The following is a 72089-nucleotide window of genomic DNA, read 5'->3' on the forward strand; positions in this document are numbered from 1 at the left end:
ATGGTGTCTCCAAGAGGTTCACCTCATAGACAAAGACATCCACAGACTGAAGGTGAAAGGAAAGGAAAAAGCAGTCACTCACGTGGATCATATAAACAAGCAGGGGTTTTTAATCCTCATATCAGAGAAAGTGGACTTTAAACCAAAGTTAATCAGAAGGGACAAGGAAGGCCATCTCATATTGCTTAAGGGAATTATACATCAAGACATAACAATGGTATATATTTGTGCCCTTAAACAATGGAGCATCTATATAGATCAAACAAACCCTTCTTAATTTCAAGAATCAAATGGACCATAACACAATAATACTGGGTAATTTTAATATACCTCTGTCACCACTGGATAGATTCTTCAAACAAAAGCTAAATAAAGAATCTATAGAATTAAAAAATACAATTGATAATTTAGACTTAACAGACATATACAGAATATTTCATCCATCAGTGACTGAATATGTTTTCTTCTCAATAGCACCTGGATCCTTCTCTAACATAGACCATGTTATGTAAGTCATCACATACATTGGCATACAATTGTAATATTACCTTAGTATATTTTTAGCATCTGAAGGAGTTATTTTGATGCTCCCTTTCCATTGATACTATTTTTTGTGTTCTTGCTTTTTTTTTTTATTGTCTGATTGTTTAGTTATTATCAAATTTTATCCGTATTATTTATTCTCTATTTCATATATTTCTGCTCCTACTCTTATTTTTCCCTTCCTACGATGTAATTTTAAAATAATTTGTTATCCTAACTTATTTCTTATACAAGTACTTTATAAATGTTCATCTGAGTACTGTTTCATCCCAGAGGTCCTAATATTTTAAGACTTTATCACTAAGTTGAAAGCACTTTTTATTTACTTTTCTTGTGCTTTCTTCCTTGGCCTCTGAGGCATTTGTAAGTGTGCCATTTAATTTTGGAATAGTTGACATATGGGGGTGGTGTTCTATATATCTTAAGGTGATTGATTTCTAATGTAATAAATCATGCAGGAAACATTGTCTGCATGATTTCAAATTTAAAAAAAAGTAATGGAAATGCTTTTATATTGATTGTATTGGTTACATACATGTCAAAACTGATCAAATTGCATACTTCAAATATGTGCATTTTATTGTACTTCAATTTTATCTCAATATAGCTATGGAGGAAAAAAACATCCTAAAAGTGAAAAGGAAGAAAAATCTAACTATAACCTCTAATGTCACTTGCCTTTGATTATCTGCCTTTATCACCAATTTGAGAGGTCACCTAACTAAGCAGCATGATCCCATCAGCTTTGTTCTAGATAACACCTCTGACTCATTGGTCCCAGTGGTAATGGTTGCCTAAGTTGTTATTTAAATCAGTTGAAATCACCAATCCTTCCCTGACCTACACAAGTGTTGTAACATCAGAGGGCCCAAAACCTCACCCTCGGACTGACACTACCGTTTTCTGAACACACCACCAATGAAGAGCTATGAAGTTTAATTACCAATGTGCAGACCACCAGTGGCTTCACTGTTCCTGAGTTCCTATCACCTTGCCCTGCTCTTCAGCCCTGCCTGTTTCTTTATTCCACAAATATCCCTAAATGCTACCCTGGGGAGGTGGATTTGAGACTTAGGGCTCCTGCCTTCTCACATTAGGTCACATCACGAATAAAGTCTTCCTTTTCAGTGATTGGCATATTGCATGGCAAATGGCCTCATTTGGAAACCTAAGAAAGGGATTAAGTAAGGCCTTATTCTCTGAAGGTCAGAAGAAGTTACCATTGCCAACATTGACTCTCGCGGTAGGTTTGCAGCCCAGTTCAGAGCTTCAGCTATGGACTGACATGTCTGACATCTGATTGACAATGGCCCACAAATGCATACTAAGTGCCCTAAATCAATGTCACTTCATTTTGATTTTGTTTCCTTGACATTAGTTAGGTTTACTTTTGAAACTGCATGCTCATTTCTGACTGGGGAGTATTGAAAGAAAGAGTAAGGAATAATCAGTGCAATTACATCTAACGATTATGAAAGCATAAAGCCAAACGTTACTTAAATTAAAATCCAAATAGAAGTAAAGAAGACTTGCTAATCGTGTGTTGGGGTGGAGGGGTTTTTATTTTGGCCAAGAAATTCCAAGAAACTATGATTTTATCATTCTTGCGACAAGGTTATACAGACAGGTAAGTTTTTTAAAAACGTTTGATTATTAGGATAAAATTGCCATAACTTTTTTCTTCCTTAATAATTAAAGTCTTGCAAGACTTCAAAGAAAAAAGAAAACTTAAGGTAAAATTCTGCACAGATGATCTAATTGGCTGTATATTTAGAATTTCACAATGTACATTCATTAGACACATGAACAATGATTATTTATATTGACTATTCTCACTTTGCTAATTTATGTATTGAAAAGTTACCATTGTGTTGTGTAGGTTGGTGATTCTCAACCCTGGCTGCACATAAAAATCACCTGGTGAGCTTTTAAGAAAAATGCCAATGCTTAGTCCCCTCCTTCAGAGATTCTGATTTAATTCATGAGGGGTGGAAATGAGCATTGATGTTTTAGAAGTTCCAACAGAGATTCTAATGTGCCAAAAAACTAGGGTGAAAAATAACTGTTACTGATGTTTTTTTTTCCAAATACATTTGTCATTTAATATATAAGATAAACATCATAACTCAAAAATTACATTTTGGCAAGATATGCCTTGATTCAATTTTTGGAGCAGTATTCTTGAACTTTAATACAAATGGATATCATGAGATATGCTAAATAGATTGAATCTAAATAATAAAATCAGAAGCATTAAGTTGTGATTACCTCATCCCAGTAGAATTTAAGATTTAAGATTATTTTGAGGGCTGGGGCTGTGGCTCACCTACCATGCGTGAGGCACTGGGTTCGATCCTCAGCACCACATAAAAATCAAATAAAGATATGGTGTCCACCTGTAACTAAAAAAATAAATATTAAAAAAGATTATTTTGGTATGAGAATTGTTCTCAGTTTAATTTATCTTCCCCTCCCCCAAAATCACTGTATGTTGTGAATCTAAACCTATATTTTTGTTTTGTGTGTCTATTCGTATACTAAATTTAACCATACATAGTTACATAATCCAAAATTTTTAAAACATTGTAAGTTCCACTGATTTTCTTGATTAATGCATCAGTAATTTGAAAAACAAATGAGAAAACAATGCTCTACTGAGTTAATCACTTTTAGAACACGTCTCACTGTGTAAGAACTATGAAATGTATTTGGAATAGTCTTAATTAAAATTAACACATCTTCATCTAGTGCTGTGGGAAGGTGACTATTTTCATCATCTTTTCTAGTTGGTTTGACAATCAAAAGAACGGGTTTCATTTATGCAAGCTTTTTTTTTACCCATCTACCTCATATAAAAGACCAGGTTGATGTGAAAAATCAATATGGCTTGACTCACAATAATTCTGGGTGATGGTTTCTTGGTAATTCGGTCTTTGATACAGTTTTCAACCCTGAATTAAAGTCTTGTGAGCTAGTCTCTAGCTGGAAAAACTATTAACATTCTACTAGTGAGCACACCTGGCCTAAATAGCAGCATTTTCCTATTATTCTTGTTTTTAAAGAAAGTTTAGGGGATGACCATGGAGACCAAGGTTCTTCATATCCTTGGGCTAAATATATACCTTTCTGTTGAGTTGTTTCACTCAGTAAAATACTCTTTAAAAGTAACTAGTGGGGCTGGGGATGTGGCTCAAGCAGTAGTGCGCTCGCCTGGCATGTGTGCGGCCGGGGTTCGATCCTCAGCACCACATACAAAGAAAGATGTTGTGTCCGCCGAGAACTAAAAACAAAATAAATTTTAAAAAAGTAACTAGTGGATTGGGGTGTAGCTCAAGGGTAGACCACTTGCCTAGGATGCATGAGGCCCTGGATTCAACATGCACATACACACACCACACACACACACACACACACACACACACACACACAATGTATGTGTCAAGACAGTACTCAAAGTATCAGGAAGCTCATTGTTTATTTAATTTTTTTTTTAAGATGAAGGATTGGGGGCTGGGATTGCAGCTCAGTGGCAGAGCTCTCACCTTGCACGTGTGAGGCCCTGGATTCGATCCTTAGCACCACATAAAAACATAAATAAATAAAAATAAAGGTATTGTGTCCATCTACAATTAAAAATAAAGGTGGAGGATTAATCCCAGCTATTTCTCCAAACTTAATTACTAAAATATTTGTTGAGTACCCTCTATCCATGTGCCAGGGCTTCTGAAATAACACCAGGAAGAAAAAATATCTCTCCTTAGGACATTTAATTGCTTCTTACTTTAACACCTCCAGTCTAAAATAAAAACTGAGCCCTATTTTTTGCCAAGTCGAATCTATGCTATCCATGAGAAAATCATTCTTGTTTCTTCTGCATCATACTCTATCAAACACCCTTCTCTTGTCCCTGTGGTATATTTTCACTTTAAATCTATTTATTTATCAATAATAAGTTCAGATTTCAGCATCTTCAAATAGAAGAAAGGGAGGGGAGGGCTGGAGAGAAGGAAGGAATGGCAAGGAAGGGAAAATACATACTTCTTTTTTTGGGAAAAAGCTTGGTAATAAAGCCAGTCCTCATTATTTTCAGATTCCATACTGGCAAAAACTTATTTGTAATCAATGCTTGTGACTCTTTGTGGTCATTTGTAGACATGCGAGAGACGTGCCATTCAATGCACGCATTTCAAACTGATATCGAACAAGGTAAGACCACTTTCTTATTTCAGCTTTCAGACTCTAAATAAGTGCTATTTTTTATAGTTTAATTCATGATGTTGGGTTAATTAACAGAAGAGTTAAACGATGTTATCTTTATATCAGCCATTAGAGGTTTCAAATAGAAAAATCAATTATTTCTTTTCGTTGAGGTGCTGAAGGTGAAATGGTACTGTGAATGTTACTGCAAATTCTATTAAAAACTTCAACATTAAAGATAATTAATTTGATCTGATAGTAATATAGATATTTATTTTGTGGAGTATGAGGTTGGCATAAAAGCAACATTTTTAATAATTTTAGGAGCCTGTGAAGTAAAAGTATACTTTGAACTAGTTGCGATACAAACAGTTCAAACAGACTGTGATGCTCCCATTAAGACAGATATTGCCCTTGTCAGAATGTACAAATAGTTTGACATACAATTTTATAGTAATTGAGTCAAAAAGTTTTGTGATGAGACTGATGAAACTTATGTAGAAAACAAAATAATTTAGGTTGTTGGTATATACACCTCCTCCAGCTTTTAGAATTGCTTCATAAATTTTATCTTAAGTTTCTTATAAGTGGTAGAATCAACTTTTTTGTGTGTGAACCTATCTACGAAATTTTAATTGCATTTTGTTCAATTCTATTTAGTATACAATAATAGACTACCTAATGGCTGCCAAAGATATACCAACCCCTACAGCCTATGAATTTTACTTTTTCTGGGAAAGAAGGATGTGATGAAGTTAAAGATCTTGAGATGGAGACATTGTCCTATATTATCTAAGTGAACACTAATCGCTACTGAGGGAGATGTAGAAGAGTGTAAGCAATCAGGGCAAGATTGTAAGAGAGGAGGTCAGGGGCAGGGCCATCCCAAAGGAACATGGAGAGGGTCTTCCAATGAGGTCAACTTTCCAGATGACAAAAGTTCTCATGGACTTAAGCCAGGGACCCAGTCAGACAGACACTTCCAAACTCATGCTTGTAAGTGGGGGATCCAACAGAAAAACTAAAATTGACACATGAGTACAGGGTGGGAGGCACCAAAGAACAATAGTGAGGACAGTGTAGACAGGGGAAGGATAAAGAAAAAAGGAAATCCCAGGGATCAAAAAAACAAGCCAAAACTTCCTCTCTGGACTCCTGACTCTAGGACCCCTTCTCTTTGGAGAAGTCCGTCTCTGTCTCTTTTGCAAAAAAAAAAAAAAAAAAAAAAAAAACCAAAAAAACTGCTGCTTGCTTGCTGCCTTTGTGTCCTGTTCTTTAATTCTTTGCCAATGGAGACAACAAACCCAAGACTCCCTAGACATTAACACAGTAAAAGGAAAATTTGGTACAAGGAAAAAAGGAAGTCAATAAGACCAGGAGACAAGAGATTGGAGAGATGTGGCCATAGACCAAGGATTGCTGGCAACCACCACTCTGTTGTTATGGGAGAAGTAAATGTCTCCAAAGAGGGTCCAAAGAGTTCACAGACAGAAGGAACTCAGGAGCAGGAGGGTTCTTGGCATACTTGATGGAAAAGAATTTCGGCATGTTCCACTTAGAGGCATAGACAGGTTTAGTTAGCAAGTAGATACACATTCAAGGAGAATGTGGCCATTTGGATAGTGAGCAACACCATTTTGGGTTTCCTGGCTCTTCTTTCAAAGAAAAATTGGTAAAGGGTGGGTATGGAACTGTATGTAGGGTGATATTAACCCAGTGAGTCAAGGTTTCTGGTGGTCTGGACATTCTCAAGATCCTTACAGTTATGTGATCTATAAGGATCAATAGAAAATGATGGAAAGTCCCCTACTTATAATTTCTTCAGGATATTTTATATGTCTTTGCTTAATCTGTTTATTGGGAAGTTAGTTAACAGATTTACTGTTAGTTAGCAGATTTACTGATTTCCCAGGAATTTGGGAATAACAGTCTTGCCAAAGATACCGGTTTGGGAAGTGACAGGCCTGGAAAAGTATGCAGAACTTCTGAATTAAAAATACTCCCTTGTCCTTTCTTTATGTTTTCTTTCTACCTATATCTTATTTCTCCTATCCTACCTCACTGTGAAAACAGATTGCAGAGTTTTGGCCTAGAGAACCATGAAAAAATAAATTTCTATTGTTTTAGGCCACCAGATTAGCAGTAATCTGTTTTAGTAGTCACAGGAAACTAATCAAAGCCATAGGGGACAATGTGAGTGATGGAAACATGAGGTTAAGGAAATAATTCTACAAAATGGGCTTGCTGAGCTGACCCTCACATGCTTCTTTTCCAAGAAGCACTTTACCTGCAGCCCTGCCTGGTTTAAGGATATGACAGGATATGTCACGTTCCTCAGGAAATTACCTATTATCTACAGGAGAAATGCAGGCCCAAAAGAGAAACCCAGGTTACCCTGAAAGGGGAGAACTTTGTGACCCTTTTCACAGATCAGATTCTGGAACTCAGGGAAAGAAGGATTATTCCTTCTAACCATAATAATCTGTAAGAATTTATGGGTAAGAATCCAATTAAAACTGGTCAGCGTGGCCCAAATTGACCTAGAGTTGTCATGACAGTGGAGAGTTGAAAGTCTGAGGTCATCCTGCTGTCAGTCAAAAGTCAAGAGGAGGACATAGGCTGTAGACTCTGGAAACTTCTCTGTGATCCCCAATAAAACTAGAGTGCAGTAGATGCACACTGTCCCTCTCTTCTCTGAGAGGACCCACTGTCTCCCTTGAGAGTGTCCCATTCCCTGTTTGCTTTTTCTATCTCTTCAATAACCTTGTGCGTGTTTTGAAATCTGACTTAATTGCAAAATTAGGGTTTGAAGTGTGGGGGGGAGTCATTGTGCTACTTCAGTTTCCTGGAAGGCCCCAGCACTGTAACAAAAATATTTGATGAATATAGCACCAAAATTTCAGGGGTTTTAGCTCTTTAATTTGAATTGCAATGGTTGGAATTGAGACAGGGGCAAAGGACAAGTAGTCAGCATAGTGAATGAGCCCCCCTTTAAAAAAATTTATCTGTCTCTCTCAGATTTATTCCTGCTGTAGTAGTTAGGACAAAATAGACGGTGGAAGAGTAAGAGGCATAACAGTCATACACAACAGTATGATCTTGAAGATGTATGAAATACTCTCAAATTTTTTTGAGTATATACATGTGTGTGCAATTTTTTTTTTCCAGGGGGGTTGAACCCAAAGGTTCTGGGGGTTGAACCCAAGGGTGTTCTACCACCCCTGAGCTACATCCCATCCTTTTTTGATTTTTTGAGACAGGATCTTGCTAAGTTGATGAGCCACTGTAAGGCTGTAAAATAAATATATAAATAAACACACACACACCAGATAATTTTTTTAGTGGAGGAATAAATTTAACATTAATAAATGAAGCATTACCTAAATACACAAAACTTAATCTAGTAGGTCTCAAAGGGAACTCCCCAAAAACTTTTTAAAGAGTCCTAAGGCATTCTTTTTTCCAGCCACACATCTGTGGGAGGCCAGACTTTCTTTATGTACTTTAACTGAAACAACATATTACAACAGTTTGAAAGTAGATGCAAATATGGGAATCCACTTTTCTTGTAGTAAGCCAGATATAAAATTTTTCAAAATGTGATAAAATTGCCACTTTTCTTGTTACATATTTTACTACATTGTTATAGAAAATAATCATTTTCGTTAAAAATCTTATTTTTGCTAACAGAATATAGGTATATATAAACGTATACACATACACATAAATTTCTTTCCTATCAGCCAAACCTAGAGGTATGAAATGAGTAAACTGAGTGGCTTTCTATGAATTCCTGTGCTGTGTTAGTTCCAGACTGAATAGTTCATAAGTCCCATGACTTTCCTCTGAAATTTGTTCACTCAAGAAAGTTCCTTGTTCTTCCTGTTTGCTTACAGGGATCAATGTATTGTTTGTTTCCATCTTGAACATATTCACCTGACATTTTCTCCAAGTCTTTGACCTTGTTCATGTTTATCTAGCACAATTCTTTGGTGTATTCTCTGGGAATAGGTCATTCCAAGGCTTGAGCACTATGATCAGTTGCTATTTTATTCACACTTTGCTGCTTATGCTTACACCCAAGACATCTTAGGATTTCAACTAATAAAATCTCAACTCCAGGACACTCACAGTAGTGAAGCATAACTGAGTATCTAATATTTCCAGAGACATGCTTTCAATTTTAAGTTTCTTAATCTCAGCATTGTTGACATTTCAGGCTGGACAGTTCTTTGTTGTGAGGGGCTCATCTATTAAGTATGTTTGGTACCTTTGCCCTCTACCCATTAGAAGCCAGCAGCACTTCCTCCCTTAGTGTACCCCCAAAATGATCCTGAACATTGCCAGATGTCCCCTAGGGGACAAAAATACTGACATTAAGTTACAAGGATTTAAACTGAAGGATTACATGATGGACCGTATTATGCTGGGATCTATCAGGGAGGTAGGCCAATATTCTGAGCCTAGGAACCTGATTTGCTATTATCTTTTAGTATGAAAGTAGTCATTCATGTCTCCAGTCAAGCCTTCAAATGACAGCCTATGTAGACTAAGGATGTCTTCTAAGGCAAAACACTGAACATCCTAGTAGATACATTGTTCTACAACTATAGGTCAGGTCAATTGCTAATTTGATGGCTGAATTCTAGGCACTGTTATATAAATGACAGTATTATTATATAATACTATATATAAAATGACAGTATTATTAATCTAATGACAGTATTGTATTAAGTTTTGTTCTCCTCTTCCCAAACAAAAGGGACTAGAGCAAACCATGACAATATTTATTTTGGTAGTGAGATTCAATCCAGGGGTGCTCTACCAGAGCCACATTACCAGCCCTTTTGAGACAGGGTCTTGATAAATTGCTGAGGCTGGCCTCGAAACTGCTATACTCCTTAGCCTCCCCAGTTGCTTGGCTTATATTAAAGCAAACGTATTAGCATTATTATCATCATCATCTGAACAACGCTGGCAAAAATCAGTGTTACATGTGCTAGAAAGTAGGTTTTATAGGCACCCAGTTTGATGGAAAAGTAAGTTTGAAAACATTTTACAATAAAAATGCCCATGGCTTAAAAACAAAAAGATTTAAATTTCATCTTCCATCACAATGTTGTTAGAACTTGTTTTAATTACACTTCTAAATGCTATATAAAGCAACTACTCGCAAACCACCACAGGGGAGTTGGTATTAATGTTATTAATTTTCCAAGAATATTAGGGGTAAGTATTCCATTTAAAAAAAAAATGACTGATAGAACATTACTTACAGATATTCAACTCATGGGCATTTCTCTCTTCATGACCCTGCTAATATATACGTGGAAAGAGGAAAAAAAAAAAAAAAAAAAAAAAAACCCTGTTCCAACTCCCTATATAAGAGGTTGATTTAAATCCTTCAGCTTTAGATTTAGGTCAATCTATTCTGGATCTCTCTAGAACTGCTAATCCAAAATCCCCTGAAGTTGTTTCAAATGAGTTCCTGCAGAAAATTCTTAGCAGAGATGCAGAGAGATGATGGGCAAGACTCACTCACAAGACCGGTTCATCTTTCCCTCCTTTCTAGTCCTCTCGACAGCTTCCCTTATCCTTCTAATCCATGTTTGAAATCCTTTACCCACATCTTTCCAGTCTTTTTATAATAACTGAAGTAAGACTGTGTGTGTGTGTGTGTGTGTATCATTAGCACATACAGTATAAATACCCCACTTTTTTTTTTTAATCTACCCTATTTTCTAGTTTTTTAAATATATGCACAAACACAGAGACACACAATAGCTACTCAGAAGGGCTTGGTCAACACATGCTCCCAAAACATAGAAAACTTAAAGATAGGCATGATTTTGGATTGAAACAAAAAGAACGGTTTTTTTTTTTTTTTTTTACTGTACAATTTTTTTTTTAAATAATCCAAACCAAAAAATTTATAACTCTTCAGGGTTAGGGAGATAGCTTAGTGGCAGAGCACATGCCTAGCATATGTGAGGTCCTGGGTTCCATCCCTGGCACTAGGGGAAAAAAACAAAAACAAAAAAACCTCATGGCTTTTTTAGAAAACTTACAGTGAAAAAATACATGTACAAATATCAGAGATTCAACTAGAATACTATTTAACATAAAAAAGGAAACAGACTTTTTCTTTTATTTTATACATTTTGTACTTATTCAATTTACTTTGAACCTAGCTAACCTGGAGTTTTATACACTGCTCAAATTTCTTTGCTAGTGAGTCTCAAGTCTAACAATAATTTCCTTTTAAGTGTATTCATTTTTGTCTAAGAAATAAACATAAGGAGTCTGATTTTTTAAATTTTATTTTACATGTTTATTTTTATCATAAATTTATTTCAATCACTTTGGACCCAGCATCTCCTTAGGCTTTACCCATTCGTCAAACTGCTCTGCTGTGAGATAGCCAAGCTCAATAGCAGTTTCCTTTAAAGTTGAACCTTTTTTGTGTGCAGTCTTAGCAATCTTTGCTGCCTTGTCATACCCTGAAGAAAAAATAGACAACACCAGAGTTAATGAAATTTGGTTTTCTAAAGCAAAAAGTAATACTGTTTACTTGATATTGATGCTAGAAGTCTTCTTTAATGACATATTCCAAAAATTTTTAAAAAGTATTTAAAGTGAATATCTTGATAATTTACTTCTCATATAGAATAAAATCTTTACTTGTTTTAAGGTATAAAGACTTGAACATACCTCACTTTAAGTAGCACATGTCCTCCTACATTGAAATTGTCCATTAACTTAGGTATTTCACAAAGAAAACAAAAAAGAATATATAGCACCAAGACACAAAAGTACACCGGGTACATTTTCTCCAACAACATGTTTAACCAGCAACAATTATCTTTCTAAGAAAGCATTAATGGGTTAGATGCTCCAGTCCTGCAGAAAATGTACATAGTACCATAACAACTGGCAACTGGTGACTAGCTCTGAGGGGAGAGAAGTCCCTTCAGTGAAGGAGGAACAGCCAGTGCTCTCAGGAGAGACATGCCTTCCAGCAGCAGTTCTTCTGAGTCTCTACTGCAGTGGCTTCCATTCCCTGGCCTCTCCTCAGACATTACAAGGATACGGGGGGGGGGGGGGGGGGGGGGGGGGGCAGTATAGCAGAAATATATACCGGTACAAAAGATCACAGGTACATTGCTGACTTCCGAATTATTTGCTTTAAAATGAAGTTAAGGATTGGGCATTTGGCCTTGTGGTCTTGACTTAATATAACTTTTTTAAAAATTAGAAAAAATAAATGACCACCACCACCACCACCACCACCAACAACAACAAATCAGAAGGCAAAAGCAAGAATGAAAATGAAAACAAGGTAGGAGGAAAGACCAAAAAAACAAAGACCAGGGGAATACGACCTAAGGTAAGAAGGCTGCTGAGGCAATATGATTAACAACCCAGTAAGGTGTTACATGTCTATATGCAATTAATCATCACCTATAATACAAACTACTAAGATGGTTGATTTTATTACTGAACTGAATTTGTGAATGATCAACATGTTGTAAAGGGCATTTACTGACCAGAGTAGCTTTGAAAAGAATTCTCATGTGAAACTCAAGAGGATGTCTAAGCATGAATGCTCACTACTTTCAGTCCTCAAGTTCCACGAGATAGTATTAACAATTAATCTGTTACACATCTAGGCCATGGAGAATCCATGATTTGGAGGGCTGTACGGCTCAGGCTCTGTCAACTAGTAAGGAAATATTTGCCCATTTTATTCTTGTTTTGCCTCTAATAAGTCTTTTTCTCTCACTTTAAACTAATGCCATTCAGTTTTAGATACTTCTAATTTTAAAAAGTTTTGGCAACATGTTCTGAAGTAAAGATCTGAGGAAATATTTCTCACAAGAACCTTTTATCAATCCCTTTGCATCTTTTCAGTTGAATGGTGATGTACAATTTTAATGGATCAAAATATCATTATAAATACTATACCAAAAAAAAATCACATTGGGCTCAGGGCTGCCTAAAACAGTCAAATGAGCTCTAATATTGTAAAAATGAAATTTTAGCTTTTTGGGAAGCTGAGATATAAAATATGCCTTGAAAGTTCATAATTATAGAAAAATGCTTTAAAGTAGTATCCATAACATGATAAGACTACATGGTAACTTATTGTTCTAAAACAGAAAATCAAAGACTATATTAACTTCAGCAGAAAGAAGGGGTTTGACTTTTTTTGGTATCAGGAATTGAACCCATGGGTGCTTAACCACTGAGCCACATCTCCAGCCCACATCTCCAAGACCCCCCAAGGTCTTGCTAAGTTGCTTATGGCTTCACTAAATTGCTGAGGCTGGCCTCAAACTTGCAATCCTCCTGCCTCAACCTCCTGAGCTGCTGAGATTACAGGTGTGCACCACCATGCCTGGTGAGGGTTTGGCCTTTTATAAGTCACAACATAAAGCAATGAATGCCTTGAAACCTACAAAATAGCCAATCCAACAGGGATTGCTATGTTCAGTATACCATACAGGTCTGCTTCTATACAAAATGAAATAGCTACAATTCTGGAAAAGACTTGCAATACAAAAGCATGGTTATATACACAATATTTCCTTTTTTTTTCCATTCTCTAAAAGCAATGAATATATAACCTTCTTTCTATTACTTGGCAGCTTTCCATATCTGAACTGGTTAAAAACAACAAAATCGAAGTATTATAGAGCATCTGTGAAGATAAGCAGATTCATTCCATGTGGATAATCAGCCAGTGCCACCTAGTGACATTACCAGCTGAAGGTCTTACAGAGAGCCTCCCCAAGTACCTACCTGCACATTGAGTTTCTGAAGCCATTTAAATACATTTAAAATATTACTTCTGAATATTATATTTAAAATAAAATGAAATATAATGGATCACGTTTTGAAAGAACTATGTCACCATAGAAGTTATAAATATATAAAGTATCTTTTAACACAATTTCAAGTATTTTAAGAGATTTTACTCAATGTCCAAAAGGAATTTGCTATCCACAAACATTGATTTGGCATTCTCTAAAAATGTTTCAGCTTTTAATTTTACATTCAAAATGGCATTATTCTTTATTCTTACCAATATGAGGATTAAGAGCAGTCACCAACATTAGAGATTCGTTCATTAGCTTGTTGATCCTGTCTGTGTTGGCCTGGATCCCCACCACGCAGTTTTCTGTGAAGGAAACTGAAGCATCCCCCAGCAGCCTGGCTGAGTGTAATACATTTTTAATCTTTCAGAGAGAGAGGGAGGGAGGGAGGGAAAGAAGAAGAAGAGACATTACTAGGCTTATTTTTTTTTTTTTTGACCAATGACACATATTGTCTGTTGGCTTATTCTCAATGTATAATTCAACAAGCATATAGCACTCCTAAAAACTGTAAGGCCCTACACCCTAAAAACCAAATTTGAGGGCCAGGCACTGGCAAACACCTGTAATCCCAGTGACTCAGGAACCTGAGGCAGGAGGATGGAAAGTTCAAGGCCAGCCTCAGCAATTTAGTGAGATCCTGTCTCATAAGAGAAAAGAAAAAGAAAAAAAAAAAAAAAGGACCAGGGATACAGCTCAATGGTAGGCTGTGGGCATAGAAATTGAAAAATTATTGCCTTATCAGAGGCAATACAAGGATGAGATGGGCAAATACTTCCTTACTAGTTGACTGAGCATAAAATACTAAGATCACCCATGTTGAGTATAAAAAACAGGTATGAAGAGTTGGTGATCATAGTAAAAGAGGAATTAACTCCAGCTACAAGAACTGATGAAGTCCTACTTGATACAGAGAATTGGATACCCAGAGACAGACAAAATAATATTCCATGAAGGAGGAAACAGATGCAGAAATTTAAAAATTAAGTATATGCTTGAAGCAACTGGTCAAGTCAGGGTTTCCCAGTTCTTAAAGATCAACAAGGGTTTGTTTTGTTTTGTTTATTGGTTCTTTTTAGTTATGCATGACAGTAGAGTTCATTTTGATATAATTTTACAATCATGGAATATATCTTGTTCTAATTAAAGATCACCAAGGTTTTTATACTTAATAAAACAGACATTCCATTCACCTTAACTTTTCATATAATCTATAATATGAAAGTAATTGGTATGTTTTACCATTTGCTTCTTTTTATAGTATTTCCAATATAAACTAAGATATATTCACATCTTAATAGCCTTTTGTCTAAACTCAAGGGTACACTTCCAACAGACTCTAATAGAAGGCACTAATTTAAAAGTTTAATTTGATACTTGTCACTTTATTACATGGCAAATGTTGATAATCTCGATTTGTTTTCTATTAAAACAAAACAAGAAAAAATTTAAAAGATTACTAAGACAACATTTTCTTCTTTCTTCTCTTCCTGTCCCCTCTTAGGCTTTCTTTCATTGGTTTTACCTTTTCTATGTGCCTTGGATATCTATCAAATGACTTACTGAAATCCAGACACCAAGTGTCTATCATTTCCCTTAAACTAACAGGCCCATAACTCAACTCAAAACATGAAATAAGAGGACTTGGTATGACTTTTTTTTTTAATTCAATTCATGCTTGATAAATTATAAAAATCCAACAATGATTGCTATGTGCCTATATATGACATATAGCTGCTGTTAATTCTATGGAATCTTACCTGGAAGGAAAATTTTACGAGTCTGAATTCTATTGCAGGTTTTTTATTTACCATTAGAACATACACTGCAGAAGGGAAAAATCTGTCTTGTTTACTATTTTATTGTAAGCACCCAGTACAGTGCATGATATGGAGTAGAAGCTGATAAATATTTAGCGAAACTACTGAGAGAATACACTTAATATTTGTCATTTGCATGCCTATCAAATTAAGATTAGATTTTACACTATATACTAATAGAAAATATGCCTCTAAAATATTTTAGATATAACAATACTTGATACAAATGAAGTTCTAAATAGTGATGCAGCTTCATTATCTGAAGCTAGGAAAAAATGGATGAAAGATGATAATATTTTGTTCTATCTCTGGAAAAAATGAAAAAAGAACAATTTGGATAGATACAATGTTTCCACTAATGCAGAAGAGGTAAAACCAATGAAAAAGAATTTGACTTGGGATAGGAAGAGAACTGGGGAGAAAAAAAGAAGATTGTTTCAAGGAGGCACTGTCAACATCAGATGATGCAAGAGCAGAACTGTGGGATATCTGTTGAATTGAAGAGGTCACTAATGATGGGAGAACAACTCAGGTGCAAGTGGAAGGCACTGTGGACTTGTGGGAATCATAGCATAAATGAAAGTGACTGTGGGGTATTCCTTCAAGATTGAATCTGAAGAAAGGAGGAAGCAAAAGCACAACATGAGAAGGAGGCAGGCTTTTGATTTTTTAAACTGAGGAAACTTGAACTTAGGTGAAGAAACCTATACTACTTCAGAATTTTTCTTCCTATTAAAAATGCAAACTGTCAAATCACTTGAGCTAAAGTCACTTAATTCCTAATATTTAGGGCTACTCTTCTAAGAAGTACTTGATTTCCAATTGCTACTATTATCATATAATTATCTAATGTGGAAACTCTAGAAACTTAAGGAAAAACAAAAACAATGACAATTAGCTTTTAGTCAAAATCATTAAAAACTGAATTTAAAGCTTACCATCATTGGCTTGAAAACATTCAATTCAAAATGTCCATTGCTGCCTCCAACAGTAACAGCGACATGATTCCCCATGACTTGAGCTGCAACCATGGTCATTGCTTCACACTGAGTAGGGTTCACCTTGCCTTCAAGGAAACCACCAGTGACAGAATGCACATCAAATGAGCTCATAATTTCATGCATCAGTTTAAAATTATGTTTTATGTCAAATAATCAGGCAAAGGAGGAAGTCTAATTTCATTAAATAAAAGACATACAAAAAAGACCAATTTAATGAAATAAACTGACTAAAGAAAGGGAGATGAGTAGCCACAAAACTGAATCACTCGATGGCTAATGAGAAACTACATCTAATACATTACAGTTCTCCACTATCGTGGTTTTTATTCATGTTATGGAGCCAAGTACATAAGACACAATCAGAAATATGGAGACCCTACCTTCATGGAACTTGGTTAGGAAAAAAGCTGGCAATTTCATAGACATCGGGTAAATAAAGAGAAATATAAGCTGCTATGGGAACACTTATAAAAGAGGAATATCACCAACACTTGGGAGGCTTCCTGTCAAGCTGAAACTCTGCTATCTACCACGAGTCTCTGGAATTCCACCACCCTGGAAATGTCCCTCCAACAAGCTTCTTCTAATCAATGCAAGTTAACACATTGGGAAGATACCTCCTTTATCTGTGACTCTCCATTTCTCTTTTAAGAAATCATCTTGGATTTGCAATCAAGTAAATCCATATGTCATTTGTCAATATGAAATACTTAAAAACAAGATATTCTCTTGATCAATTACAGGCACAGATTTAAAACAATCAACTGTCAGACCATTCTTTCTCAATATTAAAAATTATTTTGTCAGTTTTAGACTGATGTATATTGGCCTACAGAGGACTTTATGAATCTCAATTCTATCATGTGATAAATACTGCCACCTCAACTTTGTTCTAGTATGATCTGCATGTATTTTCTGCCTTCACCTTCAGTCACTAGTACAGTGCTGAATGGGTAGAATCCTTCACCTTCAAGATACTCCTCCAGACCAGACTCAACTCATTAGTCATTCCTTAAATGTTACTATTCATCCAGCTGTATTCACCCACCAGCACTGTTCACACTTCTCCATTGAAACCAATGATTTTCAGGTAAGTCTATCAAATGACTTACTGAAATCCAGACACCAAGTGCCTGTATCATTTACCTTAAACTGACAGGCCCATAACTCAACACAAAACATGAAATAAGAGGACTTGGTATGACTTTTTTTTTTAATTCAACTCATGCTGATTATTTAAAACACTCTATTCTAGAATTCTCTTTGCTTTGGCCTGTGAAGGACAGAACTATTACATACCTTCAAATAAGAGAACTGAAATATAGCTAACTTTTTCCTAACTTGTGTGGTGATGTTCTTAGAAATCCTGATCCAAGATAGCCCACACAAACGTTTTGAAACAAGTGTGTCTTATGTTTCCCTATCTAACTATGGGATCACATTCTAAAGTTGAGAATGTCTGGGATTTTATTTAAATTCCAGTTCCAACCTTTACTAGCTATGTGATTACCTGGCATGATACTGCTTCCTGGTTCATTTTCAGGCAAGATCAGTTCTCCCAGACCAGACCGAGGACCAGAACCCAGAAAACGAATATCATTTGCTATCTTCATCAGACTGCATGCAGTAGTGTTCATGGCTCCACTGAGTTCCACCAAAGCATCATGAGCAGCCAGAGCTTCAAATTTATTTGGAGCAGTAACAAAAGGTAAGCCTGAAGAAAAAATAGCCAACCTGGGTGAACAGTAAAATAAATAAGTCTGTCTACTTTCAACAAGTTAAAGTTTCAGTACATGAAAAGCAAAAATACAACCGAGGAGATAGCCTTTTTAACAAATGGTGCTAGAAAAACTGGTTCTCCATAGGTAGAAGAATGAGGACTTTTATCTCCCACCCTGAACAATAGTCAACTGAAATGAATCAAAAAACCTAGGAATTAGACCAAACCATAGACACTCCAACATATGGGCACAGGCAATGACTTTCTCAATAGGAATCCTAACACTCAGGAAATAATGCCAAGAGTTAATAAGTACGATGGCATCAAATTAAAAAGCTTCTGTACAGCAAAATAATTAGGAATGTGAATACAGAACCTACAAATTGGGAGAAAATCTTTGCTACTCTTTGACAAATAATTAATCATCAAAAAACTTAACACCAGCTGGGCACAGTGGTGCACAACTGTAATTTTTAGCAACTCATATGTACACTAAGGAGGCTGCAGCAGGAGGATCACAAGTTCAAGGTCAGTAGATCACAGTTTGAGACCAATTCTCAAAAGAAATACAAATGGCCAACAAATATTTGAAAAACTGTTCAACACCATTAGCAATTAGGGAAATACAAGGAAAACTACCCTGAGATTTCATCTCACTCCTGTCAGAACTGCAGCATCAAGAATACAAACAGCCAGGCACAGTGGTGCACACCTGTAATCCTAGTGGCTTGGGAGGCCAATGCAGGAGATCAAAGGTTCAAAGCTAGCCTCAGCAACTTAGCAAGAATCTATCTCAAATTAAAAAATAAAAGAAGGCTGGGATGAGGCTCAGTAGTTAAGCACCCCTGGGTTCAAGCCCTGGTACAAAAAACAAACAAACAAAAGCAAATGCTAAAAGGCTATGGAGAAAAAGGAACACTTCTGCACTGATGATGGGATTGTAGATTACTAAAATTTCTGTGGCAATCAGTATGGAGGTTCCTTAAAAGGCTAGGCATGGAACCAACAGATAAGTGACCAGCTATACTACTTCTCACTATTAATCCTGAAGTAGTAAAGTCATCATACTACAGTGATACATACGTACCCATTTACAGCAGCACAATTCACAATAGCCAAATTACGGAACCAGCCATCAATAGATCAATAGATAAAGAAAATGAGGCATATGTACACTAAGGAGTTTTATTCAGTCATAAAGAAAAATGAAATTGTCATTTGTAGGAAAATGGATGGAACTTGACAACATTATGTTATTCAAAATAAGCCAAAACTCAGAAGGTCAAGGGCTGTATGTTTTCTCTCTTATGTGGAAGCTACAGAGGAAAAGGAAAAGAAGTGGAGGGGGTCTCATTAAAATTGAAGGGAGACCAGTAAAGTAGGAGAAAGGAACCAGGGAGAGGGGGTAGGAGAAGGAAAGGGGAAATATTGGGGAATGATATTGGCCAAAAATTATATTGTTATATTATGTGCACATATGAATACATAACAACAAATCCCACCATTATTTACAACTATAATGCACCAACAAAAAAATATGGAAGAAAAAACAATACAACCAAGGGCTAGGGGTACTGCTCAATGATAAAATGTTTTCTCTAGCAAGTATAAGGCCCTGGGTTTGATCCCTAGCATTGCAAACACAAAAACTATAAAGATTCCCAAAGAGAATTAAAAATTGTACTTCAGAAAAAATGTTTAAGGTTTAAACTTTATGTAGATTTAAGTAGTCCTAAAAGAATACAAAGAATCTAGCACCAGAACATTTAAAGGATGAAATAACAAGTACAACAAATGTTCTAGGAAAAAAACCACTACTGTAAAACTGTACTGCCAACATGTGTACAATGCCTGACTACTCTTGAGTAAAAGTGAAAAGTGAATGAAATCCACTCCACTTTACTCCACACTCTGTTCCTAGTATTGTTGAGTTTTTTGTTTTTTGTTTTTTTTTGGTACCAGGGATTGAACTCAGGGGCACTCAATCACTAAGCCACATCCAGCACTACTTGGTATTTCATTTAGAGACAGATTCTCCACTGAGTTACATAGTGCCTTGTTCTTGCTGAGGTTGGCTTTGAACTCTAGATCCTCCTGCCTTCAGCCTCCTGAGCCACTGGGATTACAGGTGTGTGCCACCACACCTGGCTCTAGTACAGTTTTAAAAAATTTCTTTGTCCACTTTATTCTGTTCCATTTTTCCCCTCTAGCCAGGGGCCAAAAGATCTCCCTGAGAGAATAAGGAACAAAAATGAGTTAGATGTTCTTAGTCACTCCCATGTCAATTTCAAAAACCTACTTATTCTAAACCTTAAAAATATAGTTGTTTTTTTTTTTTTTTTTTTTTTAACTAAAATGTGATTTAAAAGAAAAAAACAGCTAGTACACTTGAACATGTATTGTATAATTATCTCCACCCTAACCCTCTGGCAACATCTATATATTAATAAGACTTTTCTGTAGAGAACAACTTGGCTGTAATAACAGTAATCATTATTCAGACTACAGTACTCAATTAAAGGAACCAAATAATTTAAAAAGATCTAATAATTTAAAGAAATATCACAACATGACATTTTTAAAAAGAAATTAAGCCTGTCTACAACAAATCATTCAAAAGTTATTTCTGCCAATTTTGAAACTTTCACTTCAAAGCAGCTTCAAAGAGAAAATAACTGAATACCACCAGATAGTAAACAAAGTTAACACTGGTATTTTAACTGCATGCTATATAAACTCCTATATAGAAAACCTTTTAAAAGTAAAGGGATTAGCCAGGTGCAGTGGTGCACACCTGAGACAGGAGGATTCCAAGTTCAAAGCCAGCCTCAGCAATGGTGAGGCGCTAAGCAACTCAGTGAGACCCTGTCTCTAAATACAAAATAGGGCTGGGGATGCGGCTCACTGGCCAAGTGCCCCTGAATTCAATCCCTGGTACAAAAAAAAGGGGGGGGGGGATTAACAGCTTTTGAAATGAATATAAAACATGTTTGATAGAAAAATATTTTTCAAAAACTTTTTGGTGCATTATAAATTATGCTATATTTGTACATAATTTGATCAACCACATTCCCTAGTACCTTCCCCTCCATCCTCCCTTTAATCCACTTGCTCTATTCTACTGATCTCCCATTACTACCATTTTAATTAGTGTATTGTAATTACATATAAAAGTAGGATTGTGGTATAACTGTTCATGGACATGGCATAATTTTATAGATTTCATTTGCCAGTACTTCCTCAAACCTCCCGCATCCTTCTCTGCTACCCTACTCATCTCCCTTTTATTTAGATTGCCCCTCCCCCTTTAAAAAATTCCTTTCTTTCTACCTTCCACATACAAGAGAAACCAATAAGCCCTTGACTTTCTGAGTCTTCTTTCACTTAACATGATGTTATCCAGTTCATCTGTTTACTAGCAAATGCCATAATTTTTCTTTATGGCTGAGCAAAAGTCCATTGTGTATACATGCCACATTTCCTTAATTTGTTTGTTAATGGGAACCTGGGCTGGTTTCATAACTTGACTATTGTGAACTGTGCTGCTGTAAACATTGCCATGTGTGTATGACGATAATGTGCTGATTTAGTTCTTTTGGAAAATACCAAAGAATGGGATGCATGGGTCATATGGTGGGTCCATTTCTAGTCTTCTGAGGAATCTCCATACTGCTTTTCAATGTGGTTATACTAATGTGCAGTCCCATCAACAATGTATAAGTGTACCTTTCCCCCCATATCCTTACTAGACATTGTTATTTGTATTATTCATCATTACTATTCTAACTGGAGATAAAAATTTAGTATAGTTTTGATTTTCATTTCCCTGATTGCTAAGGATGTTAAATATTTTTTTTTTATTTATTCATTGGTCATTTATATTTCTTCTTTTGAAAAAGATGTCTGTGTTGAGATCATTTGCCCATTTATTCATTGGGTTATTTGGTTTTGGAGTGTTCAGTTTTTTGAATTCTTCTTAAGAGTAGTTGGCAAAGATTTTTCTCCCATTCTACAGGGTAGCTTCACATTCTTTTTTCCTTTGCTGTGCAGAAGCTTTTTAATTTGATGCCATCCTATTTATTGGTTCTTGGTTTTATTTATTGAGCTTTTCAGGTGTCTAATTAAGGCAGTTAGTGCCTGTGCCAGTATGCTGGAGAGTTGAATCTGTTTTCTTCTAGTAGTTGCAGTGTTTCTGGTCTAATTCCTAGTCTTTGATTCACTTTGAGTTGATTTTTACATAGAATGAGAGACAAGGATATACTTTTATTCTTCTACTTCAGAATACCTAGTTTTTCTATCAACATTTGTTAAAAAGGTTCTTTTCTCCTACATATGTTTTTGGTATTTTTGTTAAGTATCAGATGACTATGATATATACTTGTCTATTCTATTCTACTGTAATTATGTCTGTTCTGATGCTAATATCATGCTGTTTTGTTACCATATCTCTGTAGTATAATTTGAGATAAGTTATCATGATGTCATCTCCCCCAGCATTGCTCTTATTGTCTTTTATTCTTCCACGTGAATTTTGGAATTGTTTTTCTTAGTTTTGTGAAAAATGTCATTGGTATTTTGATGAAGATCACCTTTAATCTGTGAACCACTTTTTGTAATATGGCCATTTTAAAAATATTAATTCTGACTATCCAAGAACATGGAAGGTTCTTCTATCTTTTAATGTCTTGTTCAATTTCTTCAGTGTTCTACAGTTTTCACTATAGAGGTCTTTCACCTCTTTGGTTAGATTTATTCCCAGGGTTTTCTTGTTTCTGTTTTTTGAGACTATTCTGAAAAATTATTTCTAAGTTTAAATTCAAAAAAATGCAAGGCAAAGATACCTAAAAACTACCTGAACTAGTACAATGAAAAAGTATATTAACTCATGAATCACTAACCTGTGAGTGCAGCTACTTTTGCAGCAACTTTTTCCGCAAAGCCGATTCTAGTATTTAAACCAGTACCAACAGCAGTGCCTCCAGCTGCAAGCTCATAGATTCTTGGCATGGCAGCTTTTATTCTGGCTATTGCATATTGTACTTGTTGAACATAACCACTAAATTCCTTAAAAGAGAAGAAAATTAAGGTGAGAATTTCCTAATGGCTTACAAGTTATTCTAATTATATTAAGTAGAAGTTTAAAAAAAATCAGACTACTAAATTATAAGGTACTCGAGTGGTATTTACACTATGTCAATTCATATGATGAGCAAAATACAGGGATAGATGAGGATTTATAAACCTATTAGAAAGGACAACATAGGAAATAAACTTTAAAAAAGAACAACTTTACAATATTAAATTATTGGTTTTTTTCTTGTTGTTGTGTCCCAGAAAACTTTGAGAAAAAACACTAAATATTCTCCCAAAGAAAAATACAAACTTCTTCGTTCAATTTCAGTTTAAAAACCTGAGAAGAAACATAAAGACATTTTACAGGGACCTGAGAAGCTAAGTGTCTAAGTGAATAACATGAAAAGGAAAGAGTAGAGTTGAAACTACAATGTCACTACAAAATTTAATTCTACTATCAATGTCACATTGGTTCCCAAAACATCATACACTTTAAACAACCATAAAATTCATGTTTGAATATAGCAAGGGCCCTATTAACAATTATGCAAGGACAAAAGACATAAGCTGGGCAAGCCAAGGTATATAAGTACACTAAGTCTTTTCTTTCCTGCCTGAAGACATTAAAAAACCATAAACATTTTTGATTAGTACTAGGATTTCATACTGTTCTAAAGAAAACATTTTAAAAGATATAATTCTTTTCAGGGAAACCAGATCATGTGACATAATATCATATGTGCACATGCATCTACACATGTACAGAGGCTGGATTCACTTATGGAGTATATTTTGATTAGGGAAAAAGGCAAAAACTCAAAAGACAATTTTAATAAAAGCAACTATAAATGCTTTTGATAAAGTCAAACAAAAACAGAATTTTCTATCAGGATAGGTAGACTGATGATTTTATATAGATGATTGAGTCAGGGCCCTAATGAACATGGTTTTCAACACGTGATGCATTTAAAAAAAAAAAAAAAAAAAAAAAAAGGAAAAAGAAAATAGAAGCCAGAGAGAAGAGTAGTTTCAAACACATATATGGTTCCTCCTTAGAAATTACACATGGTACTACGAGTCAATGATGCAAAGAGAAATGAGACATGGCTTTAAAATGCAACTTTTCTTTATTGTACAGCTCAGAAAACTGAGCCATAGAAGGCTAACCACTTTTCCTAGCGTCACATATCTCACACAGAACAAAAACCTGAACCTGAGCAGTCTAACTTGAGGGTGGCTCACTGCTAATACACTTTGCTCCTTTCCTAAGGGAAAGCGATTAAAAATTACTGATCGGTTAACACAGAACAATCTCTGTCACTGAATTTAAATGTTATAAATTTGGCCTTTTAAACCAGTAAGACTTTGAAGGTGATACAATGGCCATTTTTATCAATTCCTAAATTGAATAAAATGATTCAAACTCCTATACCTGCCCAAGAGTAAGTGGAACAGCATCTTGAGTGTGAGTACGTCCAATTTTGATGATCTGTGCAAACTCTTTGGATTTTGCATTGAGAGCATCATGTAGTTTCTGTAGTCCTGGTAACAGTACTTCATGGACCTCTACTGCAGCAGCAATGTGCATTGCTGTGGGAAAAGTATCATTGGAGCTCTGTTGGAAATTTTTCAAAAGGAACATAAAATGTTAAATCATGAGCAACAGAAATCAAATGAGTATCTCAATCTCAAAAAAGAAAAAAAAAGAAACCTCACTAAATGACAATTTCGGAACTGGCTATATATAATAATTACATTTAATGTGGCAAGTTAGATCACTTAAGTCAAATAAGAAGCATCCTAGTTCTCAGAACTGTTTTATATACAAGTATATTGGGTTCATTACATATTATAACCAAGTACACTTAATGTGTTACGTATTTGCCCACTAGTAAATGACAGCAAAACAAAGTAAACAACTGTATTTGATGATAGTTAATATCTCCTTTCAATTAAATAGTACATCCAATTTTCCACATGTATTTATTAAACTTCAGGAGAGTTCTATGGGGTAAGTCACTACTTTAACAATAGGAAAGTCAAGTTCTCAAAGAAATCACAATGGCTTGCCAAAATACTCAGGAACTGGTAAAATAGACCTAACCAAATAGTGTCTACTCAGTACTCTTTCCTCAACTATTGATCCTGTACTTTAAAACTATGTTTTTTAAAAGTATGGAAAATAGTAAAACACAATGGTAGGATAATCATTACAATGAATACTCATGGACCTAAACTCAGCAATTATCAATATACTCAACATACTGTATGTAGTCAATCTTGTATCATCTGTAACTCTACTCTATCCTCTCATCTTACTACACACACTGTATTATTCTGAAACAGATTACAGACTGCAGAATGTAAAATAAATTCACATTTAAAGGTGGGTACTGAATCTGAAAAATCCTTATCCAATAAACTCATGTAAAAAGCTTTCGTTTTAATACTTTACAATATATTATACTATACCCAACACTCAGATCCTGGCTTCTAAGTATCATTTTTCAAGAAGGTTGTCCAATAGTTCCTTGGAAATGTCAGTTTCTAGGGTTAGGGCAAGGGAAATCTAAGACAATAAGCCAGGAATATCTTACAGGTCCAGCAAGTAAGAAAAAAAATAGTGACATGATTTAGAAGACGTAAGAGTCAACTCAATAGGTTACTAAACAGATAATTTAAGCAATAATATAAATATCAAAAGTACTGGATTATAAACAATCCATGAATCCAAACTGAAAAATATAATTGAATAAGTAAATAAAATGGGGAAGGATAAATTTTTCTTACCAAAAAAACAAACTTGAATTAATAAACGTAGAAAGAAGGAAAATTGAAAATCACTTTTAAAATATCATGAGTAGTAAGTGCTGTAGGCAAGATTCATTGACGAAGGCTAAAATAAACAGGAAAAGTTTCAGGAGAAAGAAAGTATTTGCAGTCTTGAAGTATCTCTATTAATTAATGTGGTGATTATAACACATGTACAAAATTTCTTCAATATTCCATCCTCTAGGAACTAAGCTCAAGTGTAGTGCCTGGAATGAAGGCAGGACTTAATACCTCATTTTTTTTTTATTTTTTAATATTTATTTTTTAGTTCTCGGCGGACACAACATCTTTGTTGGTATGTGGTGCTGAGGATCGAACCCGGGCCGCACGCATGCCAGGCAAGCGCGCTACCGCTTGAGCCACATCCCCAGCCCAATACCTCATTTTTAACAAGTAACGTATGGAAGAAGAAAAATAGTAATTTAGTGGTGGAGATTCTATTAAGAATCACCATAACCAAATAACTAAGATTAACATCAACGGTATTAATTCATGTTGCTATCTTGCACCCCTGACATGATGCAATAAAGAAGGGTCCTTACCTTGCATGACAATCTTGCCCAAAGTTCATAACCTCAGTCTAATCATGAGAAAACACCAGATACACCAAAACTAAAGGACATTCTACAAAATACCTGACTACTATTTTCAAAAGTATAAAAGGGACCACTATGGTATAAATGTCAATATTTCCCCAAAATTCCCCTGTTGAAATGCTAAATTCCAAAGTGATGATATTATCTGAGGACTTTCTAGGTATTTTGTTATAGAAGGCTTAAGGGATTGAGGCAAAAGAATAAGAAACAAGCACAGATAAGAAAAATTGAAGGGATATGCAACTAAATGTAACATGTAGTCTAGAATGGATCCTGGAAGACAAAAAAAAGGACCTTGGTGGAAAAATGGGAAACCCCAAAAATAATCTCTTAAAAAAGTCTGTTGTTTGAGAGTATTATATTTATATTAATTTCTTAGTTTTGATTAATGCATTGTGGTTATATAATATGTTTTAATATTAAGATTAGCAGGTGAAGGGAGTAAAGAAGTTCTTTAAACTATATTTGCATTTCTTTTAATAGAAGTCTGAAATTATTTCAAAATAAAGAATTTAAAACTAGATGCGTCAATAAAAATATACAAATACAGTACAGAAGTGTTAAAAGCAATTTTTATAGTTTGTGACAAAGAACAGACCCCTAAAAGAAATTCAGGAAACTTTAGAAGTCTTTTCCACTAAAGAATAAAGCAAATACATTCACCTTATCAAAGACCTTACAAAAATAATCTCAGGCATACTTTTCAATTTGCAATGAAAAAAAGAAAAGAAAACATACTGACCTGACTTTTATTAACGTGGTCATTGGGATGCACAGGGTTCTTGCTGCCAAGTTCACCTCCTAACATTTCAATTGCTCTATTGCTAATGACTTCATTTACATTCATATTTGTCTGGGTTCCTGATCCAGTCTGCCATACCACAAGAGGAAAATGATCATTTAATTTACCTTCAGCTACCTGCAGGAAAAAAAAAAAAAATGTTAAAAATTAGCATTTTTAAAATAAGAAATAAAATTCAGGGATTTTAACTAATTATGATTAAATCAGATCCATTTACAAAAAAAAAAAAAAAAAAAACTATTTTAAAGATGTTTACTTATTTCCATCTGTTAAATGCCTTGTTAAGGGTTCCACAGCATTTGAATGCAGTTGTCCCACAATTCTAAGCTCCTGTAATATCACTTTTCCAACCACAGATACTTTAAAAATGAAATGTTATATATTCTGAATAGTATGACAACTCACTGACTTCAACTGAAAACTGAAGCAAAGTCATTTTTCTTATTTTTCTCTAACTGCCTCCTCTAATAGAAGGCCACCTGTTAAGGCAGACAAATAGATTTTAGATACATTTATTGTTAAGAAGGAATAACCAACAGATGTTACCACTAGAGTCAGCAGGATAATGAATTAGGGACTTGAAAATGTGAGTTCACTAATAGCTACTTCATTGCACAGATGTCCAATGATTAGCAACTGCCAAATGTAGAAACAAGCACTGCCCAGATTTGCCCCTATTTTTGTCATATTTTTATACTCTCAGCTTATGTGTTAGTCTTTGAATTATAAGCTTCCTAAAAGAGTGGGTTCTGAAATGATTTTAGCTTAAAAAGTCAGAATGCACTTGACAAATCTACACTGAACAACTGGTTCATTTTTAAATAAAACTGTTTCTATCTAGTTATATAAAAATAGGTGATTAGTGCAGATAATTCTGAGAACTGAGGAAAGAATAATAGTCATTTTAGTTCTATCCTACAGAAATAATGGCTATTAGCTTGTTGGCATCTGCTTCCAATGTCTACCTCCCACAATGGGTACATGTGCATATAGTTGGCCCTCAGTATTTGTGGGATTATGCTATGTGGATTCAACCAACCACAGAATAAAAATATTTGGAAAAAAAAAAAAGAAAGAAAATTATGTTTGTACCAAACATTTATAGACATTTTTGTATGTCATTCTCTAAACAATACAGTATAAAAATAGCATTTACATAGTATTTACGTATAACAGAGATGATTTAAAGTGTATGGGAGGATGTGGCTAGGTTATATATCTGACTTCACCATATGTGGATTTTATTATGTGGGGGAAGGTCCTATCTGTAGGTATATGAAAATACATTTTCTGTTCATTTCTTTTTCTAAACAAAATTAGGATTATAAAAATAATTTCGCAAAATTTCCTATTTCTCAAAAGATTTGTTCTATGCCAACCTTTAAAGAATTAATTTTCTATGATTCATAACATAACAATATAAATGCAATTTACATAAGCAACTGTTATGGTTAGACACATCCAATTTATTTTTATTATTACATAGCACTATAATGAAAAACACTGTTACCTTCCAATTATTTCCTTAAGACAATGTTATTAGTAGAGTAGTGAAATTATATTCTTGATATGCATTATCAAATAATCAATTAGTTTTAAAAGGAATCATTTATTCATGAGATAAGAAATCAAATAGAAAGCTTACTGTCTTTTCAAAACATTTTCTTTCCTTTTTTTTTTTTTTTGCAGTCAGTGAGGATTTAACCCAGGGGTACTCTACCACTGAGCTACATCCCCAGGTCCTTTTTAACTTTTTATTTTGAGTCTCACTAGTTGCCCAGGCTGGCCTTGGGAACTTTCATTCTGCTGCCACAGACTTCCAAATAGCTGGGATTACAGCCACCCAAAATAATATAATAACAACTAAAGTCAAGAAGCTTAAAGGACATAAAATAATCCAGAAATTCTGCCACAATATAGTAATTTAAGCACCATATTAATATCCTCACCAAACAACAATGCAGCCATCTTATCTGGAATAATAATATTAATAATGAATAATGAATATTAACTCAAGAATTCAGTGCCTTAATTTGTTGCTAAGTAGATGGAACTAAGTGAAATAGGCCAATTCCAAAAACCCAAAGGCCGAATGTTCTCTCTGATATGTGGATGCTAATACACAATAAAGGAGGAGGGAGGAGGGAAGAATAGAAGTTCTTTGGAGTAGACAAAGGGGAATGAAAAGAAGGGAGAGGGGATGGGAATAGGAGAGAAAGTAGAATGAACTTTGCTATGTTCATATATGAACACGACCAGTGAACCTCCACATCATGTATAACCACAAGAATGGGATCCTAATTAGAATAATTTCTACTCCATATGTATATGTCAAAATATACTTCCACTGTCACGTGTGTCAAAAAAGAATAAAAAAGGGGAAAAAATTTAAAAAGGATTCAGTGCCCTTTCCTATTAGCAGGGTTTATCAATACCAATGGAAGACACAAGTCCCATGCCATTAAGCCAATATAATTATCATCTCCTACCTCATCTGCTGCCTTCATCATTGCATTAGCAATCTTTGGATCAAGACCGTAATCCTGATTTACTTCAGCAGCAGCTCGCTTCAAGATGCCAAAAGCTTTAATAACTGGGATCTAAAATATTAATCAGAAAAATACTTCAAATTTGCAATTTTAGTTAAGCATGAACATTATTTTATGTAGTTGCAAAACTGTACCTAAAACAGTAACTTAATTAACACAATGATCCTCAAATATTTAGAGCACAAAGATTACAGATAAATACATAATGAACCAAAAGAACTAAACAAAAGCAAATATATTGAGTCTTCACATATGTGTATGTCTCATATACCCATATACATGCACACTCATATTCACATATAAACTATTCATTTTAGTTTTTTATATGTATACACTACAATTCTTATTTACTTCATAGACTATGCATTCAAAACAAATAATATTCACTCATTTCCCAGCAAGAGCCATTATTTTTTCTTGCAAAATATGAAATATGATGCCGCAGTATTATCACTAATGAGATAACCAGTTGCTGAATGGCTATCATCTTACCCCAAAACCAATAAACAACATAGTCTAGTTAGTGAAGATGTGACAGTCAGTAAGTCACTAGAAATTTCTCTCATATTTTTGTTTTTAAACCCAGGATTCTCTAGACTTTAAAACACATACAGATACATCAATCAGATATATAAATATCTCTATATATCAGATATATAAATATGTATCTTCATACTTTCATTTTTTAGTATGCAAATCTTTTCATTCCTTTCTTTTACTCTTTTTTGCACTGGGGATTGAACCCAGGGGTGCTTAACCACTGGGCCACATCCCTAGCCCTCTTTTGCATTTTATTTAAAGACAGGGTCTCACTGAGTAGCTAAGTGCCTGGATAAATTACTGAGACTGGCTTTGAACTCTTGATCCTCCTGCCTCAACCTCATTAGTCACTGGGATTACAGGGGTATACCACTGCATCTGGCCAAATCTTTTCATTTTCTAATACAAATTACTTCAGCAAACTTGAAAAGGAATAAATTGAATAAATTTAGATGGGATTTCAATGAAAAAGCTTGATTTCTGTCAAGGAATTGACCTATGAATTCTTACCAAAATTAGTAACATAGACTGTGGCACAGATCCCAAGTCAAGTTTGAAAGAACAGAAGAGAGAAAAGGAAGTGAGGAAGTGAGAGAATCAATGTGGAAAAAACAAAGAAAAGTAAAGAATAAGATATATTAAACATATACACCTGAACCACACTGATTATAAGCTGAGAAGCAAACAGAAAAGAAAAAATAAACCATTTTATTTTGAATTATAAATAACTAAAATTAAAACATGTTTTACTCAAACAAAATGGAGACAAATGGCTAACAAGTGATTAGAAACTTAATACATTTAAACATGAAATCAAATGGAAATTTAATTTTTTACAAGAACAAACAACGTGTCAAATCACCACCTCATTATAACCAAATGCCAAATAACACTGACTATGTGAATGGACAGATTGACCCTAGTGTTAATGGATTCATAAAAATAAGAAAAGGTTATAGTAGTGAAAGTTTTACTAAATACAATAAGATAAAATAGCACAGTACATCACGGGGGAGAAAAGAAGAATCATGATAATCTACTCACATTAGAAATTCATAATCTCATTACCTCTGGGCCTTTCTGTTAAGATCAAGTATAAAATCAATAATCTTTTTTGGGTTTGTTTTCCTCTTGGACCTCAGGTATAAAGGGATGGGTTTAATCATACTATTAAGTTCAGGATACACAGAGTCTAACATTTAATAAAGTTCAGGAAATTAATATAGATGAGGTCATATGTGACTAAATTGATTCCCCAGGCAACAATCTCACAGACATATAATTTGAACGTCCGCCCTGTCTTCTAGAGTAAAAGCAGCAACCATGTACCCTTAAAACCACACAACTTGCTGATTAAAGCAGGATAATAAAAAAATCCCAGGTGTTGAATTATACAGGAATATTTCAGGGTTAGTTTCTACCTTTGCTACTCAAACATGGAGTCTGACCCTATTTACTTCATCACGAAACAGGCTATCCATGGCAATTATAAAAAGATTTCTTCAAAGATTTAGTCCCCTGTCACAAAATTCTATAAACCAAGTCAAGATTTGGTCTTGAAGGTTTAGTCATGAGTTAAAATATGGAAGTTAAAATTATTCAGGATAAAAAATAGATTCAGAAGATAACTGGTAAACAACAGCTCACCGGATGAAGCCTGCTACTTCTAGGCTTACTAGCCTATCCTGCAATCCTGCATTGACTATTTTTCATACTCCGGTTGGACTCCATTAGGATATGTAATGTATTTCATCAACTCTTTTCACACGTTAAAATCTCTGAAATCAAGATGCATCTCATAATCAATGACATATCACGACTTTCGATTTTTCTTTTTTAGTGGTATAGCTGGTCCATCTTCTATTTGATGGCATCTCACATTTAATGAAATGTATTAGGAAGTTTTTTAATCATTTAATCATTTGTGTGGCATTGAACAAGTTCGTATTATCTATTAGCTAGAAATTGATGAGTAGTAATGTTTTAGGGTAAGCGTGTAATGGACACTTTTCTGAGAACAAAAATCAAAACAGAAAGTATAAAATTAAAGAAAAACCCTAGTTTTACATCAGTAAAATGAAAAAAAGAAATTGAATATTCAAATAAAAATTGTTTGCAAACTGTAAAATTCTAGCAAAAATCTATAAACATCCAGTAAGAATAAAAAGATAATCATTTAGTTCTATCAAGAATTTAAAATATTCAAAGTCATGGCTAAAAAATAATAGCATATTAAAACTTCAAAAAGTTACCTGTCATTTTAATGAAAGAAAACAAGTTTTTATTCATGAAGCCAGTTTTCTTAATAAAACCTAAATTTAACTATTTATTTTTTAGGTAGAGTGATCCATTTGAATACAGCCCCTAGTTCATCTAAAATAAGCCAACATTTCCACAAAAGCTACTTACTGGCATGCGTTCTGTCACACCTCCAATCTTAAAGTTCATTGTAGATCTCACAGTCTGGGCGCCATAATATTTATCATTTGGGACTTTCAGTTCACCAAAGGTATCATATTCAATTCGGAAGGAATTTTGGCTTGCCTAAAGACAAGAAGATGCTGTTACAACCTGAAAAGAAACCCAGTATCAAAAGCAATAGCATCTTATGAGCTATAAGGAAAAAGAATAGAAGTATCACATAATTTTGACCATAAATTTTGTTTTTATTCTCATTCCGCTCCCTGCTTTCAGATCTTTCCTTGAGAAATTGATAAAGTATTAATGCAGATGTTAAGGACAGACTACAGAATTCAAATACTATGCAGATGACAAACACAAGAAAAATCTTTGAACTACAACAGTAATCTTTTCCACTTAGCAGTGTGCTGTGGAAGTACTGTGTACTGGTCAAGATTTGGCTAATTCGAACCTAATCTAATTTAATGTTCATTTCACTGGAACTTTTGCAGAATAACAGTTTGAAATTTGTAAACATATTTTAAAAAAGCTCAGATATGGTCTACAAACACTATGTATGAACATAGTATAACAAATAGTTCAGACCTTGCAATCAGATAGCTCACCACTTAGTAGCTGTGTCACCTTCTCCAAGTCAGCTTTTCTCATTTATAAATCATAATAAATGTACACACAAGGGAAGATGAGCTATTGTCAGTTCAATTACGTGGATATCATTATACACCAACTTGTCTCCCACCCTGTAAACCATATGCACAAATAAAAATATTTTACACTGCAGTCTTTGTTTTGGATACTATAGGCAGAAATCTTTGTATGTTAAAAGATACTTTGAAACAATACCATTAGCAATGACAACAGCACCAACCAAGAAAACTGAGGTCCTTCTTTCTCTTCATTATCTTGTTTAAAAAGAGCACCAAAAGGCTGGCTCTAGAGAAGGTAAACTGGTTTTCATCATTGGTTTGTGAAATCTAGTTTGACTTCTTAAATTTATATCATCACTTTGTGTTCAAAATTATATTTTCATCATAAAACAGACATTGTCCCCTAAAAACAGGTTATTATGATAAAATACAGAACCATTCAAAGTTACTCAGAAAGATTTAGGTGAATGAGTTTCAGTTCTGTTCTTCAGATTAAACCTTTGTGTAATTACAAATCAAGAAATAATAGTCTTGGGGCTGGGGATGTGGCTCAAGCGGTGGTGCGCTCGCCTGGCATGCGTGCGGCCCGGGTTCGATCCTCAGCACCACATACCAACAAAGATGTTGTGTCCGCCGAGAACTAAAAAATAAATATTAAAAATTCTCTCTCTCTCTCTCCTCTCTCACTCTCTCTTTAAAAAAAAAAAAAAAAAGAAATAATAGTCTCAATCATATCCTACGATTTTGACACCAATCAATCATTAAGAAAGTACAGAAGTCATTTGTGGCTGAAATCCCAATCTCAGCAAACACTTCAAAAAATACACTTCTTTATAATAATTTTAAAATCCCAAATATGCAAAAAGAACAAACACTGGGTCCAGGGAAGTGGCTCAGTGGTAGAATGCTTACCCAACAATGCACAAAGCCCAGCACCACAAAGTTTGCAGTAGCTTAGTTAGCTAGTAACAAATTATCCTGAAAACCAAAGAGTACTCTTTATTTAACCCAAGGGAATATATAGGTTGTACAAACAGAAAAGAAACAGAAGCAGTGCTGCAAAACATTATTGAGGCTATGTATAACAAACCTAAAAAGAGGGTTGAATCCAATGCATAACAGAAAGATAGAGTGTGTCTTACAAAAATGATGCCTGTATGGATATATGTTTCCTGGGGTATGACTACTCTTTAACTGTATTTCAAAGATCTGAATATGTTATTTTGAAAGGTAGAAGAACCTCCTGAAGGGAACAGCAGGATGTATGTGATATTCCACTTAAGAAACCACTGGTTCACACTAAGAAAATTAGAAAGATGAGATCATTTATATTCTATCAGAAAGTTTCACTAAGTACCAGGCAGGAATTAGCAAAAACCGTCAGAGGAGGTGATACCTATGGGAGTGATACCAAGAATCTGTTAGATAAGCACACATATAAATAGAGGAACACTGAACTTGGTTAAGGTAATTACAAAGTTTCTTCAAACATTTTTTTAATGAAGAAAATACCTTTATATCATGATTGAGTATATAAACATATATGCACACAAACCTGAAATAAAAATTCCATGAAACAATTTATACCATGTATTCTTATTCTATCTTTTGTTACTTTATTTAAAAAATAAATAAAACCAATGCTGGGCTGGGGATGTGGCTCAAGTGGTAGCGCGCTCGCCTGGCATGCGTGTGGCCTGGTTTCGGTCCTCAGCACCACATACAAACAAAGATGTTGTGTCTGCCGAAAACTAAAAAAAAAAATAAATATCAAAAAATTTTTTCTCTCTCTCAAAAAAAAAAAAAACCCAATGCTGGTTATTCACTCCCTATATTGATTTCACAAATTCCCAAGTTGACCTCAGGTTTGAAAAACACTTGTATGTTTTCAAAATCTTCTCATATTGTCACATGTATAACCTGTTCCGAGTGGCCTGGGACTTATGAGAAAATTATCAACAATGAATGTCATCTCTAAAAATGTTTTTAGTTCACACAATATGAGCATTTTGGTCTTTTTGGAAACTGTCTTCATATGCCACAATTTAGAGAGCAGAATTTCAAGGAAAAGGCAGCTGCTTTAAGAATTAATGCCAAGATTTTAAGAATTAAACCAGTAAGGACAGGGCAAGCATAAAGGTGGGAATTTCCATTTGTTTCAGGGATATCCCTGTTTATTTATATAAAACCACTTCCCTCCTGGGGAATGAGTGAGTGATGTGTCCAGCATTCACCACAATAAGATTGCTCTGCAGCCTAGAAATACCAAGTATTTGTTAACAGCCACTAACCCCAGTGACCCCAGGTTCTCCTCTCCAAATCGGCATGATAGGCTAAACTGAAAGGTCAGCCAAAAAATACAGACCCCTAGGGCCTGTAAGATATCCCTGCGCAAATTCATGGATAAAATTTAACTAAACCATGGTTATTTCATGAAGACAATGTAAAATGATTTTCAAGCTGGGTTTGGTGGCACTCGCCTATAATCCCAGTGCCTTGGGAGACTGAGGCAGGAGGATCACAAGTTCAAAGCCAGCCTCAGCAACTAAGCAAGACTCTGTCTCAAAATAAATATTAAAAAGGGCTGAAGATATGACTCAGTGGTTGGTTAAACACCTCTAGGCTCAATTCCCAGTACAAAAAAAAAAAAAAAGAGGTGCGATTTATTCCTCATGCAAAAGGACTTAGTAGATAAAAACTAACTTTGTTGTATTGTTTTCAGATTCTTTGTGAAAGTCTGTTTGGTCTTAAAACATAGAGGACCAAGTCTCAAAATAGGTAAATATACAGTAAGTGGGGGCTGGGGATGTGGCTCAAGCGGTAGCGCAATCGCCTGGCATGCGTGCGGCCTGGGTTGGATCCTCAGCACCACATACAAAACAAAGATGTTGTGTCCGCTGAAAGCTAAAAAATAAATATTGAAAATTCTCTCTCTCTCTCTCTCTCTCCTCTCTCACTCTCTCTTTAAAAAAAAAATATACAGTAAGTGGTTTATTGATATTACATGGTAATACAAAATATTTATCTTTCAGACTTTATGGCCATCCTGAAAAATCATCAATGAAATGACCTTCAAAAAAATGGAGAACTTCCCCATCCACAAAGTAAGATCACAGCTGGTCTCCCTATTAAATATTCTCTCAAGACTTTTTTTTCTCCTTTGTAGTATTAGAACTCTGGGGGGGAAAAAAACCTATCCCCATTACCACCCTAAAAGCAAGGTAGTGCTATTTTTGACACCTACTCTAAAAGGATATTCATAAGGTCTTCCTTTACATAATTAAATAGTTAAGAAATGAAGTTTTAAAAATTTAAAGATTCTAAAATGCACCAAAATTACTACAGCAGGTAGTTCCCGGAATATAAAAGCATCCTTGACTTTGTAGTTTTGGGTATAGCATCTTCCAGTTTATTGTCCAGGAAATATCTTGGCCCTAGATGAAGCATATTTATTTATTTGTTTGTTTGTTTGTTTATTTATTTATTTATTTTCCCATGTACCATCTTGCTGAATCGCTGTAATTACCTCAATTTTGTATATCTGTTGAAACAAGTGTAAAGACAATTTGTCCCAAGTCTTAACTTTTTGAGTAGTAGAGGATTTGTAATCACATCTGGGATTGCAAAGCACATGCTATCCTTTGGTGTAGTAAAGAACTGTACTCTTCCTAAAGCATTATTAATTTCTGGAACCTCCTAAATTATAATTAAATTCTGGAACGTTTCCTAGCCAAAACAAAACAAAACAAAAAAAACCCAAACACGCACACACTCACAAATTTAATGTTTCTTAAAGGCTGAATTACCTAAGGTGACATTCTAATGATCAAAGAGCTCGTTAAAGTAAGCATGTCATACTTTGAACTTGGAACTTTTAAATTCCTTAGCTGCCTTTCTAAGTCAAAAGTACTGATTCAGCTATAGTGAGGTCCTATCCCATCTCCTCAAACATGCTGTTCACGGATTTCTGGGTTTTACAAACATTGTGGTTTCGGGAAACCTTATTCAGCCTACAAATTTAACAATCGCAAGAGGAATACAATTTTAAGTTCCTAAGAAACTTCTACTCCTTTGGAGGGCCTGAGAGCAGTCCAAAGCACCGTTGCGGACCACGAGGCCACAGGATGAGCACAGAGCCAGTGTCAGCTGGCCCTCTCCCCGCATCTTCCTCCTAGCCCAGCATGGCCCACTAGGTAGCGCCGGGTCGGGACCCAGGCAAAAATAGAGGAAACGCAGCAAGGGCGGCTGAGGCGTGGTACCCCCAAACGAGCCTGGGCTCGCCCGTTGGAGTTGAGGGTAAAGGCCGCGTTGGCCCGGCAGGACCTCACCGCCAGGTCCCCGGGCACTCGGGGTGAAGATTCCTTCCCCGCGCTGAAAAAGCGTCAGAGTGGGAGGCGGCCACGCTGGCGCGGGCGCAGAACCGGGCTTCCCGAGGCAACCCTCCCGCCAGCCCGCGGGCGTCCAGGCCGCCTACAGCGATGACTGAAGGTCACCGCTGTAAGGCCGACGCACGGGCCGCCTGCGCTCACCATTCGAGCGGCGTTCAGGGGCCGGAGTGGGAGGACGGCGACGCCACCCAAGCCAGGAGCTAAGGCAGCAGCTGGGTCCCGCAGGAAGCGACTAGACCGCGAGAGGAGCCGCAGCGTTCGATACATGGTTGCCGCCAGAGCGTGGGCGGAATTTCTGTGCGTCTGTGGCCACGCCTCCGCGCCCGCTGTCAGAACCCAGTCTGCCCTCAGTCTTATCCAATCAACAGCCTGAAGCCGAGTTGGTGGGGCGGGACTAATCGTGAATGGCCAGGACTGAGTGAGGAGGCGGGTTAACTTCCTTAGGGTTATAGTGCAGATTTTTTAGCCTTTGGGTTTATGGGAGCCTAGTGAGGGAGGAATTATGGGAAATGTGGTTCAGATGATTCTTTCAGCCAATTTGGTGGCTACGTGTGGCTAATAGAAGGCGAGAGTTTTAGCTGATGAATCAGTTAATGTTTGGTTGATGAAATATCCTAGAAAGAAATATTTATTATTTTATTTATCGTCTATTCATTCATGACAGGCTCTTCCTTTTGAAATTCATTTTCTATCCTTCCAGAACATATCTTCCTAACAGAAACTTTGGGAAAGTGCAGCACAATGTAGAGAATGAAATAACAATTATTCATAATCTCACCATTGAAAGTACTCAGTTTTTTAAAACTTTTCATTTTGGAGTCTCTACAGTTTCCCTTCTCTTAACATGCAACTCTCAGAACTCTTTTTAAAGGTAGGTGGAAAATATCCACAATCACAGATTGGTCTTGGATTTGTTTGTTTTGTATTTAGGTTCTCTATTTTTTTGACTAATGTATACATCTGCAAATTAAGAAAGACATTGTTTTAGTCCCCAGGCCCGGTGGACTACTCCTGTAATCTCAGCGGCTCTGTACGCTAAGACAAGAGGATCATGAGTTCAAAGTCAGCCTCATTAGAAAGCGAAGTGCTAAGCAACTCAGTGAGACCCTGTCTCTAAATAAAATACAAAATAGGACTGGGGATGTGACTCAGTGGTCTAGTGCCCCTGAGTTTAATCCCTGGTACAAAAAATAATAATAATAATAACACATATTGTTTTAACAAAATAGATTGTGTCAAGAACTGAAATAAAATTACATCTAAACCATAATTTTATCTTTTCTCCTATTGCTTGGAACCAGATGATGGTTAAAAAATAAAAAGAACCGTGCTGGGGATGTGGCTCAAGCGGTAGCACGCTCACCTGGCATAGGGTGCTGGGTTCCATCCTCAGTACCACATAAAATAAAATAAAGATGTTGTGTCCACTGAAAACTGAAAAATAAGTATTAAAAAATTATCTCTCTTTAAAACAAGAAAATTAAACTATAAAAATATAAATAAGAGGCTGTAATAGTTGAGCTACGATCAAAACATTCCCTAGAACCCATATAAATTCTTTATCTTTTTATCTCTTCCCTTTGTCAACTAATGATTTGAGAAATTACTAGGATATTTAATAGGGTGAAACCAAGAATTATTTAGTTGTTAAAAGTTCAGAATTTAAAAATTGGAATTATAAAGAATAGTGTTAGCAAACACTGAGCCACTTAACCCAAATGTTTATATTTTCTACCATTAAAAGGAAAACAACATTTGCAAATTAATTGTGAAAATTATATTATCTTTTTCATTGGTTTGACATAAAGCCACAGGAAAAAAAATTACTATCAACTACTATCATTTCCTAGGAAATGCTGATATTTTGGCTTAATTGTTTCATACCTTTGTAAAATAAAACATTACTAGTAATGGAACCATATTTTCTTTCCCATCTTCCCAGTAGCTCTCATTATTTTGATATGCATCCTTGCAGTTCACCTGTGTATTTTAAGCTTCACTTACTGATATACAAAAAAAAAATGGTTTAAAATTTTTACTTTAAAGTTTTACTGTTCTGTAAGTGAATTCTATGTTTTTTAAGATGTAAGATAGAATCTCACTATGTTGAACATACTGACCTCAAACTAGAAATCCTCCTGCCTCAACCTCATGAGTAGCTAGGATCAAAGGCATAAGCCACCACACCTGGCTCCATGATCTTCTTAATTTAATCATGCTTTATTGTGTGGATATTAAATGTTTTATTTATTAGTTTCTTAATGAAGGACATTTTTTGCTATTATACACAATGCTTTAATGAACATAAATTTATGTTTTTTTCATAGACCACTTCTCTCTTCATTGGGTAATCTCTCTCTTTTTTCCTATTGTTTCTATTGTTAAATTCTTCTTTAGATATTGATATTTCTATACTAGTTTTATATTGCTTAATTTTTGCCTGATGAACAGTACCTGTCTTTATGCTAATGAACTGATGATACCAAACTTATTTTTCAAGCCTAGACTCCTCCTCTTAGCTCCAGAGTCACATATCCAATTGTATACTTAATAGCTCTATTTAGTTATCTAACTCAATACTCAGATTTCAATTATCCCGAATAATAAATCTTGATTGGCACCTCTTCCTCAGAAAAGGCGGTACACACTTTAATCCCAGTCGTTTTGGAGGCTGAGGCAGGGAGGATTTCGAATTCAAAGTCAGCTTTAGCAAAAGCCAGGTGCTAAGCAACTCATTGAGACCCTGTCTCTAAATAAAATTCAAAATAGGACTGAGGATGTGGCTCAGTGGTCAAGTGCCCCTGAGTTCAAAACCCTGGTACAAAAAAAAAAAAAAAAAAAATCTATGAATCTTTCTTGATTTTTGAACACTGACCCCATTCCCCAAATATACACATATACTATGCCAATTTTACCAACAAATCCTGGCTATTTTACCTCAAAATTATATCCTTAGTCCATCCACTTTCTTCTCTGATTACTCCCACTGATTCCTATCTGTTAATCAAATAGCCAGGTAGTTTAATACAATAGTAAACATAACAAAGAAGTAAGATATTTAGACAATGATGGAAGGGCTGCTGCTTTAAGATAAGGTCAAAACTTTGCATTTGAGCTAAGATCTAAAGCATGAGAGCCAGCCAAATAAAGATAAAACAGCAGTCCTGGCTGAGGCTACAAGTATAAAGAACCTGGTCAACTGAATAAACAATTATTGAGCAATCCAAGTTCATCAGTGAGATGATATTCTGTCACTGTCAACAGTATGAGAATGACGAAAACAAGAGTAAACATTATGAATCCTCTACTAAATTGCATTTTTTGTATGTTTTTATTATTCCTAATAAGGTTGATTTGTTAAATGTATAAATAAATATATGTATACAGACATTGAAGGATTCAGTGACTGATGTAAAGTAAGCTCCTCTTAGAATCATTCTGTTGTCATAAAGCACCTGTTTTAGGAATTAACAAATTACTGAATTCCAATTAAGACAACTTGTTTGCTGTTATTGATACAGGTTACCCTGTATATTCCTAACTTGTCCTACAGCTTCAAGTTCTTCAGTCTCAGAGGATGGGAGAAAACTAAATGGTCAGTTCTGCTCCCCCCACCCCAAGAAGTCCTATAAAGAAAGACAGAGTGGGGCTGGGGCTATAGCTCAGTGGTAGAGTGTCTGCCTTGCACGTGTGAGGCTCTGGGTTTGATCCTCAATGTCACATATAAATAAATAAATAAATAAATAAATAAATAGTGTCCACCTATAACTAAAAAAAAAAAAAAAAGGTGGTGATCTTGATCTTCTGAGGTTCTTCCACTGTAATGCTTCCTGCATGACTTTTTAGGAAGAAGAGAGGACTAAATAGCCCGGGTCACCTTGTAACTTCATAATCATTAAACTTTGTTCAAACTTTTGCTGCCTTTTCTCTTAGCAAGTACTTCATGTTATCTTTCAGTTTCTGAAAGTCCTCAACTGTGTTCCACCCAGATTTGTTTTCTCTTGTCTAACGTCATACAAAAAGTTAATTATTTCTTCTTCTTCCAACCCATAGAACATCAACTCTAATGATTACATATTCTACTTTATCAACTCAAACTTCATTTAAGAATTTTTTCTTTTTTCAGTTATGGGGATCGAACCCAGGGCCTCATGCATTCCAGGCAAGTACTCTATCACTGAGCCATATCTCAGTTCTCATTTAGGTTTGAATTGTCAAAAACAAACAGAAAACAAATGAGATTTGAAAATTGTTACCTCTGGAAAATAGTCATGTGTTACTGACTGGGAAAAATGAGACATAATAACACAAAATATTTTTATCCATTCCAAGAGCAAACTTTAGTTCTTGTCTCAAAAATAGCCAGGACTTAGTACCAAAGTGACAGTCATTATCTATCAGCAGATTGTTTACAAAGTAGCTATATAGAATTTCATGATTCATTATAAATCTCTTTTATCTCAAGTATTTTCTAGATATGATATGATGTTTTGGCCTATAACTAGTCTCAAATGGGCCATAAAGATTCCAAAGGAAAACTATTTCAGAGACAGATAAATTTCACTCATATACCTCACTGAATCACCCACAGGCATATGGCAAAAACAAAAATTAATCATTTCTAAAGCCATATACCAGTGTCTTAAGCTTCAAAGTACCTACAGGGTTTTTGTGGTTTTTTTTTTTTTTTTTGAAACATGTGTTTTTTAAAAGATTCATTTAGACAAGAAAATGTTTTTTTGAGCACTGCACTTAAAATACTGACATGGAAAGTAGATAACATGAGTATCTACAAGAAGATAAATAACCATCAAACAAACCCACTATAGGAATTCTCAGACACAGATCATAAGGCAATCATGTTTTTTATTTTAAGTAACAAAACACAAGGTTAAGAATATTAGCAAGGATACAGAAAACTAAAAGCAATTTAGTATTTATAAAAAAGAACCAAATAAAAGTTCCAGGATTAAAATTTCTAAAAATCAAAATGAAGAACTGGGTTGGGGATGGTAGCTCCATGGTAGAGATCTTGCCCTGCAGGTGAGAGGCCCTGAGTTTGATCCCCAGCACAGAGAGAAAAACAAAACACAACCAAAAAATCAATATATGAGTTTGTCAGCTAATAAGACACAGGAGAAAAGTGAATTGGTATATTAAGTAATACATTAAAAGAAACCAGCCATAATGAAGTGCAAAAGAACAAAGGATAAAAATATGATAAAAGAATAAGATATATGGAACATTGAAGAATATTTCAAAAGGTGGTGGCTGAGAATATTCTAGCACTATTGAAAGAAACGGATCCATGTTTAAAAAAACCCACTGATTCTCTAATCAGATTCATATAAAGAAATCTTTACCTAGATACATCTTAGTGAAACTACAGAAATCCAAAGACTCAAGTTCAAAGATAAAGATAATAGACTTGATTTTAAAATATTTTATTTTAAAGCTATCATAATTAGGCTGTGGGATAGGCATTGATTTAGGTTAAGTATAGACTAGATGGAATGAAATGGAATAAAAACCTAGAACCAGACTTACACATATATGAACACCCTACCTGCAATAAAGGTATTTGTGAGAAGAGGGAAGCCTTTCATTTAGTAGTACTGGGAATATTGGGTATTCATTTAGACAAGAAAATAAAATTTTGGCTTCTATATCACAGCATGCACAAATACTAACTCCATGTTGATTATGGACCTAAAATGAAATGTAAATTAAAAATCTCTTAGAAGACAATATGGAAGAATATCTTCATGACCTCAAGACTATAAAAAAAAGTAAAACAATGACATTAAAAACTATCATACAAAGGAAAAGACTGATAAACTTGAATATGTTTAAATTAAGGGTATCTTTCAATCAAAAGACCCTGCTGAGAAGGCAAAAAGGCAAAACAGCACACAAGAAAGTATTTGCAACATATATAAACAATAAATCTCATATCCAATGAGAATTTTTCAAAGACATCCTCCCACCAAAAAATGAGTACTAAACACAAAAGAAGAAAGCCAATTTTTTTTTAAAAAAGTTCACAGGAGTTCAATTTCATTGATTATCAACTTTATTAATTATTATTGCAAATTAAAAGGAGCATGAGATACAGTCCACACCAACTAGACTATCCAAAACTAAAAATTCCAATAGTACACATGTCGGTGTAATGTAGCAGAAGGAAAACTTCTAAACACCCTGTCAAGTAAAAATTAGTACATTACTTTGGAATTTAACTTTGGTATATTTTGGAAGATTAAAAAAATGCATAACCAGCATATGAATCCCAAGGAGATGATACACACACACACACACACACACACACACACACACACTCACACAAAACAGCATTATTTGTGATATTAAAATTGAAAACATATAAAAATCCATCAACTATAGAATGGAAAAGTAGTATACAACAATGAACATGAATGAACTAGAGCTACTTGTAACAGTACAGATGTATTATTAGAAGCATAATATTCAGAAAAAGAAGCAAGTTGCAAAAAATAAAAAAACAGTATGAGCTCATTTATAGCAAAGTTTTTTTTAAAAAGGCAAAACTAAACTATTTTAGAGATTAATGCATGCCACTACAATTATGAATAATAGTAAAGAAGTAATAAAGTAGGAATATTGGTAACGTCTATGAACTTGTAGACTTGTAGACAATAGACTTGTAGACTTCTGGGATTTGGGTGATATTCTTTCTGGACTGGAAAGGTAGTTACATAGGTGCTTGCTTGACAGAAAGTTGTTACTCTTTACATTTGTGCTTTATGTACTTTTTGTGCTAGAGTCTATAATTTTTAAAAGCTTTTAAAAAGAGTATTTTCTATATACTGATATTGAAGTATTCTTGAATTGTATGTTGTAAATTGAAAAAATAGAATGGGAAAAAGGTCATAATTTTGCTACTCATTATATTTTTAAAAGAAAGGAGGGAATAAAATGAGGGGTAGAGCAAGAGCAAGTGAGAAAGAAGCAAGAAAGAAAAGACAGAGAAGGGAGAGATAAAATAAGCTTGTAGAAGAGTAGGGAAAATCCACACACATAAACCACTGCCCATTGGTTGTCTCTGGGCAGGGAAAGTAGGCTGCCAAAGAGACAGTGTTAGAAGAATTACTTTTTTGCTGTATATCTTTTTTGGCCTTGACTTTCATACCGTGTAAACATATTACCTATTCAAAATTTTAAAAAAATTAAAATACCTAACAAAAAAATTTGTCAGTAATTCTCACCATACTTATCCACAAGGGGTCACTATTGAATGAATTTTAGGTCCTACAGAAGAAAAAATCATTTTGAATTTTTTGTACTCTCATCAAGAAGTGAGAAAGCATCTTCATTTATGTTCTTAATTCATATAACATCATGTTCCAGAAAAAAATTGCATCTTGAAAATATGCAAAAATAAATAAATAAATAATATACATTTCACCTGAGGTGAAAAGGACAAAAGACTAGGTAGATTATAAGGTGTGAAGAACTAAAGTATGTCAATTACATAACTAAAAATCTTGTACAGGAATATATTAATTCCTGAAAAAATTTTCCCTGTTAGCTTCTGCTAAAGAATCCATGGTTCCCTTTAAGTGAAATTACTGATAAGTCTTCGTTATAAGAATAATTCATGGATAAATTTTTAAAAGTGCCATCTTATTTTTTTTTATTTTTAAAAAATCTGTGCTAGTTATACATGACCATAGAATGCATTTTGGCACATAGATGGAGTATAACTTCTCATTCTTCTGTTTGTACATGATGTAGAGTTACAGCGGTCATGTACTGTGTCATCTTAAATACAACATGTTTAGAGGCTTCAAATGAGGGAAGTTCCATTCATAGTTAATTATGAATGAAAATGAAACTAACAAATGCATAGAAAAAGGGGAAGAACACAAGACTGTTTTAAAAACCCCATGTCTTATACATAAGATAGTGTCTTCACTTTGCCAGATTTTTCAAAATTTGGTTATTGCAACAAATCCTGCTTTTTCTCAAAGTTAAGTTGATTGGACTTTGGCTACTGATGGGTTAAGTGCTAGCAAGGGACCTTAGCCCTGACCAAACATTTTGGTTGGTTCACAGAAGAACTGGGATTTCAGCAGTATAAAGACCAAGAAAAATCAGTGTATAGGACAGAGCTCCCTCAGTGACAGAAGCAACAATTGTGAAAAGTGCTTTGGCAGTTATGGACTCATCTGATATTCGAAGGAAAAAAGTAGCTGTCATCGGTGGTGGCTTGGTAAGAATCTATTCAGATGTATTGTTATTGTTGGTGTTGTTATATTAACTGTTATTACTCTTAATAACTACTATTCATCATTTGTACAGATTGTTAATTTTCTTATAAAACTTTTCTAATATTTAAATATGCCTGTTTTAAATATACCATTGATTTTTAACTTGTTCTTTTCCAGGAAAGTTATTTTATATTCATTAAGTACAAAGATGTCTATTTCCCTTCATCATTTTGGTGTAGAATTAAAATAAATAAATAAATAAATAAATAAATAAATAAATAAATAAAGCAAATTGAAGTTGATTTTCTTCCCAAATAAGCTATGTTTTAATAAACAGATATTAGTCTTAATAGTCATTTTAATTAAAGCATTGACTTCACTTTGGCTAATAACACAGTTAATACTGTTTAATGAGAATTAGAGTTAAGAAATGTGAAACTAATATTTTAAATCCTGTTGGATGGTCAGTAGTTATTTGAGTAATTGGGAACAATACTTATGTAGTTGCCTGACTTATTTGGCTGCTCCAATGCTGCACCTAGCATGGAGGAGTGAGGTGCTCACTGGTTACCTGAGCAGGTGAGATAAAAGTGCTGGAACTTGGCCCACACCTAGAAAGAGAGAAGTGTTGATTTTTTTGTTTCCTTAGTTATAGGGCCAAAGTCGGTTCTCTATTGAATATAGAACAGCCTCCAGAAAACTAATTTTTTTCTTCCCTCAGCAGAGTACCTCTTTTAGTATAAAAATATTCCATCTAGTTAAAATTTAATCATTTTTGTTTTCACCTTTGGTCAAATCATTTGCAGGCCTTTAACTCATAGGTATTCATTCCTTCACTCATTTATTTACTCAACAAAAAGTTATTGAAGGCTTAACACCATATGAGACTATATAGAGATTGATAGATTTATGCCACACAATATCCAATGAATGCTAATTTTGGCTTTTGTTCTGCTTTCTTTATTGTCTTCTCCCCCAAGTGCTAGGACATTCCTTTCATATTTTGAAATTCAAATTTCAAAATGGTAAGGATGTTGTCACATGCCGTATGGGTCACCGGTTGTGACATATGATTTTATTGCTTCATACCAGACTACTGTCTAGTTCTTTTCTATCAAAATATTATACAAAATGAGAATCCATTAATTTAACAAAATCATATTGTGTATTTACTCTGTGTGAACATTGTTTTCAGGAGTAGGGATTCAGGGATGAACCAACAATGAAAACAATGGAAGAAAACACATAAGATAATTTCAGATAGGAATGAAAATCCAGACAGGGTAATGTGGTTGTCCTGGGGGTACCTGTTTAGAGTGTGGTCAAGGATGGCCTCTCTAAGGAGGGGTTTTTTGTCCAGAAATATGAATGATGAGAAGGAACCAACCATGGAAGATCTAGAGAAAGAGCATTTGGGTGAGAGGAAACTGACAGAAGAGAAACCCTGGGACTTCAATGAGCTGCAACTGTTCCAAGAGCAGAACAAGACCAGAGGAGCAGCTGGTCAGGCTGGAGAAGCTGGCACAGCCAGATCTTGTAGGATCTGGAAGGCCAGGTGAGAAGATCCAGATTTTATTCCAATTATGGAAAGCCATGGGAAGATTTTAGGGGGAAAAAATAGCTGACTTTAAAAAGTCCTTTAAGCTTTTACATAGAGAATGACTGGGGAAACTTTAAGAAGATAGACCAGTTAGAAAGCTGCTGATCCAAGACTTGAACGAGGGCAGCATTTAGAATGTCTCTTAAAATATCTCTTAGAACTTCAAGGGGAGAGATAACAAATTTGTGATTGGATATATGATTTTGGAAGGCACAGCTATGTGGGTGTCATCCTCATTATGTAATCACTTCATACATGTGCCATCGAAAGAGCTCAGCTTTCATTCTGAGAGTTTGTGTCTTACAGCTGTAGATGTTAGATTCTGTCATGGATTTACAGGCTAAATGGTATTGATGGCAAACTGGCCCCAAATGGTGTTTCTGTATTGTCCGCATGGCATTGCATTAAGAGAAGCAATTGTCCTTCAACTGAAGAGATATTAGAAGCAGTTAGAGTCTTTAATGTGGTCTGTCTAAAACACTGAATCTGGAATCTAATCAAAACTCACTATAAAACCTTCTAAAAATAATCTTGCCCTCACCAGTTTGAATCTCTTTTTTACATGCTTTGCAACTACTCCAGGAGCAAAACAAAGGAAGATCAAGCAGATTTCTTCTGCTCTAGGCTGTCACATTTCTCTTCTCAGCTCACGTAAGACTCTCTTCTTTCTCCCTTCTCTCTGCTTTCTCATTCCCTCTTATCCTTATTTCATTCCTGTCTTGTAGGTAGCTAGGCCCAAGAGCCAATGGGGCAGGTAGAAAGATGGTGTGGATCAGGAGTTGCTGAGTTTTTGCCCCACTCATCAGATTTCACATTTGGTGGACTACTTCCTTACTAGGATTTTAGAAAAAGAAATCAATGTGCACCATATAATTGTTTATAATGCTAAAAATAAAATAACTTGACTAGCCAAATAGAAGTGCATTGCATACAATTAAATGTAATGCAATTCTTATTTTTATTTAATATATTTTCTGACGCAGAAATATATTCACAATATACCATACACTTTTTAGGAAAAAAATGATGATAAGAAATATACAGACTGATACAATTTTAAAAGAAAATATCATAAGCTTTATATATACATACAAAAATGTGACTACTGGTTGACTCTGGTGGTAAGATTGTGGAAGAATGCCATCTTTTCTTTAGCAATTTTTTACCTTATTGATAGCACTTTATTTATTTATTTATTATTTATTTATATGTGGTGCTGAGAATCAAACCCAGTTCCTCACACATGCCAGGCAAGTGCGCTACCACTGAGCGCCAGCCCCAGCCCACAAGAATACTACCTTTATTCATGTTTATCTGTACTTCCTAATTTTTATTAAAAATTTTGGGTTCTTACTATGTATCAGGTATTGTGGTTTGTGCCCCAAACAGAAAGATGGATGTAAATATCATTTCTGCTGGGGGAGTCGGATTAGAAATGCAAATAAATAATTCAACTCATTGTGAGAGATGTTACTACACATATTGCACATATGTGGAATTGCAGAAGAAAAGTCAAATAAGTAATTCATAGGAGGTGAGAAAAACTGCACTGAGAACATGAGTCTTGAAGGAAAGGTAAAAATTTTCCAAATACATAAAGCAGGAAAGAATAGTTCAGACAAAAGAAATGCTATATTTAAAGGCAAGAAATAAAAAAGTGTATGGCATATTTAGTTTCTAGTGAGGCAAATGACTTGAACAGGTAGAAACTGGGGAAGGAGAGGGTTAGTAGAACACCCCTGCAATAGCCCAGGCAAAAAGTAAGGACACCCCATGTAAGAGGTGAGTAGGAGGAGATCTGTTTTGAAAAAGATTCAAGAGAAGCAACTAATGGGCCTTATTGCCTAAGTATATTATAGGTAGAGAGGGTTGTTTGACATTACCTGAGCCATCCTGGTAGGTAAATTACTGTATGCTGTTGCCATTTCCAGAAGATATAGAATTCAGAAGGAGAGGAAGGTTTATGAACATAGCATACAGGAGAAGGTTGAGGGACAAGAACAAGTGAAATTTTAGTCATGTGGAGATGGAGATGTCTGTCAGCACCCTAGTACACAGATTCTATAGTCAGAAATAGAGCTCAAGAGAAAGATCAAGACTCTTAGTTAACCCCAGAATCCCCACAGAAAGAATGTAGGATGTTCAAAAAAACAGATCATGAAGATCACTGATTGGTTTTAGAGACCAAGTGCAGATGTTTTAAATCAGAAACTTTAGGGTAAGGTTTAAACAATAAAATAGACTTGGGCATAACAGATGCAATTCTAGCCAGTGCTATAGTTACTAACAAAGTAGGAAGATATTTTTATGTGCCTATTACATAATAAGTAGAATTATTCTGATTTTTTTTCTCTAATATGTTCAAAGATCACTTTTTTTTTTTTTTTTGGAGCAAGATCAGGTAACCAGGGATTGAACTCAAGGGCACTCAAACTACTGAGCCACACCCCCCAGCCCTACTTAGTATTTTATTTAGAGACAGGGTCTCATTGAGTTGCTTAGTGCCTCACTTTTGCTAAGGCTGGCTTTGAACTTATGATCCTCCTGCCTCACCTCCAGAGCTGCTGGAATTAAAGACATGCACCAATGCACCTGGCTTAAAGATCACATTCTTGAGAGACGAAATTATAGTTCCATGATACAGTATAGATTTCAAGAGATATAAAACATGTTTTTAAAAACTTTGATAATAAACTTAGAAACACCTATGATCCTTAGGGAGATTTTTAACAGTAGTTGACATGTGTTTAAAATCATATTATCAGATTAATTTAAAACATATTAGAGGTCTAGGGGTGTGGCTCAGTGTTAGGGCACTGCCTAGCATGTGTAAGGCCCTGGGTTCAATCCTCAGTACCACATACAAATAAAGAAAAGTATTGTGTCTATCTACGACTAAAAATAAATTTTTAAATATATTACAAAAAAAGGAATGAAATGCATGAATTTTAATAATCATTATTTCCCTTTCCCATTAGGGTCAACATTTGTAAATTAAAAGGTATGGTGTATTAGTTAGCTTTCTGCCACTATAACAAATACCTGAGATAAATCAACTTACAAAAAGAGAAAGTTTATTTTGATTCACAATTTGGGCCTGTGGTGAGGCAGGGCATCATGGTGGAGAGCCCATCGCAGAGGAAAACCACTCATCTCCTAGCAGCTGGGAAGTGAAAAGAAGAAAAAGAAGGGGGTGGGTTCTATAACTCCAATGATCTAAAAACCTCCCACTAGGTCCCACCTCTTAAACATTCAACCACTTCCCAAAAATACCATGCTGGAAACAAAAACATTAATACATGGACGTTTGGGGGACATTCCAAATCCAAACTATATGTATAATGTTCCATCATCATTGGCAAGTTGAATAATCACTATTGGAGGGGTCACAGGCGAGTCAGTCGGAAAACCATACAGTGAAATACATGATAAATATACTTCCATGTTTACATAAAATAAATTTACAAATAATGTTTTTTTAAATTGGTAAATGAGACATCCATACAACGGACTAAGATGGGTTCAAAGCACATGACCCATAAAGAGGGAAGTATAAGGAGTGAGAAAAAGAAAGGAGATAATGATAAATTGGGTAAATCCATAATTATGTAACCAAGGAATCTCCTTGAAGCTCATCTTATGCACAGATGTGCTAGATTGGGTTGTTAACAGAACCTTTAATTTACAAATTATTTTGTGATCAAAACAGTTCATTCAGGCTTTGGTGCTTTAAAACAAATACAGAAACTCTTCATAATTGTTCATCTTCTTAATGGAAGCTGTTTTATTTTTCCTGGGTGTTTAATTCTGCCCAATTTCTTTCCCCCACCCCAACAACCTCTTCCCTATTTATGGTCAGGAACCCAGCTGTGCCTCAAACAAGAGTTTGTGGGGGCTTAGAATGGTTTACACACCACATTTCCATTTATATCTTTTTATCTTAGTCTATTTGCCAGTCTAACAAGTAAACTGGTTTTGACAGTTTTTCCCAATAAAGCACATTTTACAGAAAGTGAGAAATAGAAACAGAGTTAGAGTCTAAAAGCTACATTATTAGTAGCTTCCAACTAAACATATATAGCATATAGAAATATTTTTTTCCTCTTAAGTCATTTGAGTCTCAACTGCACAGAATAAGACTCATTAAAACCTTTGACACATTCTAATGACTAGCCTTGGAGAATACACTTTTTTTTATTTTATTTTTTTATTTTATTTTTTTTATTTTATTGTTGGTTGTTCAAAACATTACATAGTTCTTAATATACCATATTTCACAGATTGATTCAAGTGGGAGGAGAATACACTTTTATTTACTGCTTTGTTTGTTTATTAAGTATACCACTGAACATCTGAAAACCCACATTCAACACAAAAATTAACACATTCCAACCTTTATGCTTCTCCTCCACCCATTAGAAGCATAGTTTTGAAGTGTGTCATTCTTTTGTCTTTTTATTTATACTTTTATCATATATATTATGTAGACATATACAAATAATACATGTATTTTTTAAAAATTAGATGCATACATATATCTATGGTTCAGTTTTGTCTTTGTAAGAATATCATGCAGTTTGAAATCATCTGGGATTTACTCTTTTAACTTACAGTATTGCTGATGTATTCATATTATTGTATTTCATCATGTGACTCTACCATACTTTATTCATTCATTCCTCTGTGGTGGTCATTTTGGCTGTGTGCAATATATTTGCTTTTTCATTTAGTTATGAAAAGTGCTGTTATGAACATTCTGGCACATGTCTCCTGATGAACAAACAGCAGAACTTGCTCTTGGCCTTATTCCATGAAGGGAAATTGCTGGTTTGTCAGACATGTGAAAATTCAACTTGACAAGATAATTATAAGCAAAGCATAAGAGATCTCGTTGGCCCTAATCCTCTCTAGCACTTGATATTTTCATGAACCAAACATCAGATTTAATTTTATTGTGTTTACACCACCTGAAGTTCCTTCTTTTCTCCTTCTGTCATGAAGAATCATGAATACATGTTCAATTGCAAATACACAAAAAGGCTTTGCAGAGACATGCATCTACACTGTACTTGCCAGCCTGTCATCAGCGATCAACCTCTGGGCCACTTCTCTCCAATACTACAGACTTCAGTATTGACACATTTTTCCCCCCTGTCTTCCAGCCCTGCCATCACCCTGAGTGACTATTGAAGTTCATACTGTTGACCCATCCAGATCCCCAGTCCCTCAGTTCCTTAACCTTCCCATCTCTCCCACTCTCATGACTTCAGACTCCATGTCCTACTGCTCCACATACTTGACTGTCACTCCACCAAATGGTCACATTTGTAGTAAGAGTGTCATATCTAAGACTGTCTGGTTAAAAACTCCCTAACATTCTAGCTTTCTCATTCAGGTACCAAAACTGTTCCTGCTAAAGTCATCCTACTTCTCACTGTTCATTGGCCCTTCTCTATCTTCCTTTAGTCCTATTCAGCATGGTGGTGATGGTCCATTAATTCAGCTAATATTCTCAACACATTGTCTTCATTGTCCTTCCATCTGACCCAAGTAGCTAATTCTCCTCCTACTTGATGTCAGAAGTCTTATTCCCCTGCATTAAAATCCAGGTCAGTGCTACAAGAAAAAGAAATTGTACAACCCTACACCTTGGTGCCATTTATAAATTCATGGTCTCTTTTGTAGTTAGCTTTTTCACTGCTGTGACCAAAAACCTGAAAAGAACAGTTAGAGAAAGATAATTTTATTTGGGGGTCTCATGGATTCAGAAGTCTCAGTCCACAGATGGCCAACTCCATTCCTGGGGGCCTGAGGCAAGGCAGAACATGATGGCAGAAAATTGTGATGAAGGAAAATGGTTCAGGACATCACACCAGGAAGCAGAGACTCCCCTCACACAGACAAAATACATACCCCAAAGGCATGCCCCCAATGACTCACTTCCTCCAGTCACACTCTACTGCCTACAGTTACCACCCCTTTAATTCCTATCAGGAGATTAATGCACTGATTAGGTTAAGGCTTTCCTAGTACAATCATTTCACCTCTAAACTTTCTTTCATCGTCTTACACATGAGCTTTTGCAGAATACCTCATATCTAAACCGTAATAGTCTCTATCCTAAACTGAATCTCCAATACTGTTCAGCTATACCTCTAGTTGATTAGGTCATGTCCTGGAATCAGATTGGATATGTCTGAATCTCAATGTCAACTCTATTTATTGCTCATTAGTGCTAATTTCTTTGTGCTTCAATTTTAATATCTCCAAAATAAGATAATAATAGTATTTAATTAGTAAGACTGCAGTGAAATTTAAATAAGTTACAATAGTGAATGGTAAATTACAATAATTTCATGAGTATTATATGTTGTTATTATTATTTCTTTAATCAGATTTCATTATTTCATTCTTTCTAGTAGTTATTTTAAACCCATGTGATGTACTTCTCAGAGCCCTCTTTCTTTTGACCCTTATTTGGCTACCCTGCTACTCATCCTGCTAGGTTTCTAAGTTTGGCTTTCCTTTTTTTTTTTTCTAATAAGTCATATCTTACCCCACTCCATACTCCTGAATTTGAGTTAAGGATTCTCCCTCTCTACTCTCAATGCTGCATTCCCCCATCATTCTATGTATCATGCTATTGGTATTAGTCTGTGATCTCCTTAAGAGGTCTAGGTGTATCTTGTTCTCTGTTGTATCTCTAGCACCTAGCATGGAGGTGGCACACAGGAAAAAAATCAATATATATGTGGTAAATGAATATATAAATAATAAGTGAAAAAATGAAGACTCAAAAAAGACTTAAACTCCCTGAGAACAGCAATTGTATATTACTGTTGGATCACCTTAATACCTAGAAAGGAATTTTAAAATACTAAGGAATTAAGAAATATTTTGCAAATGATCATTTTTTTCTCTCTTGAAAAATCACTTTTAAGTTTCCAAAATAATTCATATTCTTTGTCAGCTTCATCTCTACATGGCAAAAGAGTCTCATCTCTCAAAGATCAACCAAAAGTAACATTATCAACAAAGGTTTTCCAGTTTTCTTGTCCTAGTTATCTATTGCTGTGCAACAAACAACCACAAAACTTAGTGGCCTAAAATGATAATCTATTATTATATCTCAGGTCTGTGGGTAGTCTGTCATATGGCTGGAACAGCAACCATCTGTAAAGCTTCACCAATTTGGATATCCAATTTGACACTAGCATTTGGTGCTGGCAATTGGTGGATGAGGCTTTTGATTGGAATAACTACACATAGACTGTCCAGGTGGCTTCGGTTTCTCATAAGACCTGGGCCTCCAAGTATTTACTATTCTTATGTGATAACTGGCTTCCAAAAACAGGAAGCAGAAGCCTCCAAAAACAGGAAGCAGAAGCTTCTGGACCAGTTAAACACTATGCTTAGAAATGACTCAAGTATCACTTCTTCTTTCCTTTTTTCTAGTACAGAGGATTGAACCCAGGAGTACTCTACTACTGACCTATATCCCTAACACTTTTTAGTTTTTATTTTGAGACAGGATCTAGCTGAGTTGCCCAGGTTGGTCTCAAATTTGCCATCCTCCTGCCTCAGGCTCCCTAGTAGCTGGGATTACAGGCATGTGCCACCATGCTTTGCTCAAGTGTCACTTCTGCAGCATCTTGTATATTTATTTATTGCATTGCTGGGGATGGAACCTAGGGCCTTGTGCATGCTAGTCAAGCACTTTATCGCTGAGTTACACTAACAACCTCTAATGAATTTTATTGGTCAAAGCTCTCAGGAGCCCTCCTGAATTTAAAAGAGTGAAAAAATAATTTGTCTCTTGATGAAGGAATATCAGGTTACATTACAGAGGACGATAAAAGGTATTGTTATGACCATCTTTGAAAAAATACAATATGTTATATTCCTTAAGGAAAAATTAGTCCCCCCCCCTTTTTTTGGTGTGTATTCATTAGGACTTATATTGCCTGCCTACCTTTTTTACCCCCATAAGTGGGCTTTCATACTCAAAAATGGGCTATTAAGCATTAGTTCATACATTTGTCGCTTTTTAACTTAAATTTAGTGTTCATTGGGCACAAAAACTTGTTTTGGTAACCTTTAGATTCCTAAAGTTTAGCATAAGTTTTGCATAGCAATTACTCAATAAAGTTTGGTTGTGAATTTTACTTTAAAATATATGATAGAAGCTGGGAATTAAAATGGTGAGCAAAACTGGTCGATATAGCCTAGTGGGGTAAATATATTGATTATAGATTCACTTTAAAGACATAAACTTTCCATTGTGACAAGCTCTTTGTATTGGTTTGCTAGGGTTGCTAAAATTAAGTACCATAAACAGGGTGGCTTAAAGAATACAAATGTATTTTTTAACAATTTTGGAGGCTAGAATTCCAAGGTAAGGGCATCAGGATCTGCTCCAGGTATCTTTCTTTGGCTTGTAGATGGCCATCTTCTCCTTATGACTCTTCTTCTATTCATGTCTGTGTGAGTCCACATTCCCCCTTTTATAAGAATGGTGGTAGTAATATTGGATTTGGGTCCACCATAATGGTCTCATTTTAACCTGATTATCTCTGTCTACACTTTATCTCCAAATAAGGTACTGAGGGTTGGGACTCCAGTGTATGAGGTTGGAAGGATGCAATTTCGCTTATTACGCTTCTCAGAGGAAAAGTCCACAGCACTCTGAGAATTCATTAAGAGGGGAATCTGAGGTGGAAAGGCCAAGGAAGGCTTCCCTGAGGAAGTGAAACGAGTAGAAACCTGGAGGTTGGGTGGGAGCTTATGAAACCAAGAGGGAAGGGAATTTCTGATCATGGAAATAATATATGGTAAATTCCCCTGTGAGAGAAAGCATTGTGAATACAAGTGGCTGAAAGAAGTCTAGCAAGACTGAGGCAGAAGGGGACATGATTGAATCTGTATAATAAACAAATAGGAGAAAATCTGAGTCCTATTATGGTGTAACTTTTTCCCCCCAGAGATAATTTGTTTGCTTCTGTTAGTTGGCTGTAGTTACAAGCAATCCCAGACAAACAGAATCCTCTCAGGAACAGAGATAATTCCCAAACTTTGATCCCTTTGACCACTGGTTCCTTTCCAGTTTGCCCCCCTCCTCTTTTGGGTCCTTACCCAATGGTGGGGGTTGGGGTGGTCTTAGTCATATATCTCAGAACTTGCCCTTCTCAACAGAAGTTTGTGTGTTCCAAACTCCAAATTTTGGGCTTCCAGCTTCATGAGTCTATCAAAAATGCTGCTGAAGTTCTCAGCTTCTTCTACCATCAGCAGATGCCTATGATGCTTAGGCAGAGATTCCACTTCCATGTATAAAGCCTTAGAGAAAAATTATCTTATAGGTAACAGAACACATTTACCAAATGTTCTCTGAAACATGTGAGTCATATTCCCAGACTAGAAACAACTCAAATATCCACTGAGAGTAGGATGGATGAATCACATCTGTGATATTTCATGCAATGAAGAATCAGAGAGGACTAAAAATGGATGACTTGAAGCTAACACCTAATTATATGAATGGAATTCATAAATACAATGCTGTGTTAAAGAAGCAAAATGCAAAAAAATACAGAATGATTTTAATTATATGGTTCAAAATTGGGCAAAAGTAAACTATATTGCTTAGTCACATATACATAAATGGTAGAATTATGAAGAAGCAAAGATAGTTATTACAAAAAAATCAGAGTAATGTTTACACTAAGTAAGAGTATTGTAACTGGGTGGAGGTGGCAAGGGTGGTGTTAGAGGGGACAGGTAATTTTCTACTTCTTGATCTGAGTAATGATTTTAATATCAAAAAATTCTTTCCAATTATTCTATAAAGTGTACAATGTACACTGTTTCATGTTCTTTCCATATAAAAGTTATATTTCACCATAAAAAGTTAAAAAACAAAAACAAAAAAAGTACATCTAATACTACACCACTAAATCTTGAATTAATCTTACTATTTTTGCAACCAGTATTCTCTAGCAGTAACTGAGTGAAACAATATAACAATCGTGACACCAATATTTTGTTTTCTCAGTAAAAATTCCCTATGTGTGAGATTATATAAAATTTTAAAAATAAATTGTTTTGATTCTTAGGTTGGATCATTAAATGCATGCTTCCTTGCAAAGAGGAATTTCCAAGTTGATGTATATGAAGCTAGGGAGGGTAAGTCAATAGTGAAAAATGTGAGATGTGACCCTAATTCTTTGACCTCTTTTTTTTTAGATTTTTCTAAATACAAAAATGTTTTTAATAAAATAAATTTAAAAATAAGAACTGTTGGATTATTTTTAAAGCTTCAGTGATCTACATTTAATATAATGCTCATTTGCTATTTGTAATTTTTAGAAGAGTTTAAGAGTCTTTGAGTTTAATTCTGAATGTAATAGTTTCAGGTGCAACAATATGCTCATCCTCTGCCTATATGGTGTAATTAACCATGGTGTCTGCTTCCAATGTCTTAGATATCCGAGTGGCTAACTTTGCACGTGGAAGAAGCATTAACTTGGCCCTTTCTTATAGAGGACGACAGGCGTTGAAAGCCATCGGCCTGGAAGAACAGGTACCTTGTTATTGTGTTTTCTTATAGAAGATAATATTTAATGTTTTTCAAAAAATTATGTGGTCTTGTTTCTATCCTGGTTTGAAGAAACATTTAATGTCAAGGACCTCTGCATGAAAACTCATTCTACAAAAGTTTTCAAACTTCTAAATTTGACATTTTTGACAAACCTGGGGGATTTGAGGTGACAGGGGTCACTACAAACTCATCTGATGACTGCTTCTGACACTGGGCTTTCATAGATTTTGGATCTTTGCCTAAGAAAAAAAGAGAGTGTGGAAATGGCATCCAGGATGAGAGGTGGCAGATAAAATTCAATTTTATTTTTATTACATGGGACCATAATCTCTTATTCTGAACTCTGCACCCCAACAGAGCTTAGAAAATAGAAAAGTTTTCATCACTTATTTAACAACAAAACTTGACCTGACACAAGCCTTTATGGTCTAATTTTAAGATTCTACTTAGTATAAATGTTGTTTTAATTAGCTTTTCCTCGCTGTGACCAAAATACCTTACAAGAACAATTTAGAGGAGGAAAAGTTTATATTTGCTCACAATTTCAGAGGTTTAGTCCATGGTTGACTGACTCCATAGCTCTGGCCCCAAGGTGAGGTAGAACATCATGGCAGAAGGGTGTGGTAGAGGAAAGCACCTCAGTATGTGACAGCCAGGAAGCAGAGGGAGCTCAGCTCACTAGGGACAAATACCTATCCCAAAGGAAAATCAACAGTGACCTGCCTTCACCATCAACAACCTACCTGCCTATAGTTAACACCCAGTAAATCTGTATCAGTGGGTGGGGGTCGAGACGCAGCCCAGACTGCCCACACCAGCCTGTGTAGGACTCAGGCTCACAGTAGGCCAGGGTCTGCACCTCCACTGGCAGGGCAGAACCCACCAGAGCCTAGCCTCTGGCACAGGACCGCCACTTCCAACCAGCAGACTACCAGGGGAGGTCAAGCCCAGATCCACCCACATTGGCCTGTGCAGGGCCCAGGCTCACAGTAGGCCTGGGTCTACCCCTCCACCAGCAGGCACCCATGGAGCCCAGCTTCTGGCACAGGACTGCCTCTCCTGACCAGCAGACTACCAAAGACATCCAGGTAAAGGGTTGGGAAAAATCATACCACCCACATGGACTGTGGAAGCAAGCAGGAGTTTCCATCCTCATATCAAATAAAGTACGCTTCAAACTAAAGTCAATCAAAAAGGATAAAGAAGGACACTACGTACTGCTCAAGGGGACCATACACCAACAAGACTTAACAATCATAAATATATATGCCCCAAACAATGGTGCAGCTATGTTCATGAAACAAACTCTTCTCAAGTTCAAGAGTTAAATAGACCACAACACAATAATTTTGGGTGACTTTAACACAACTCTTTCATCACTAGATAGATCTTCGAAACAAAAGCTGAACAAAGAAACTATAGAACTCAGTAACACAATCAATAACTTAGACTTAACTGACATATATAGAATATTCCATCCTTCAACGAGAGAATACACTTTCTTCTCAGGAGCACATGGATCCTTCTCTAAAACAGACCATATACTATGCCACAAAGCAACTCTTAGCAAATATAAGAAAGTAAAGATACTACCCTGCATTCTATCAGATCATAATGGAATAAAATTAGAAATCAATAATAAAATGAGAAATAAAATCCACTCCAACACCTGGAGACTAAATAATATGCTACTGAATGAACAATGAGTCGCAGAAGACATCAAGGAGATTAAAAAATTTTTAGAGATGAATGAGAACACAGATAAAACATATCAAAATCTCTGGGTCACTATAAAAGCAGTTCTAAGAGGAAAGTTTATTGCATGGATTTCATTCCTTAAAAGAAGAAAAAGTCAACAAATAAATGACTTAACATTACACCTCAAAGCCCTAGAAAAAGAACAAATCAACACCCAAAGCAGCAGAAGATAGTAAATAATTTAAATTGGAGCTGAAATCAATGAAATTTAAAAAATTGACAGATCAAAAAGTTCAAAAAAGTTGGTTCTTTGAAAAAATAAATAAAATTGACAGACCCTTAGCCATGCTAGTTAAGACAAGGAGAGAGAAAAAATTCAAATCACTAACATACGTGATGAGAAAGGGAATATCACAACAGACACTATAGAAATACAAAAGATAATTAGAAATTATTTTGAAAACTTGTACTCTAATAAAATAGAAAATATCGAAGGCATTGACAAATTTCTAGAATCATATAATTTGCCCAAATTGAATCAGGATAATATGCACAATTTAAACAGATCAATTTCAAGTGATAAAATAACAGACGCCATCAAAAGTCTACCAATCAAGAAAATCCCAGGACCTGATGAATACACAGCCAAGTTCTACAAGACCTTTAAAGAAGAACTAATACCAATACTCTTCAATTTATTTCATGAAATATAAAAAGAGGGAGCACTTCCAAACTCATTCTATGAGGCCAATATCACCCTGATTCCAAAACCAGGCAAAGACACATCAAAAAAAGAAAACCTCAGACCAATATCTCTAATAAACATAGATGCAAAAATTCTCAATAAAATTCTGGCAAATCAAATATAAAAACATCAAAAAGATTATGCACCAAGATCTTGTGGGATTCATCCCAGCAATGCAAGTTTGGCTCAACATACGGAAATCAATAAATGTAATTCATCACATCAATAGACGTAAAGATAAGAATCATATGATCATCTCAATAGACATAGAAAAAGCATTTGACAAAATACAGCATCCCTTTATGTTCAAAACACTAGAAAAACTAGGGATAACAGGAACATATTTCAACATCATAAAGGCTGTCTATGCTTAGCCCCAGGCCAACATCATTCCAAATGAAGAAAAATTGAAGGCATTGCTGCTAAAAACTGGAACAAGACTGGGATGTCTGCTTTCACCACTTCTATTTAACATAGTTATTGGAACACTGGCCAGAGCAATTAGACAAACAAAAGAAATTAAAGGGATACACATAGAAAAAGAAGAATTCAAATTGGAACTATTTGCTGATGATATGACTCTATACCTGGAAGACCCTAAAAGTTTCACAGAAAACTTCTAGGAACTAGTAAATGAATTCAGTCAAGTAGCAGGATATAAAACCAACACCCATAAATCAAAGGCATTCTGTATATCAGTGACAAATCCTCAGAAAGGGAAACGAGGAAAACTACCCCATTTTCAATAGCCTCAAAAATAAAATAAAATACTTAGGCATCATTTTATGAAAGAGGTGAAAGATCTATATAATAAAAATTACAGAACCCTAAAGAAAGAAGTCAAAGAAGACCTTAGAAGATGGAAAAACCTACCTTGCTCTTGGATAGGCAGAATTAATGTTATCAAAATGACCATACCTCCAAAAGCATTATACAGATTTAGTGCAATTCCGATCAAAATTCCAATGACATTCCTCATAGAGATAGAAAAAGCAATCATGAAATTTGTCTGGAAAAATAAGAGACCCAGAATAGCTAAAGCAATCCTTGGCAGGAAGAGTGAAACAGGTGGCATCACTATACCAGACCTTAAACTATACTACAGAGTAATAGTAACAAAAACAGCATGGTATTGGCACCAAAACAGACTGGTAGACCAGTGGTACAAAATAGAGGGCACAGAGACTAACCTACAAATTTACAATCTTATATTAGACAAAGGTGCCAAAAACATGCATTGGAGAAAAGATAGCCTCTTCAATAAATGGTGCTGGGAAAACTATAAATCTATATGCAACAAAATGAAATTAAACCCCTATCTCTCACCATGCACAAAACTCAACTCAAAATGGATGAAGAACTTAGGAATAAAAACAGACACCCTGCTTCTCATAGAAGAAAAAGTAGACCCTAATCCATCATGTGGTATTAGGCCCCAACTTCCTTAATAAGACTCCTTTGGCAAAATAATTAAAATCAAGAACAAATATATGGGGTGGACTCAAGTTAAAAAGTTTCTTCTCAGTAAAAGAAACAATGTGTGAAGTAAATATAGAGCCTACATCTTGGGAGCAAATCTTTACCCCTCACACATCAGATAGAGCACTAATCTCTAGGGTATATAAAGAACTCAAAAAATAAACACCAAAAACCCCCACAAATAACCCAATCAATAAATGGGCCAAGGGCCTGAACAGATACTTCTCAGAAGAGGATATACCATCAATCAACAAATATATGAAAAAATGTTCATTATATCTAGCAATTAGAGAAATAAAAATCAAAACCACTCCAAGATATCATCTCACTGCAGTCGGAATGGCAGCTATTATAAAGACAAACAAAACAATAAGTGTTGTCAAGGATGTGGGGAAAAAAGTACACTCATACACTGCTGGTGGGACTGCAAATTGGTGCAATCAATATGAAAAGCAGTATGGAGATTTCTTGGAAAATTGGAAATGGAACCACCATTTGACCCAGCAATCCCTCTCCTCAATCTATACCCAAAGGACTTAAAAACAGATACTGCAGGGACACAGCCATATCAATGTTTATAGCAGCACAATTCACAATAGCTAAACTGTGGAACCACCTAGATGCCCTTCAGTAGATGAATGGATTAAAAAAATGTGGCATATATACACAATGGAATATTACTCAGCAATAAAAGAGAACAAAACCATAATATTTGCAGGTAAATGGGTGGAGTTAGAGAAGACAATGCTAAGTGAAGTTAGCCAATCCCAAAAAACCTAATACCGAATGTTTTCTTTGATATAAGGAGGCTGATTCATAGTGGGGTAGGGAGCTGGAGCATGGGAGGAATAGACAAACTATAGATAGAGCAGAGAGGTTGGAGGACAAGGGAAGAGGCATGGGGTTAGAAATGATGGTGGAGTGTGATGATCATTATTATCCAAAGTACATGTATGAAGACACAAATTGTGAATATACTTTGTATACAACCAGAGATATGAAAAATTGTGCTCTATATGTGTAATAAGATTTGTAATGCATTCCGCTGTCACATATAAATTAAAAAACAAAGAAATTAACTGGGAATATGATGAGGGTTGTTCTGCCTTTTTGAGAGGCTGCCTACAGGGACACACGGTATTTTTTGTTCCCTGCATGGTGAATACTGCCCTAGTCTCACACTGCTTAGAGGAAGGTAAGGTGCTTCTGGCCCCAACACAAGCCACATCCCTCAACACCCATTAGCAGTGATGAAGGTGATGTTTGGCCTCTCTCACCCTGTCACCTTGCCATTTTGTTCAGCATGTGGGTCGAGAAGAGGATGCTCTTTATTGAGCCAACACAAAGACTTCAGTAATAAACAACAGGAACACACTAAAGGTTTACCAATGGAGGGGATAAAAATTTTCCTAGCTATTGGGTAGAACCAGATGAGCTCATTAAACAAGTGTAATTACATGACGAAAGGTGTAATATACTGGACATACTATTTTCTGTCGTTTTAGCCAGGGGTTACAAACTTTCTGTAAAGGGCCAAATAAAAACATCTTATGGTAACTGGAATATATATTGTCTTTATTACATTTTTTTACCTATTGAAAATGTTTTTAAAATCCCTACCTCATGCACTGAAGAATTTTTTTTTAAATTATATCCTTGCAAAAATTACTAAAAAATTCCAATAAACAAATATTAGCCAATTTCTTTCACTTGGTAAAATTGCTCAGTTTAAAACACTAAAGGCTTCTGTCATTGACTAGTAATAGAGTTAGTCTCTCAGCTATTGTTAATAAGACTTCTAGACACACATGGAGCCACATTGGTTATTGCTTAGAACAACCATTAAATCTGGAGGTTTGTGAAATGCTTTGCCAGGAAAGCCTCATGTTTACTTGATGACTAATGCTAACGATCATTCTGTGTTGCATATGCTGCCAGAGAATTTTAGTGTACCTGCTGGTTCAAATTAAAATTTAAAAAGACTAAATACCATGTAAGAGATGATATAAAGTTTATTGGTTTCTGCATTCTTGTTATTTTCTTCTGTCAAGAAGGTCTTTGGTACAGATAAGACTGTTTTATGTCAAGCTGGATATAAACCATTCAATTCCTTATGCTTTCATTTACATAAATTTTCAAGAAGTCTCTCTTCTTGAACAAGTCTAGTCACTGAATGTAAAAGGTTTTGGATAATAAGCATCAAGTAAACAACTTCTGCAAGGAGGAATTGTTTTTTCTTCAACAGAAGTCTTTCTAAGGGACTTGCATCCTACGAAATTGAATATTTAACTGCAGTTACTTATGAGTGTTAAAATGCCCATGGGCTAAAACAAAACAAAAATCTGTATCAGTGGATTAATCCACTATTAAGTTACAGCTCTCATAAACTAATCATTTCACCCCTGAACATTCTTGCACTGTCTTACACATGAGCTTTTGGGGGACATCTCATATCTAAATCATAACATGTTTTGCTACAAAAATAGTGTTTGATTTTGAGATGATGCACCAGACCCACGAAGTGTTAAATGATATGTAGCATTTGTGCCTTATACTACCTGATTAAAATTTGAAAACTCCTGAACTCTGAAACCAACAAGCCCCATGGTTTGAATAAGGGATTGTGAACCTATAGTAAAATTCCCCCACATGGACTTATTATTATGTAACCTCCCATTATCACGAAATTTGGAAATGTAAAGAGAAGTGGCATATTTTTTCTTGATAATACTATTACTTCCCCTGATAATATGTCTTTCTTTTTTCACCTGTGGTGCTAGGAATCAAACTCAGGCCTTCACAGGTGCAAGGCAAGTATTCTAGTATACCCACAGCTAGACAGTGTGTCTTAGAATTGATCATATAAATAAACATGAGTGCTATTTTGCATTCCTACAGTTGTTATCCAAATAGCAACAGCCTTGCATAAGAAAACCCTTTGCACTAAACTTCAAGAGTCCCAAGTTTTACCCCTCAAGATGCCCCTTTATGTCATTATGAGGAAATCACTTAACCTCTTTAATTATAAAACTTTCTCCCTAATCTGTGATGTTTGATTTGGATCAGATCAGTCAATTAAAAGATCTAAACTTGGAAAAAAAAAAACAACTAAAAATTTCAGGAACAGTTTTCACTGCATGTATTGTTATTATGCTGGGTTTCAAGGGTCCTTTGTAGTTATTAATATTTGAAAATTACATTTTAAATTCAATGTTTATCTTATTTGCATGACGTCATGTTATAGTAATTGAAATCACTATTTCTGGCTCATTTCAGGTTATATCCCAAGGTGTTCCCATGCGAGCAAGAATGATTCACTTTCTTTCAGGAAGAAAATCGGCAATTCCATATGGGACAAAGTCTCAGGTGGGTTTACCCTGAAGATAATGATTTTCACATTGATCAAAACTAGGCCTAATATGAAACCTGCCATTTGCTGGTTGGCTCCTCCTTTTCCTCTCCAGCCCTACCTTTGACATTGCCCACTTCAGTCTAGACTCCAGAAACACATATACTAGTTAATAAGCTAATTTATAGGAGATGCTCAAAACATGACCCAGACCATAATGCACATTCAAAAAGAATTCGTTGTGATTACTGTTCTTACTGTTAGGCCATTTCTTGCCTTTATGCTTTGCTCCTGCTGTTCAGCTGCCTGGGATGCCCTTTCCCTCCCATGTTCCTTTACAATTAGAGAAAATTAGTATGTTATTTGTTGTCAGTCATAATGGACAAGAACAACTCTGGAGAGTTTTATAATGCTGTTGCCTTTCCCTAACTAACCTTCTTCCCCAAAGTTGCTTATAATGGAATGTATAAAATGAACCATAAATGCTTTCAGTACTCCATAATTTCTAAAACAACAGAGGCCAGATGGTGATGAAGAGTTTATGAGTGAAAATTCATTTTCCTGCCTTGTGTTTTTCTTATTTTTCACATAGTAACAACAACAAAAAAAAAAACTGGGGAAAATATATATTTTCATCTAATTATGCCTTCTGAGTTTGTTTTCTCAAGATAGAATGAATGCACTAAAACACACATCAGCAAGAGAAAAATTCCAACTTGCTTTATTGTTACCCAAGATTGTCTTATTAAGCAGAGTGAGGTTCGTATTGTTCCAAGCAGAATTCCTGTTGCAGGTAGATCTCAGACTCACCTGGGACCTTGTTAAAATGCAGAGTCTGATTCAGCAGGGATGGAGTGGAGGCTGAGGTTCTGCAATTCTAAGAAACTGCCAGCTGGTGTTGATGCTGCTGGTCCACAAACCACGCTTTGAGTAGAGAGAAGTGTGTGTGTATTGGGTGGCGGGGAGGGGGCGGTAGAGGAAAAGAAAAAAGAGAACAATAAATCCACAAGAGGGTAAAAGTGTTGGTGAAAGTTCCTGTATTGGAGGCCTTCACTGTATTATTAAGAAGGAGGAAATGTCCCTTCCCCCATCCTTCCAGCTACTTCTGGATTCTTAAGAAGTGAGTTAATACTAAATTTACAGCCACCCCTCTCCCTGTAGTTTTTGCATCATTATATCTCATTCTAACATAGGGGCCTCCTTGGCCTGTAAGAACTACATAAAGTTGGTATTAACCCCTCAGTTGCACAACCTGTGAAAGTACAGAGCCATTTCCATGAACCAAGGATTTCTTCCCAGGGAACCTACCTTTCCTTGGCCTCCTCTGCCACTTGGCACCTCTCATGTGATATTGGCTGCGTACCACAATAATCCAGTCCTGAAATTCACCCTTTCACTTACTCAAAAGGCCTGTGAGTCTGCTGATTTATGTGTCACGGGGGGACCACTTTGTTCAAGGAACACAAACTATTTAGAAATCTTCCATGTGCAAAATCTGACTTATAAAACCTTTTGACCCCCTTCTCTGTCTTTCCTCCTCCATCTGTATTTTATTGTTTGTTCATTAGTCCTTTTCCCCATGAAGCATTCAGACTCTTCCTGTCTGACAGCATCTTGCTGTCTTCCTCCCAAATTGCCCTGGGAACTGTCAAAATACTGTCTAATATACAGAACAGATCAGAGCTCACTCCCAAATTTATATTTCTAAGCCCCTACCCTCAAAGTAGAGAAAGGGTACCCTGCACCTTATTATGAAGCGTTCTCTATTGGAGGCATTGGGGATGGAGAAAGCAAACACTTTTTTTCCCTAACATATTTGAAATAGCACCACAACTGTTGTCTTATAAATTCCCAAAGGAGACTTTTTTTAAAACTTTTTCTAGGTTTCATTAGCAGTAACTTTTTGGTTGCAAAAGCCACCTTATACCTCTTGATTTAATTATTATTATTTGATCTTCAAAAATCAGCATTTCAGAATAGGTAGTTATAATACAATACTATTCAAAGATCTGAGGTAGATAGGACAGGAACATCCTGGTGTCCCTGCAGGACTGATGTGTCTGTCAGTTCTCAAATAATGCAAGAATCAACCAAACCTGACAACTAACATGGAAAGGATTTTTCCCCACATTAATGTAAATGAATCTTCATAATTTGAATGTTTCTTGACATACTTTGAACACATTTGGTTTAATGACATAGAAGACCAGAAAACACAACCATACCGCAGAGAATGAAAAGGTTCATTTTAATTTACAGCAAAGACAGGAAGCTCCTGCATCATCATTACCACTGTGGTGTGACAACAAGTTTAGATTCAGCTGTTAATGTAAATTTTTACTTTGGGATAAGCTACAGATACATAAATTAATGTTTATGTGTTAAAAATATTGTGACATCTCAAGAAAAATTATATGCTTTAAATATTTAAAGCAATGGATTTACCTTGAATTCCAAGGATACATTGTAGTTAGCATAGGCTCTAAGTAGGTACTTCTATACAAAATAATAAATATTAAAAAATAGATTTTATAAGTGCATTATATAAAGATGAATATAAACCAAGATGAATTTGTTACTATATATTTATTATTGTACTTACTTTATTTTTTTCTTCTGTTTCTAAACTAATCTAAAATTAAAACACTTTAACAGTTGCCTTAAAGTGTTGAGGGTCCTAGACCTACCTTGTCTCATGGGACTGTCAATTCTGCTGAATTTTCCTATGAAATCAGAAATAACCAACATATGTCCCAGTGAGGTTTAATCCTGTCTCTGCCAACCTCCAGCCTCACCACAACTAAATCTAACACACACACACACACACACACACACACACACACACACACTTTTTATATTCAAATAAAAGCCTTAGGTAGTCTTTACATTTCTTCTAGTGATGCTATTATTACTAAATTTAGTTACCTAAGATGAAAATATTTCATTTATGACTCATTGTTAAAGTGAAATTACCTTAGTGAAATAATATTTCTTGTACCTACAAGAGAAGGATTTAGTTTTTAATCAAACTTTGAAAAAAATCCTAGTTAAAACTTGGGCATGTATTAGTACATGTATTTGGTTAAAGTGCTTTTTTAAAAGATCACTTAACTCAATGGCTATAAAACTAAGCTTGCAACCTATGCTAAATGATAAAGATTTCCTTTTGCTGAGTAACTTAGAATTATATTTTCTAGTCTGTAGAAACAGTTTCTACTCTGTTTCTCTTGCAGTATATTCTTTCCATAAGCAGAGAAAACTTAAACAAGGATCTACTGACTGGTAAGTCTGATGCTTTTATTTACCAGGTTGAGGACAGCACACTCATCTTGTCACATGATTTGGGGGAATTTTCTTACTATTGCTTTTTATGGGTTATAAAGAGAAAGGTTATGTACATTTTAATGTCCTTGAAAAGTAGAAGTAATGCAACCTTCAGTGTCTCTTTTTGCTCTTATCAATTATGTAAAGAAAACTGTTTGTTCATTGTGCAAATTCCTGTTGTCTCTTAGGCACTAGCATGAATGAGTGCTCACTCTTGGTGAAGAACTCACAGTCAAAAGGGACAACAAGGGCTGGGGTTGTGGCTCAGCGGTAGAGCGCTTGCTTCACACATGCAAGGCCCTGGGTTCAATCCTCAGCACCACATAAAAATAAATAAATAAAGGTATTATGTCCAAAAAATAATTTTTTTTTTTTTTTAAAAAACAGGGACAACAGAATGGTCAGACAATTTTGCAAAATGACATGATTAGGTGTGCATTTAGAAAGACAAGAAGCAGTGTGGAGGCTGAGAGAGGGTTGCAATCTTGAGGGCATTGCCATATCGCTGAATGAAAAAACAGGGCCTTGGTTAAGCAACATGTTTGGAGGGGAGGGTGTAGATTAATGATATTTGAGATAAGGGATAGAGGAGATAAGGGATAGAGGAGGCTGAGAAAGAGGAACGTGTACAATATAACCCTGAGGTTTCTAATTTGAGTAACTAAAAAGGTTTGCTCATTAATGGAAAAGTCACTGGATTATAAATTAAATTTGTAGTTTGGATAACCAATCCAATCATACCCCATGCACCTTTTGGCCTTTACTAACTTTAAGCATAGATCATTATAGTTTCTTCTCTTCAGCATTTGTACTAAACGGATTCATCTCCAGAAACACATGACGCTTAAGTGTTTCTTTTCTTTTAAACCAATTCCTCTTGATGTAGTCCAGCAACCTCCCATCTTCAGGGGGCAGAGGCTCAACATGATCTCTCTTTGTTTCCCCACAGTCCTCTCACAGAGAGTTTGTAACATGCCTGTCAGGATGAATTGAATTGAAATGAAATGAAATGAATTGAAGAATTGAACAGATTCAATTGACTGATTTGGGGGAATCATTCTAGCTAATTCATCAAGAACTTTGGAAACAGGGCATGGAATTCTTAATCCCATTCCTTTAGTTAAATTTAGCAGACTATCTTTCGGATAGATAGGTGAGTAAGGTGGGACTGCTTGGTGAGATGTATTCATAATGAACCTAAGAAAGCAAATAAACTACAAACCAGTTTTTAGCAGTATAGTAGACCTAAGACAACCTCTTTACAGAAACCTCTAGTTTTACTAAGATAAAAATAATAATAAACATTCTTCGAAGCATCAGGCTTATGTGCATTGATTTATATAACTCTGTCAACAACTTTGTGAGAAAGGAATTATTTTTTAATCTCAATTTTATAGATGGTGAAATGGAGGCTTAGAAATATTAGGTCACGCTGTTAATGAGTAGTAGAATCTGGATTTGAACTTGAGTCTGTTTATTCCAAAGTCCATGCTTTTAATTACTCAGTTTCCACCTCTAATATCAATGAAACACCTGCTAATACTAAGGTGCTAAAACATGGGGAAAGTACAATCTAGTGGTGCACAGGACATAATTTTATAAACACCACGAATATATTAATAAAATGAATGCTGATTCTCTTAACTCAATCTTCACTTGGCATATAAAGTTCTGCATTTCTTTGCAAGGCATAAGATGTGTGAGCCATACATATTCAGTCAATTATACATGCTCATTTCTCTCTAACTAAACAACCTCCTGTTGGAAAGAATTGCAGCTAACTGTATCCTTGCATCAACATTTCATGCAGGATTGTTTCATGGTTCGCTGTTCTCTGGAATGTTATTAATTGTTAAGCAAAACAAGACAGAAAAAGAATGTGTGATCAGGAAGTGTGATTAAATCCTTCATCAAGCCTGTTGAAACTGGCTTTTCTTTATTCGCAGTATTTCTCAGGGTCTTTATTATACCAATTAGCACTGTGGAGTTTCTAAAGCAGCTGGGGTCACAAATATCAACCACAGGTGTAATTTGGAGCTTTACATAAACAACACTTAAAAAATATTAAAAATTAGTGAAATAAAATTTAATAAAACTACTGTATATGTATTTTCTAATGCTAGGAATTGAAGCCAGGGTTTTGCATGCCACTGGGCAACACCCCCTGACCCTTAATAAAATATATTAACATAATATGTTTAAAATATTTTCATTTCAATGTATAATCAATATAAATTATTCACGAGCTATTTTTATTGCTGTATGCATATGTATGTACATATATATTAAGTTGTCAAAATCCAGGGCATGCAATATATCTCAATTTGGACTAGCCACATTCCAAGCATATTTCATGTGACTGGGGACCAGCACAGGACAGCTCAAGGGAGCTAGAGTGTTCAGTATTTCTCTACGTCTTTGACTGCAGAACCGTTTTTTTTTTTTTTTTAAAGCATCATATCCAAAACCAGCATTTGGTGGAAAAATTTGAGTTGCACAATGCTATAAATTTATGTAGAAAATTAAATTAGTAAAAAAAAAAAAGTTTATTCTATGAGTACCCTTTATATTTGTAAAATGGCTTCTCAGCTATCAGGTAAACTCTGATTTCTGTCAAGTTATTTACCAAAAGATTTTTTTATATACATAGATAAATTTCTTTGGTTTAGCAACTCTCATATTTAAATATTCAAAAACTTCCAATCTGATATTCAAGACTCCTAAAATCTTCAGACCTTAAATCAATCCAACAAAACACAGTGGAAGAAGACATATTGAGATGAAATGGAGAGATAAATTAGGAATATTGAGTTGGAAGTCAGAACCCGTATCTCAATTCCTCTAAGTTTTTTCAAATTCAGTATTTTTAATTTAATTTTTGACACCCAAAAACCAGTACTAAATTAATGTATACAATTTGATGGACTTGTACTTAAATTTTTATTATGTGTGAACTCAAGGATTTTACCTTTTCTTCCAGGATTCTGAGTACTCTAAGATGAAGGGTTTTGAACTAAGTCATCTCCAAGATTTATTCCAGCTCTAA

At 35.2% G+C, this 72089-nt stretch overlaps 2 protein-coding genes and 1 long non-coding RNA gene across 5 annotated transcripts in view; 2 read left to right on the forward strand and 1 right to left on the reverse strand.

The window, feature by feature from the left end:
• Window positions 1-11042: 11042 nt before the first annotated feature.
• FH (fumarate hydratase) lies at window positions 11043-38323 on the reverse strand. The gene is made up of 10 exons (XM_081297226.1): window positions 38147-38323; window positions 32959-33093; window positions 29950-30060; window positions 27401-27577; window positions 24663-24845; window positions 23056-23221; window positions 17948-18151; window positions 16375-16502; window positions 13826-13979; window positions 11043-11240 (listed from the first exon to the last, which is right to left on the reverse strand). The coding sequence occupies exons 1-10, from the start codon at window positions 38270-38272 to the stop codon at window positions 11098-11100; spliced, it is 1527 nt and encodes a 508-aa protein (XP_081153352.1). The 5' UTR covers window positions 38273-38323; the 3' UTR covers window positions 11043-11097.
• LOC308650839 lies at window positions 38292-39252 on the forward strand. The gene is made up of 3 exons (XR_014022423.1): window positions 38292-38423; window positions 38706-38876; window positions 38994-39252. It is a non-coding gene; the product is annotated as an uncharacterized lncRNA (long non-coding RNA).
• A 6779-nt stretch (window positions 39253-46031) lies between these two features.
• KMO (kynurenine 3-monooxygenase) overlaps window positions 46032-72089 on the forward strand; it is a 44011-nt gene continuing 17953 nt past the window's right edge. The window contains exons 1-6 of one of the 3 annotated variants that reach the window (XM_081297558.1): window positions 46174-46256; window positions 47615-47809; window positions 57964-58033; window positions 58333-58430; window positions 65647-65736; window positions 68953-69001. In XM_081297558.1, coding sequence (XP_081153684.1) covers window positions 65668-65736; window positions 68953-69001 — 118 coding nt within the window. In that variant the 5' untranslated portion in view covers window positions 46174-46256; window positions 47615-47809; window positions 57964-58033; window positions 58333-58430; window positions 65647-65667. Of the gene's footprint in view, window positions 46257-47614; window positions 47810-57963; window positions 58034-58332; window positions 58431-65646; window positions 65737-68952; window positions 69002-72089 lie in introns of all 3 variants that reach the window. The other 2 variants (XM_081297557.1, XM_081297556.1) reach the window with 2 other exon arrangements.

The sequence above is a fragment of the Spermophilus citellus genome, assembly GCF_964194105.1.
Source record: "Spermophilus citellus genome assembly, chromosome: 6".
In the NCBI taxonomy this organism is placed as follows: Eukaryota; Metazoa; Chordata; class Mammalia; order Rodentia; family Sciuridae; genus Spermophilus; species Spermophilus citellus.

Bases quoted from the DNA above. Each gene is read 5' to 3' on its own strand.
- FH (XM_081297226.1), bottom strand. From the start codon at position 38,272: ATGTATCGAACGCTGCGGCTCCTCTCGCGGTCTAGTCGCTTCCTGCGG. The intron at 24,846-27,400 runs GTCAGTATGTTT...AATTTCCAACAG, and splicing joins ACCACGTTAATAAAAGTCAG to AGCTCCAATGATACTTTTCC. The intron at 23,222-24,662 runs GTATAGGAGTTT...TTCTCTTTTAAG, and splicing joins TTCCACTTACTCTTGGGCAG to GAATTTAGTGGTTATGTTCA.